Raw genomic sequence first — 72,089 nt, forward strand, 5'->3', positions numbered from 1 at the left:
AATCTGCAGCATCAGAAAACCTCAGCATGAACATGGCATTGTCTTGGTGGGTCCTACTTTTGGCACAAAGCCGAACAAGTCAAGAGCAAGGCAGCACAATGATTTCTGTGTGTATCTTGATAAAAGGAACTGGTCACTTTCCAGGGACTGAAGGAAAAGTTGTTGCGGATATTGCAGTTCATAGATGGTTGCATTGGCAGTATGTGTTGTGCACTCATTGTGGAGTAAAATAGTTCATCATTTCAAATGAAGACATTCAGACCATCACTGGTATCTTGTGGAATTGCAGCAAGGAAAACCTCCTTTTCTGGGGTTGATGTAGACATTGTGGCAAACTCTGTCAAAAGATGGCATGTAATGATACATGGGGCCTTGGAAACCAGCACGTTGAGTAAAGCCCCATGATTGCCACTTGAGTAACAAAAATCTTGTGTCTAAATCTGCCAAAGAGGGCTAGATGACAAGAGGAAATCTCCCAGCTGTCACAAGACTGAGAGATGGTGTGATAGCCTCATGTATGTTAGACCTAGAGATACTGAGAGCCTGTGCAACTTTACCTGCTCTCTCAAAGAGTATTTGGAGGCATTCAGTGGAAAACAAATCAAAATCAAACCTCAAATTGCTAGGGTAAGTAGCTATCTGAGCTCAGGAACTCCTGGTTCTCATTTTTTAGGCAATTTCTGAGCAGATAGGGTAATAGATCAGCTGAGCTGAATAAGCAGCTATGAAACACAGGACTAAGGACTAACACTGGTGAGCTTACTCAGGTAACAGGACTGGTGTTAAGTATGTATTTGATGAATCCAGCAGAGATTTATTCAGTTTCAAAGGCAAACAAAACAATTTCAGATGCATGTTTTGAAACAAAGTATACTCAGGGATGATGCCAGTGTCCTACAGCTGGGCAAGATTCTCCAGTCACCATGATCAAAGGCTTGGCTCAGGTGACCATATTGACTATTATCCTTTCTAGCCCCAGAACTTTATACATGTCAGATTCTGATCTCTGCTTCATATTGGCTAGAACTTTTAAAGTTGCCATAGTCAGAACTTTGTCTTGTTTAGCAGTGTTAGTGGTGAGACCTCAGCCTTTGGCAGGAGTGGGAAGTTGTTCTGCTTCCAGATGGTGGCTCTTAGAAATGGAAAAAATAAAGACTTCCCAAAACTGAGCATGGAACCCAAAGTGATTCTCATCAAAGTTATAAAAGCTATGTGAGGCACTTGTGGGAAGGATGAGAAAAAAACCCAAAAAACCAAAGACCTTATTGAGGTCCAGGGAAGGATATGGGAGGGGGGGAATCTTAGTAATGGTCCTATAAATAAGACCTGTAAATAGAAAAAAGTGAAATGCATCGAGGGATTTGCTGAAGTTCTTTTAGGAATTTGATGTTTATATACTTGAAATGTTATTGTGAAACTGAAAATTTTTGAAGATTCAGGTATTTGGAAGCTCTTACAAAGTTTGTTTGACCATGTCCTTAAGACAGCTTGTGACATTTCTTCTGGAAAAAAATCCAGGTGAAACAGATCTACTTCAGTGAGATGGTTATGAGGAAAAGTACAAGATATCTGTGGGGAGGGGTTGAGGGCTTGTGTCAGTCATTTGAAGAAGAATGAAAACAGCCAGTGACAAAGCACTGGAAACAGTAATTTAAAGAGGGATCGGAATATAATATTGGAATAGATGAGTGAGCTAGAAAAGAAGGGATGAGGTATAATTGTACAAATTGCCAAGTCATGTACTTGAGGACTAATAACAAGAATCTCTGTAATAGGCTGACAATTCATCATTTTGAAATGACAGGAGATGGAAATACATAGGATATATCAGTGGATCACAGAAAACCTGTGAACTTCAGATTGACTTGGCTGTGAAAAGTACAAACCAAATCCCCAAATAAATCACATGGGGTATTTTCATGAGGGATCAAGAAGTATTGATACTTCTGTACATTTGGGACTTCATCTAAAAATTCCACACAGTTTGATTCAATTATGTTCAACAAAGAAGAACACGTGGATATTCAGAGGAAAAGAAACCATACTTTTGACAAGAGATGTGCAGTGGCTTAGTCTTATAAGGTGAAGGCTACTGCAGAATGTTTCTGTTCTGTAAATAAAGTTCAATATATAAAACCATGAAGGAAAAATTCTTCTTAAGAGACAAGGAAGAGGACATTATATACACAAGAAGAAAACTGGATAAGATGGTCACGAATATAAGATATTAATAGGCTGCAAAAGAAGGTGGTTTCTAACAGCCATGAAGAAACAAAAGTGGAGGAAGACTCTTAGATGCTTATGATTCACTGGGATAGATGTATGTTCCTCACTCAAAGGTAGTTGGGGCACCTCTCTGTGCACTGCACTTTGCCATGGACTTCATTATGTATTTTGTAAATTAGAAGGGTTGTTAAAAAAAGACAGTGAAACAAAAAGTGCTTTAAAAAAATAAATGCATTTAATTAAAAAAAATGTCAAACTTTAAGTCAATTTTCAAAACTGGTCCATGTTTTTCATAATAAATAGTTCAAACCTGCACTTCAGATGTAAAGTTAATGCTAGCTAGCTAGCAACAACAGGTGTTGAGCTACAGTCAGTACCTTTAGAAGACAAAGGAAACAAAATATATCACCTGCTTTTTAATCTAGTGGGGTAATTTTTAATATGGTTTATCTGTGTGTGAAAACTGAAACTGGCCAATATGCACAGAAAATCTTAGGTAGACAAATATTTCTGGTGTAAATTTAGACACATACATGCTTGAATACTTATGAAAAAGCTTGGGAACAGAAAAAACCCTCCAGGTTTCTATATACCTGCATGTTTAAGGTGTGATTCCTTGACATAGGATATGGGGTGTCCTTTCAGCTGTACCACATAAGCAAAACAATGAATACTAATAATGAAATACACAGCAGATACAGTATAAAGTAGATTTTTCTTTTTGGGACCCTCATTTATACTAGATAATTTGCAATTAATACTTCATGAAAATTGCCTGTTTTGTATGCGTGAGCAGACAAAAAGCTTCCTAAGAGCATCATTGTTTCCTTAACGAAAGATACAATGCCAGTGACATTATCAGTATTATACACTTGAACCACAGTTGGTGGAGACGACATCTTCTATAGTGTGCTGTCATGCATTTAGGACTAAATCTTATTGCAGCAAGTGGATGTTTTGCCACTGTATTCAAAAGGATACAGATTTGGCCCTCATTACTTGCCTCCATTTCTCCATCTAATTAAAGCATTTGAATACTGACAGGTCACTGGAATGAATGCCCAATTAATTACTGATTTGTTCATCATAGCCACATCCTGGATGCTATGAGTTTATACTGTAGATGCAAAATTATTCCTCCTTGGATTTGAGCTGTGCTCTAAACAATCAGACATTTTTTCATGGCACAAAGAAAAGCCCAAATACATGAATTTTAAAAAGTATGTTAAATTTGTACATTAAAAATGTATTGGGGATATCAGAAGATCTTTTCCTGTTACATATGCCACATACATATTACTGTTAAATACAAGGTGCATATTGTACAGTAAGTTGACTTTTCTGCCAGTTAAATGAAAAAATATGCAAATTATAAAGAATGTCAGAGCACTAAAGAAACATCTGCTAACCAAAGTAAAAAGTAATGATAATGATGGTAAATAAAGAAAGACAAAAGTAAGTATTGTTTGAGATGAATTTTCACCCAGCTGTGCATTATTATAAAGGAGTTATGAAAGAAGACTACTCTTTTAGCTGACTATCTCAAACACGTTCAGAAAGCAATTTTTAAGTGTTGAAAGTCATTTTTGTAACAATTGTTTTCTTCATTTGTGTTATTTGGAAGTTCTCTGTGAATACATCCTCTCATCAGGAAAACAGGCTGCTGGAAGGAAAAGCGATTTTTTGGAGTAGTTCAGCGTTTTCAAATATGGCTTTGTTTCTATCAGAAGCAACTGCTACAACATAAACTAACAAGGATATTTTCTGCAAGGCTACTCTTACCCCAAGGCATCCTAGAGGTCTTAGAGGTGTCCCTAACAATGAGAACAGGAAAGCTCTGAGGGTCCTGAAGTTGCCGGACAAGCTGCTCAGTATCACAGGTTCTGAGCAGCCAACGTCTCCCATCAAATGTCCTCTACGAAGCTGGGCAGATGACTTCTCAGATGAGAGGGAGGACAGCAAGGGTCCCCTGGAATTGTTTCAGTTACCTCAAATCTTTCAGTTTCACTGACTCAAATGAAATTCAAAGTATACACCACCCAGGTTAACAGAAACAACACTTCAGCTGGCATCATGACAGGCACAATTTACAACCATTTAGAAGTTTGGGTTGCAGATTTCTTTGTGTGGTGAATTGATGTCAAGATGCCTTTAGTTATTTATATGTGTGATGATTGCGTTATTCTTGTTACACAATGTCAGGACCTTGACTAATGTGAGCAGTATGTGAGTGAATGTGATACTGACTTGGGTGCTTGTTCTACAGACTGGTGGTCAACAAACACCACTAAAGCAGAAATTAGACAAACCACATGGAAAAATGGTTAGAACATTCCAGCTGTTACATTTTAGCATTAACTTCACAATTTTTTTGTGTTCATAGCTTTTTTCACATCCTATAACAAGCTAACTGCCAGTAATGGCATATTATCTCTGGATGTGCACATTATCACCTTCTCATCTGCCCCCTCATATCCTTCCTTTTCTAGGAAGTTTAATGATCATTTAGCAAAAATCTTGCTGAGGAATAAAAGCTTTCTAAACTTTCTCTCTGTCAGCCTAGGAGGTCTTTTCCTTCATATAAAAATATAACAGCCACTTAGGGCTATTCAAAATACATTTCCTCTTCTTCCACTCTCTGTAATATCCAAGCGGTAGATTTTCTTGTTGTCACATGATCACAGAATGGTTGAGGTTGGAAAAAATTAACTCAGTTGGTCATAGCATGGTGATAATCAAGGTTATATCCATATGGGCCATTCACTTGAGAGCTGGACTTGATGATCCCTGTAAATGTCTTGCAACTCAGAATATTCTGTCATTCTGTGTTTCTGGAGGTCATCTCATCTTACCATTCCTGCTCAGGATGGGTCACTTTCTTCCTACTTCAAGGATTGAGACTCCTGAGCAGCCTATTTCAGTCCTCAGTCACTCTCACAGTAAAAAAGTATTGATGTTCAGACAGAGACTTCTTTGTTTCAGATTGTGTCTGGTGCCTCTTTTTCTGTCACTGGGCACCACTTAAAAAAGCTTGCCTACGTCTTCCTCAAACCCTCCCTTAAAGTATTTATATACATGGATGAGATCCCACCTTCTCACCTTCGGGTTGAACAGTCCCATCTCTCACCTTCTCCTCATATGAAAAGTGCTTCATGTCAGCACTCTGGGTGTGGTCTCACCAGTGCTGACCACCTCACCTGACTTGTGGGTAAACATGTACCTCATGCACCTTGGGACATTGTACACTTCATGATCCTGGTAGACAGCAACTTTAGGTGAGCTTTGGATTTCCTAACATCATCACTGCACACTCAAAGTTTAGAAATTCCTCCTTTGTGTCCCATCCCTCTTTCCACCTCCTATATTCTACCCTTTTTTTACACTGAAACTCAGTCACATTCTCCCTGTTTAGCCAGTCTAGTCTCCTGATATCCCTACTTATTTTTCTGAGCAACCTGATGCCCTGTAATTGTGATTGGAGATTGTATTCAAAGGCTTGTCAGCTTTCCAGAGCTCCTTCACCCTTCAGAGGTGCCATCCATGTGATCCCACACAGCAGTTTCCTGAATGAGGTGCATTCTGAGTTCTGCTACTCTCCTACCTTAGGATGTTGTGAGCCACAACTTCATGGTCACTACAGTCAAAGCTGTTGTTGATCGCCATGTCCCCAAGAAGTTCTTGGATGTAAAGAGTAGAGCTAGAGTAACCTAGCTGAGGTTGAAAAGACCCACCCATGACCTGTGACTGGCATTAATACTTGTGACACTATATGTTAAAATCTTATATGCATAACAACAAACCAGTATTCCCAAAATTCCTGAGACAGGCCCAGTCTCCTCACTGGAAGATGAGTAGGGGCAGGCATGAAAATATCCTAGTGCTAATATCACTGCAAATTTATCCCTGCCTTTAGTCTCCTTCTTATTAAAAATACACAGTAAAAATGTGATATGAAATGGGAATTTACTTGATTCTTAAGATTATTTTGATTCTCATAGACCGTTTCTTTCTTGAATGTGTAGACTTGGGAAAAAGTCTTAGGAAAAAGTCTGGGGAAGTTTAGGAAAATTTTTGCATCCACTGGCATTCTAGTTGAAGTTAGAGTAAATCAGTATTATTTTGTGACCATTTTTTTTCCTGACTAATTTCCTCCCTTCTCAGCAGGTGAAATCTACTGCCAGTTAGAGACTCACAGTCAGTTCAGCATCCATTCTGATGCAAACTGAAAAAGGCAAGTCTCTTGCTGGCTGGGGACAATGAAGTCATTAATCAAAATCACTGCATCTCCACTGATGATGAAAGAAAAAAGTCTGTCTACTATCAGGGTGCAAACTAGAATCATTGGGCTATGACTTCAGAAAAGGAGGCAATTCGGAACAAGTTCTAGGGAAAATGATAGGAGGAGAAGCACATCTCTGAACCTCAGGATCCTGGGGCTGACCTTTGGATTTCATGGTAATTTAAAGTAGTTTCAAGGCTACCTTGAGGTATTGCTGATTCCTAAGAGCTGCAAAAAGTCCTTCTGATAACGGTAGGCTATACCTGGGGCACAGAAACTTGCAGTAAGTTCCTCTCCAGTAGTCATTCCATCCAAACATCTTTGAAGTGGAACTTGCAGTGAGGGAAAGGGAAAAAGCCATTACTACAGGATTTCTGTACATCAGAGAAATCCTCAAAGAGATGCCTAAGCTGACTTTAAGGCTGCTTTGTGCTGCTACTATTGCGCAGAACAGGATGAATTCCCCCATGAATCTGTCTTATAAATATTCTGAGGAGATAATCTTGAATTCTTCAAAGTGTTTTAATGTGGAAATATTTTAAAAGGCATGTGAAATTCTACACACATGTTATTGGTCTAGTCCTGTCAGTCTGGGATTGGTCAATGGGAACTTACAGCTGAATACCTTTGAAAATGCAAGTGACACCAATAGCTAGTGATCAACACTAAGTAACTGAGACTTTCTACAGAATATCCCTATCTGCAGCAGGAATCATCTGCATGCAAGTAGCATAGGGAAGAAAGAACACTAATAAAGAGGTTCAGATGCGTTACCCCTTCTTCTGTTGCTATCCCTCTGACTTATAGCAACCTCTCTAATGGTTTTCATGTAAATCAAACCACCAATTTTTCTAGGTGAGCTTTCATGCTATGTTTTCCATCTGCTGGCCTGTTGTAAATAGCGAACAGAGTAATACAAGGCTTACTGGACTGTCTCACCAACTTTTGCAGAACTTAAGTTTCCTTTGATAAAAAGACCAAACAAACAAACAGTTCCTCTCTAATCTTCAGAAAACAAAGTCTTAAACCCCTGCCCCAGACTGGCAGAGTGCTGAGAAGTTATTTCTCCACTGTGTTAGCCCTGAGGAATGATGACAGCTTTAATGCCAAAGCTATGAATTATTTCAGGGCTAGTTCCTTTAATGGGGGCTTGGGTAGGAGGTGAAATGATCAAAATATATGAACTCTTTTATAGTAATGCTGAAAGAAGGTCCTATGTATACTTTTCAGCCTATATTCTGATTCATGTATAAATGGTTAATTCATAAAATGATATATGTCTTATCAAACAACGAAATAACGTGCTCAGTTTGACAAGGCCAAAGGAAAGAAATGACAAATATGTACATGAAACAAGAGTATTCTCCAAAAGGGCAGTAAATTCTCAATGGATTACTCCTTAGCAGAGCTATACCAAAGCAAAAACAATGCATCAAATCCAGTCTCGGGGATGAGTCCTGAAATGCACTGATCTCACTGAAGCCACTGGGATATGCAGGGCCCACTATCTCTTAAGATCTGGCCTTGAATTTCAAATCAAGTCTTTCATTTTACTTGCAAGCACTAATGCCAAAAAACAAGCAAAAAGAAAATGATGTTTCCATCCCTCAGGTTTTTCCTAAAGAGATTACCTCAGGTTTGACACTTTTATCCTTAGGATAGGATACAAGAGTCTGTAAGAAAAGTGAAATCTGAAACAAAATACTCTAGAAATTGAAAAAATAAATTGCAAACACAATAGTTAAAGCAATTGTTAATGACACCACTGAAAATAAGCATGTGTAACATGTGGCTAAATGACCACATCTCTTCTATCCTTTAGGTCAGAACTTTAATCGATCCTTTAAGGATCACACCAAAGGAATTAAGTAACTCGAAACACATATTGCTTCAAACTGGATCTCTCCTAATCTGCAGCTTTTGTTTTTTTTCACTAATTTATTTCATAGAAACATAGAGTGGCTGGGGTTGGAAGGGACTTTAAAGATCATCTAGTTCCAGTTCCATACCTGGATGCCCCATCCCTGGAAGTGTTTCAGGCTAAGCTGGATGGAGCTCATAGCAACCTGTTCTAGTGGAAGGGATCCCTGCCAATGGCAGGGGTTTGGAACCAGACGATTTCTAAGGTCTCCTCCAATAGGCCATTTTGTGATTTCATGATTTTATATTGCTCTCATATTTCCTCATGGCTGGGCTGCGACAACCTTTGGAAAGATATCAAGTGGTAATAAGACAGATGACTTTTGTCTAGGTACAGTACAGACATGTTTATATTTTAAAGACTTAATGCAGATTTGTAAATGGTAATAGAAATATATTTTGACAGCTTTTTAGAGCTAAATTGTGAACATAGCTTACCCTTAAACTTTCTGGTCACACTGCTAATGATCCTTTGACAGCAAGGTTAAATGACCAATATAATCATACCTTTGCTTCCTAGCCATTTTTTTACCCACTGAAAGGCTTATCTCTCATTACCTGCTTACTAAGTTTATTTAATTTATTTTCATAAAGTGATTTTACCAGAACCCATCTAAAAAGCTATATACATTACATCAAAAAAATTCCTTCTACACAATATTTCATTAACTATTATAAATATATTCATTGTTTTAGAGAGAAAAGTCAGCAGTAAATCACTGCTTTAATTAGAAAAAAACTACTCTAAACAAAGATAGAAATCATGGGCTTGTCATAATTCAAGCTTATAAAAACTTATCTTTCTCTCTTGTGAAGTTTTTGTTTTCTAAGTGCAGTGAAGTCATCCTAGCCATCACTGCTTGCATCATCAGGCACAAGTACAGCCAGTCTTCCTTGTATTAGCTTGATGAAAGCTGTGCAAGTCCTCTGTGCTACATTTTGTGACTTCTGCTCCAAAACAGTGGGCAACATCATGTTACAAGACAGTGCTGGTGTGTTTATACCAGGCTTCAGAGCTGAACGCTCATAAATTCATATGCCAGTAAACAGGTAACAATAAATCTGACCTTTCTGATCCAGGGGGCTATAAACTTTGTAAAAAGACAATAGGAAGCATCACTTCAACTGATTGCAACAACACAGAGATTATCTTGGGTTTTTTTGTCTGTAATTGCAGGAAATACTGAGTTGTTAGCTCATTTAAGGAGACCTGGGTGTAAAGTAAGTCAATTGGTGGGTGATATATGAGATGAGTGAATGCAAAGAACTGAGGTTCAAACACAGATAGGTGGTATTTTTGTTCTTAATTTCTGTGTGTAATTTTTGGACCAAACTAGAAAACAATACAAGCATACACTTATTCCCTTTACTATTTTCTTTCTGACCTCTTTTTATACAATTCATATAGAAACATAGCAGTATAGTTAAAAACAAATTTCTAAACCACAGAAAAACTATAAAGAGAGATGTAATTACTTGCATCACAATAAATAATCCACAACACAAACAGCAATAACAAAACCAAAGTGCACACACACCTGTCTCTGTGCAGTACTCAACAGTTGTTGAGTATAACAGCCTTGTTAGGATGTAAGATATTAATTCGGGCGTTTCATGGGACAAAATTCAAAGTTCTGCCATTGCAATCTGCTCCACTCCGTCTTCTCTGCTGTGCCTTACTGTGTCAGAGGATTTCTCCAGGATGAAGTGCATGTCTGGGGCTGGTGGCCAAGCTGGTCCTGCCTGTGGTGGCCACCCAGCTGGGATGCCTTTATCTTTCACAGTGTGCACACCACTAAAGTCCCATTTCTGTAACAACTGTAAGCTGAGTAATTCCTCTCTAAACCTCAGGGTCATTAGCAGGTATGGGATGACTGGCACATGACATTTAGCTTTTTTCTGTCTTCCTCCGTCCAGCCAGTTCTAGGTTTGTCCTTGTGACTAGGTAGGGAGTAGGCAGTGAAGTGCATCAATACTGGGCTCAAAGAAAGTGGGAAGGAGTGTGATAATTTCCTAGCACCCAAATGCCAAAAGCAGGGTCATATTAACATGCCTACCTCATGAGTCTGTTGCAGATTTGCAAGTTGTTGAATTGCTCCATGGAGCAGATTCTATGACCTCTATGTGCTCTCTCAGCAGAAGTGACCAAGGTGCTGTCAGCAGTTGACAAGGCCCAAATGATCACAAACAAGTTTCTCCCTACCTCTGTATGGGTGTTTCTTACCTCTTGCTGTCCCTGTGACTGGGAAAATGGGGAGAAAAAGTACATGTTCCAAAGCAGAGCAACCCCAAAATAGCTCTGCAGCCTATATCACTAAAGAGGAGGGAGTAACTCACAAGAATTATACTTTATAAACCAACCACCCCCACATTGTCTATCTTGAAGAATTATGTACATTCTGCATCAATACACAATGCTGAATCACAAGTGGCTAAGGAAGAATAAGATTTTGGAGCCTAGAACAAGCCAGTGAGAACCTGTTTATGCTAGTGAAAATCTTTTGAGTGTTTTAAAACAAACCTTCAACAAAATCCATTTCCATGGTTAAAAAAAAAAAAAAAAAGGAGAACAAGAATTAAAAAGGAGATAAAGCTATTAAAATTGTGACTGACTCATTACTTCACTCCTTTTGCATCTTACCCCTAAACTTTCTAGGTAATTCTTACTGTGATTGTCATCCTGTTTAAACAAATACATTTAAATATAAGACACATATGCATAGGACAAATTACAATTATCGAGACCTAGGAATAGAATATAATCAATTGACATTTTCTAGAGTTCGTTGGCAGACTCCTAGTGTTAATTCTATGTGTTGATTTATGATGCTAGAATTTAATCTTATCGTGAGATAGGATTGCAGCCACTAGAGATGAAGAAAACTTATTCATTTATTTCACTGACAGATAAAGTTCAGCAGCTTAGGACAACAAGAAAAATATATGCTGAAACTTTTCAGGTTTTCCAGTTTTCCATCTTATACTCCTATATTTTTACATTACATCCTGATGTATTTTCTGTTTTTATCTGATTATTTTCTGTCAATATGCTTTCTCAGTTATTTTGGTTACTGAAATTGATATGAAAGGGAGAGTGAGAAATGGGAGATATTTCAAAACATAATCCTCATGATGTATGCATTAAATAAAAAAGAGGAATTATTTAGTATAGTCTTTTTTAATAGACAAAATTAAGGATGATGAAGAAGAAAGATAACTGCCATGGGAGAGCAAAAGCAGGAACACATACTTCAGATATTTCAGGCTCTGCTTGAGTACCTCACCAGTAGATTGGCTGGACAGAAAATCCATGTCAATGCTTTGTCTTCTGCCCATCTGTAGAGTTCCTCTAGAGGCAGAGTTGCTGTCTGCCACTCCCTTACGATAGACATGATCAATGCTTTGTCCTCTAGTGGCTTCTTACACACTGGAAGAACTGATGTGGCTGACACTGGTTAAACGATACCTTCCTCACTTTCAGAATTTTAATAAAAATAATAGATGTCTTTTCCCTTCTTAGAAATGGTTTGGTTTGATATGATCTGTGGACATTTATTTAAACACAAAGAGAAGGAGTGGATTAGTTTATGTAGTTTATTATAATTAATAGAAGATATTATAATGACTAAGGCAAACGAGATTTTAGTCAGTGAACTGAAATGCAGAAAAATTCTTGTAAAGTCAAAGTATACAGATCATGTGTATCAAACTTTTTCTAGAGCATTTGCTCTTTCCAAATGTTCAGAAAGCTGACTAGCATGTAGTTTACACTGGCTATGAAAAAATACAATTTTTTTTAAAAAAATCATCATTTTTCTACCTCCACTTTCTGAAATTGACATTAAAAGCTATAATTTTCAAACGACAGAGAAGTACTGACAACTTCTGTGCTTGAAAATTGCAAATTACTACATTCATAGGAATACCAAAGTAACCTCTATTTATTGGGCTAAAACTTCATTTAATCAAGTACCATTTTTCTTAAAGTGCCCTGACCTCACCTCTGTGTGTTACTGGAGGAAAGTTGAGGTGTAAAGCAATCCTTTCAAGAGTTGAACAATGAAAAAAGTGAGATTTAGCAATATATAAAACTCTAATGGGTTTATCATCCATTAATTCCTCTAACATCATTTTAGATACTTTTTTTAGTGAATTGCACTATTTTATTAGTGAGGAAAAAAAGTGCTTTTCTCATCTATTTTATACTTGGCATTTAATATTTTCAGTGTGTGACCGCTTGTTCTCCAGTTATAAAAAACAATATTCCTATTCACTTTTCCAAATGGACTTCCAGATGTCAGTCATATACCCCCATTGCTAAAGAGTTTCAGACTATAGAGTCCTTCCTCATACAGCAACTACCCCATCCTACTACTCTTCTCAATTTGCTCCTCTCTTACACTTTTTCCCTAAATTTCCTACAGTCTAGGAAAATTCCAGTAAGCTAAAGTGCACATAATACTAAGGATCAGATTTGTTTGTCTTTCTGGCTTCTTCTTGTCATTGAGCTAATATTTGCTGAGAAACATCCTCAACTCCAACATATGTTTCCTGAGTGGTAGCAGTTAGCTTAGTCTGCATCATGTATACACCACTATGCAGCCATTTACTGAACTTCATTTACTATTGACACGTGAATATTTTCTGAAATACTCTATCATTAGTATCAGTATTGTCTTGAATTACTTTGAATTGTCTCACTCCTACATTTTGTTACCTGACTATTTGCACTCTATTTGAGGTCATTTATTAACACACTGGGCAACACTTGTGCCAAGGGCACAGAGAACCATGCTATTAATAGTTTATCATTGTGAAAATGCTTTATTCCTATCCAGGTCTTCTTCCCTTTTAAACAATTATTAATCCAAGGGATGGCCTTCCTTCTTACCCATGACAGCTTAATTTCTTTTGAAATCTCTTCAAGGGACTTTGTTGAATGCTTTTTTAAAATGTAAGTACAGAGTCATAGGGTCACCATACTCCCTTGCCTTTATGACTTCTCAAGGAACTTCCATTGATCTGTGGGAGTAGACTCCCTTGATAGAAGCTCAGTTGTTTCTTCCCTGTAATAGATCACATTTATCTAGATATCTGTTATTTCTCTCCTTTGTTATAGTTTCTTTCATTTACCTGATATGGAAGTCAGACTCACTGTAGCTGTCCGAATCATTTGTGAGGCCTCTTTCAAAGACTGAGAACTCATTAACTAACTTCTACTTCCCTAGCACTGAAACTCATCAAGCAGTGTCTCACATACTCCTCAGCAGATAGCTCATTGCTTAAAGTCTGTGCTTCTTGAGGACTCTTAGGAGAATATTGTTGAAGACTTTGGCCTTCTTGTCAAATTCCATTATAGCAACCCACTCCTGAGATCAAAATATTTGTTAATTTTAAATGACTCAAAATGGAGAAATCTGGGTGCTGAAAGGCCCAAACTTTTGATATACTAAATAGTAGCCCTGGCAGTATGATATGTGATTAAGTTTAGTTTCTACTTTTTAGTCTAAAAACATATTTGGAAATAACAGCTTCCACCTCACAGAGAACAGTAGTTGTCATTTTAACCTATTTACATTTAGTAACCTATTTTCATTTAATAATTCACTAAGCAAGATTTCTTTTGATATGGCTGTGGTACTGTATCACACAGATGCATATGCAGGCATTTAGTTAGCATGTCTTTTTTTGTTGGTGAGAAAGTAAGAAGAAAATGGTACAATAACCTCCCTTATATTTTCCTAAGTATCATTGTTGTACTAGTAAAGTTTTTTTTCAAGAGTATGTGTTTTTCTGCTTTTGCTAAACTGCTGTTTTGTTTACTGGATTTTCCAAATCATAGACTGCAAGCCTTTATGCCAGACTTTGAGGATACTTGAGGTAGATGTTGGAAAATATGGAAAATATACATGGAATATATGTAGTTTCACAATTCTGCATTTGCCTTAACAGCCTGCTTGGGAAAACAGAAGACAAAATCCTTATGGTGGTGACCACAGAAGAAACGTTAAATGGAAAGAGGATGGTCGAGAAAATACAGAGGGCAAGAGTGAGAAATGACCACCATTTATCACAGGAAGCAAAATGAAAGATGAAAGGTGTTCAGCTAACAATATCTTTAACATATATTTGTTTACTGTTGAAAACCAGCTACATGTATATTTGCAGGGAACAATGCATTACAATATGAAAAATTAATATAAAACTACATTTAAATAACTAATGTGTTGGCACCAGAACTGATGCAGACCCAGGAGGAATGTAGTTCCCTTGTTAAAGTAAGTTCATTAGCATAAGAAGCACAAATATGAAGGGCAGGAAGGGAGGAGGGTTCCCATGTTAATAAATATTTACTTCATGATTCCTGAATGACAGAAATCAACAAAAGCTAGGAAGGAGAAAGTTCCAGCAAGCATTCCAACCTTAACTAGAGAATGAAATCAGAAGCTTGAACCCAAATTTTGAATTCTTTCTTTTTTTCTTAGCATGAGTCACAAAATATAAATTCCCCCTAGTTTTGCCTGCAAAGTTTGATTACATGAGTAAATAAGAATGGCTCCCACTATCCAGCCCTTCTTTGCCTACATTGAGGTCAGAATATCTAATCTCTTGTTTCTTCTGTAATTTTTTTTCCGCAATAAAAATAATAAAGTGGAAATATTGTTTTCAGTAATGCTACTGTATATTTTTATAGTACATTTTATTCTAAAAGATCCCTTATGTTTTCTCTGAGAATATGAACCATTTCATCTGCTCCTAAAATACAGCTAGCTGTCAAACACCTCTAACGCTACACAGCTCTGGGTAATATCAAACAATATTTTAAATTAAACAAGCAAAAGACAGGAAAGAAAGTGTGAGAGATGGAAAGGAATAAACTTTTTTCTTTTTGGTGACTGTTTGCAAGTGGCTAAACACTTGATTTAAGGTCTCTGCCGCTGGCATGCTGTCACATATACTGACTAAAAGGAAAGACAGAGAAATAGGGTCCAAATAGAATCAAACCAAAAATATCAGCTCTTTTTTTGGAAGGATCCTCCATAGGACTAATCCAGCTACCTCCTGCTTCACTGCTCTAAAGAGAATGTGCTCAAAGGTTGTCAGCTATTGCTTGGGTGGAGGAGAAGCCTCATTAGTTACTTTCTTTAAAATGCCACTGCTGAAAAAATGAGTCTGTATTAATGAGGTTAGTTAAGCTACATATTACACTTGAAGATGGCTGGGATTTGGTTTGCTTTGTGAAGCTGTCACTGGACACACCACTCACATCACTCTCACAGGCATCAGGTTGGCAACTGCTGTCTTATGTAGGGAAACATCTCCCTTCCACCAGAGAAAGAAGATGCACGTGTTGCTTGCACTCTCTCTCTGAGCACAGCCATGGCTGGTTTGTGCAAGCAGGCTGGAAGCAATGAGCCAAACTCATGTTTTATGGACTTTCCAGTATTCACTCTGTATAAACTTGCATGGTGTAAATTAAAGGATGTCTTTTAGCCCCTGAGCTAACTGCTGTGAGAAAATTTAATAAAGTAACTTTAACGGGAAGTGGTAGAACACATTTTTGAGCTGAAAAGTAGAGAATTAGAAACATGGAAATGTGTGCAACCTGATTAGTGGCTCTGTGAGCATCCACATGCGTGTTCAATAGAGAAATAGAAACTATCTGCTTCTAAAATAAACATAAAACCCCTTCAAAGCACAGCTCTAAGATAGATTTTCTCTTTTAATGCCTTTTCCTTCATAACTCCAGTGATGCCCAGCATCCACTGTCTGTTTTTGCAGCCTGCACTGACAGTAATATCTAAGACCAGTTTTAGCTATCCAAAATTCCCTACCATATGGGAGTCAATAGCCTGTTGAGACAGCTATGGTGTCTGCTTTTTGCAACACTGCTGCCAATGTTGGGATTCATAACCTCTTTGATGAAGAAGGCCCTCGAGATGTGCTGGCAATGGTGCCTCGTGCACCTACACTCATAAAGAGGGATGCCTGGCTTAGCCACCTCTTAGGTAGGGTTGGCACTGGAAAAGCAAAGCTCAGAATAAACACATGGAGAAATTTTCAGATGTCACTACCGCAGTTGCAGCCAATGTTAAAGCAATTTGAACAAGAGTGGGCTCCAACCCATGTGCCTGTTCCCTGAAGTAAGAGGCTCTGGTTGCCATGAGAAATACATGCTGCCTGGGAGAGGTGAGTACCCAGCCACACAAACCCTGCCACAGACACACCAATTGTCAAACATGAAAAAGGAAACCAAAACAGATTCACAGATTAACCCTAATAAAGGAAAAAGGGTATTACATACATCAAGGGCAAGTCCTACTCAGGAATACAGCTATACTCCAGAAAAAAGGCACCATATCTTTAAATAACTGTGAGAGGTAGATAAAGAGTTGGAGCTGTGCCAAGGTAAAAGTTGTAAAACTGGATTGATTTTTGCTACAGCTTGCTAAGGGCTCCCTAGAGCAAGGATGCAATGTTCAAATATAATAATTGATAGATGGAAATAATATTTCTGATAAGTGTGCAAATGTAACACAGAGCCCTGTCTGAGATGAAGCAAGCTTTTGTGTCCCAGCTAACCTGAATACTGGGGTGACCCAGATTTGCTGTTCTCTTCCCTGATTGCAGTCACATCCTTCAGCAGGAAAGAAAATGGGCCTGGGCTTTGAACAGGGTATTTTGCTAAATGTAGTTGTGGAAAAGTAATTACTCAAAAGCCAGACCAGTGCATATGTAGGGGGAGGGTCTGTGGGAAGAAGGAATTCACATTCATTAATAACACCCCGGCAATTCCTAAGGGAAGAGGAGTTAGTGCTAATCTAACCTCTTTTCAGCCTTCACCTTAGAATGGTGACCACCTCAAGCTCTGTGTATGTGTGTATAAATTGCTTAAGATTCAATTGAACACATTAAGTTTTAAAAAGGATTTAAGTGAAAATTTTCAATAGCTTCTGAAAGGGGATAATTTATTAACTCTGAGTAAATTAAAATCTCAAGCAGGGGTAAAGACTTTAGAGATTACTTTAACACATTTTATATGCTTTCAACAGAAGTGTTGGTTTAAATGGTCCAAAAATCATCTAATTTTGTCCTATTTAGTAAATTACCTCCTAAGGCTGTAATGTTACAGATCACAATTGATAGAAAAAGTTCTGCCTTATCAAATAGGAATAAACTGCATTTTTTTATAGGTTTAAATATAATGCTTTTTTTCCCCTCTGTGTTCATAATTCAGGCTGGTAAAATGCTGCATTAAAATAATGCCAATAAGGGAGTGTATCTTTTACATTCTGGTTAGGTCAGATGATAGTGCAACAGAATGTCATGGCTACATCTCCCATATACCATACTAGCAATTTAGAGTCTATTTTGTCTTTGAGATCAGACATATGATCAAATTACTCTGGTTAACTGTCTCAATAAATGCCTGTGCAAATGCTCTTAGCCCATGGCACACTGAGAGTAATTTGGCTTAGGTTAGCCCCTTTTCACTGTGGGCTAACGTATGTCACATTATCTTGTATTTGTAGTGGACAGTTACCGCAGCCTTGTTGATGTGCAATAACATGCTGTGCTGAGCCTATTTGATTATGACTGAGTCTTGAATTTGTCTATGAAACCACTGGTTTCCAGGTTTAAGGTCTCTTTGGGGAGGATGGCAGGAAAAACATTGGCTCTGAACAAAAGCGTGCACATTCATCCTTTACACAGTCAACAGGCTGCCTAGCAAATAGTTTCCTTCATGGCAAGAAACCATACTGCCTGCTCAGCAGAGAAGCTGGCTTGGCTTTAGGCAGTGCTATAGCTATCAGCAGCTGGGAAGCCAATGACTACATTTCAAAACCAGAAATCAGTTTACATAGGGAAAAGGTTTAGAATTACAGTTCTTCAAAACCACAGAAGTCAGCTGTTCCATACATCACTGCCTTAAGGTTGTTTCTGCTGCTCATGAGTATTTTTGTGGTAGTAAATTTAACAGTGAAAAAAGTGGGACTGGAACTTGATTGTTCGTTTTGGAAAGGTTGAATGGTCTCTGAGAGGATTTTTTTCCTGGGCCACCTGATAGTCCTTAATCTTCTCCTGGGAAGGATTTGGGAAATAGCAGAGATTTGGGAGGTGGTGGTAGGGAGGTGTTGGAACTAGCCAGCCCATCTGAAAAGAAAAGCTTGTGAATGAGTGTCACTCTCTTCCAGTTTGCCTCACTGTGGAATTATTTTCTTCTTTCCCTCTACCCTTAGATATAGGGATATTGTATGATACACCTATCATCCCTAAATCTTCTCCATCTCTATGTTTTGTGTTTTCATGTGGTTTTATGTTCTTTGGCACCCTAGCTCTTGCTTTTGGGCAAAGGTTAGTCACTGTCTTCTGTTCTCACACATTGGATTCTCAAGGGTCAGAAAAATCCTGGAATGCATTGTGTACTTTTAACCCCATAAAATCAAGAGATTAAAAGAAAGTAGTAGCCACATTAAAATCACTAAAGAGATATTAGGACATACTTGATTGTATATTATAGAAAGCATGAACATTTAAAGCCCAACACCCTAATATTGGAGATTTTGAGACTGAGTTTGCAGAATGCTTACAAGATTTTTTAATTTATTTTTTTACTGAATTTACTCTCCAATTCTAGCTAGGATTTAGCTGCAGTAATACAAATTTAATACTGACCCTTTAAAATTATTCACTGACCACTTTTCACACTTGTTTTATGAAACAGTCAAAATATTTCTCACTCCTCTTCTTAAAAATTTTTGGATCTGTAAATAGAAACATTTATTTTTATCTTCTATCAACTATTAGAAGCCTTCAGGCTGGAACACATATTGTGCACTGACTACAAGAAATACTGAAGCACAGAAATGTCAAATAAACCTACTGTTTCAAGAGACAGTCTACATTTATCTGTCCTTGTGCAAGAATCTTTCGTATGGTCATGGTCACTAGGAATGTGTCTGACTAGCAAAAAAAAGAGAAAGGGTGAAATCTCATTGGTTTCAGTGGGATCAAGGTTTCAACCAATTTCTTCTTCCCACAAAAGAACCCTTATGAAGACTTCTAATGTGTTTCTTTAAACACATTCAAAGCTGATGAAACTTTGTCTTTTAGTATTTTTCCCCAGATGTTTGTGTATCTAACAATATCCCTAAATAGGTGCTATGTTAGTAACTCCAAAAGTTTTGATTTTTTAAAGGTAGAATCTAATTTTAGAAAACCATTAGATAACTTAGAGTGAAAGATTCACCAAGTAAATAGTGCTTTATAAATCTTCCTGTCTAGATGGATGAATTAAATCCAAGATTCTGGTTTTGTTTTTACTTACCCAAGGTTTGAGACTACCATGAAAACCGAATGGGTATTTGTTAAGAACAGTGACACATCATCTAATTGCAATATTTTGATTTTTTTTTGCTGCTTACTGAAGGTACATATGAGATTTTTTCTAGATGACCTGATTCTCAAATACCAAACCCTGAAGACTGGAAATAAAGGCAAGAGCTAAAGATAAATATATTTTTTTTTTAAATCTGCATTTATTTGAGCTATGGATGAATAAAATATAGGGCACATAAAAGTGACAGTGCCTTCTAGGCTAGTAGATTGCACAATCTGGACTTTCACAGCTACAGTATTTTCTCATGCCTGTGCTACACTAAGAATACTAAAAGTACCTAGATTTAAAAGGTGATGCTGACAGAGCATCTAAGTAATGATGAAATACTCAGATATGCGTGAATTGCATCTTCCAAGTTTTTTAAAACTAAGTGCAAAAGCTTTCATTCTCTACTTGCATGGATGTAAATCAGAGGAAACTTTTTGGGGTGAAAGCTTAACTATACAGATGTCCACAGTAAAACTGAAAAAAGGTCATGGCAAGCTGGATTTGATAGAGCCTTAAACTCCTGGGTGCAGTCACAAAATTATATCTTTTCACTATTTTCTTTGAGAAATTATTAATAAAGGCACAGACATTCAGGCTGCAGAGGTCTCTTGAATTCTTTCTATTGATGTCCTCTCTGCTGGGAAAACAAAAGCTAAAATTTGTGTTTCTTCATTAAAACAGACAAAGCCATGTCCAGATAAAGTCCATTGGGGTTTGCCTATGCTGCTGTATTAAGAATGGCAGGAACCAGTTCAGACATAGGAATTTTGATCCTCTGTCGTGCTGATTTTTCCATTATTCCCTGTTTACAGACATATTTTCAGCAGACTTTGTACCATCAGACAATGCTATCATGCCAAACTCTATGGCCTGCCACATGTGTGGTCACTTCCATGGTATAACAGTCACCAGTCTTGTTGGCTCCAGCACAACCCTCTCTGATGTCAGACTCTTTGAACTGAAATAAAGAGAAGCTTTAGGGTCATGAAGACATTGTATGGAGTCTAGAGGAGAGCCAGGGTCAAGAGCTATTACTTCACAGGCCCCACCTGCTCCAGACAGGATTAGTCTGTAGCAATGTGAAAGCCAATCAGTCGATGTCACACAGACTACTGCCTAGAGTTCCTAGGGGAGGATATTTTCTACCTGTTTTCAGATTTTAAACTAAAATGAAGAATAATTTGATGGGCTGGAAAGTTAATGCAAATCATGGGAAAAGTATGTGTTCTGACTCTTTTAGTTTTATTTTAATACATTTCCTGTAAAATACAAGGCAAATGACACTTGGTAAAAAAGATGAGCAGGTTTGTTGTTACTGCAAGACAGTGGTAAAACAGTTATCTCTGACAGAAAAAAAGAACATTCAGAAGCTAGTCAGAGTCCCAGCTGAGTGTAATGATGTTTTGGAGCCATGTCCTTCACTAAAATTGCCTTTCCTGCTTTTTTACAGAGACTCTGACACACATGACGTATCAGTGTAGTTACATGCACAGCCACATTAATTGCTGTTAGCTAACAAGCATGATGCTATTTATGCATTTTTAATGCAGAATGCTTCCAAGAGCCACCATTAATAATGTTATCTTCAATACAGGAGAGTAAGGTTCCTCCTGTGTTACTTATGCCTAGGATTAGATTTCATCTCACTTAACTTCAGCTGTCAAGTTTAAGCAACTCACCACAGTCTTCCTTTGTAGTCACTGGAGAGACAGAGGGAGAGATATCTCCAAAGGGTGGTTCCTTCCACCTCTCTTCAATACCTGTCTATGGATGGGGTGAATCATCCTCTGGAAGTGCCTATCTCTCTCCATGTCTAGAGATGGAACCAAGATGACTTTAAATTACAAACATCAACAGAGAGTTCTAACTTAGAGATAGTGAAAGTGAAATGAATCCCACCTTCAGCATACTGTACTTTAAGTAGCTCTTGGCTTGGTGTAAAGAGGATTGAAAGATTTCTCTAAGTGCAAGCATGATTTTGTTGCTGCTGCTAGGAGTGCTTTGCTTTCTGCTTTTGCCTCCCTGAGATGCTGACAGCTCTGATGTTAATAATGGAGCACCAGTCGGGCTTCAGCGATTTGCAGAAAAAAGGCAAGTTATGTAATTTTTTTGAGGTAATAGCTGCAGTCGGAAAGAATTGGCCTGAAAATGTCTGAAGCTGAGAGAATCTTCCATGTTAAATAGTTTAATTTCAGGATATTATAACCATGACTTGAATAAAAGGAAAAAAAAATCTAACCTATTTCATATGCTGTATTAAGTATCTGCATTTGTTCCTAATATTTTTAATTATGCCAATTTGAAAATTTCAACACATCATTTTCAAATGTGAAGGGAGAAAATTTGGCAACCTACAACTGCAAATTCATACTTTAGTTGAAAAAAGCAGCCCACATACCCTTGTGTGGTGATAAAATAATGTTTCATGTATTAGACAAAGAATTTTTGATGTTGATAAATAGAATGGCTTTATGATCTATCACTTGCTGCTCTCCCAGCACTTATCCATGGCCTGGATTCATCCTTGCTTTTCTTCCTAAACTGCGCAAGTCTGTGTATACATTGAAAAAAAAACCCCAAAAACAGAAACAAAAAGCAGTTTCATGAAATTACTTCAGAAATATGAGAAAACTGGTCTTGAAAGGAAAGACTCTTCATGAGGTTGCCAAGACTTGTAATTTAATCATGCATTTTGCAACAATTGGTGTTTTTAGTGTCTTAGCTTCAAAAATCCTGTTATTACCTGATAATCGCTGTTTTTATTAAAGAAAAACATTCCTAATGGTATTGACTGCAGAGGAAAGTTCAAAAATATGAGCTGTAAAAGCTTAAATCAAGAAGGTGGAAAGTGAAAAGGAGCAATTAATGTAACACTTTATAATTTTTGGAGGCTCAACTTGATTTCTTTTCCCCCTCAGCTAAAGTACAGATTTCCCATAGGATTTTCTTTTCAAGATCACAGTTGTTGATGAGGTTGAAGTGAGAGACAGGGCTGTGTGATAAATTCATGCTTACCCAAGGTGTCAAACTAAATGTCATGCATCTCTCCAGGTTCAGGTATTTTCTAAGGCAGGGATCTTAAGGCAGGATGGATAAACCTGAAAATATTCCTGCCCATGGCAAGGGTGTTGGAATTAGACAGTTGGAATGTCCCTTCAAGTTCTGTGATTTTATGATTTATATGGGGCTTGCTCCATTTTGTAACAAGGCCTTTGAAGCTGAGTTTGCAGAAAACTAGAAGGGTGATCTGTCCTGAACTGGGAAGCTGCAAAGAGGTGAATATTATCCTAAAAGAAGTAAAACAAACCAAAAGTCTTCCTGAAAAAAGAAAATTATAAGACACTTCCCAGCGTCTATCCTAAAATGAAGTGCTTGAGGTAGGGGGTTAATTTCATAAGGCTTCCTGTCTAATCCAAAGAAAGGGCAAGACAGTCCTAGAAGGCATCTCTCAGTGTCCACCATGTCCTTCTTCCTGGAGCAGACCTCATATTGAGCAGTGCTCCTTGTTCCATTAATTTCATGTGTCACTGGTGTGGGACGTGGTGAGAAAGGAGAAGGGAAATGAACAACTCCAAGACCTGTGTGGATATGGCTATGCTCTGCAATACTACTTTTTGCACCAGAAGTCATTGAAGAGGGGGCTTGCTTTAGGCAAGTATTTGGAATTGCAGAGTGTTAGGGGAAAGAGGAAGTTTGGAAAGCTTCACTGTTCTGACTTCATATTTCACAGACCATCTATAGAGGAAAAGAGAGCTGTTGAGACTAAATTTGTAAATGGCTGGTACCTTCATTAAGGTTTTTGAGTACCTGACCTGGGCTAGGCTGAATCTCAGCAATCACCAAGGAATGTCAAGTGAAAACCTGCATTGCTCCAGCAAGAAAGATACCCATCACTTAGAGCCCTTGTTGGCTTGACCTGGGCCTGATGCCAGGTGGCCACCACACCAGGTGCTCTATAACTCCCCTCCTCAACTGGACAGGAGAGAAAATATAACAAAAGGTTCATGAGTTGAAAAAAGGATGGGGAAGATCACTCACCAGTTACTATCAGGGGCAAAACAGACTTGGGGAAATTAACTGCACTGATCATTAATTAAAATCAGAGTAGGATAATGAGAAGTGGAACAAATATTGAAAACACCTTCCTGAACTCCTCCCTCCTTCCTGACCTTAAGTTTATTCCCAGTTCTCTACCTCCTCTTGCCCCACAGTTGTTCAGGGAGATAAGGAAAATAGGGGTTACGGTCAATTCTTATTTCTGTCACTGCTTCCTCCTCATGGAGAGGAGTCCTATCCCTGCTCCAGTATGGGATCCTTCCCACATGAGACAGTTCCTCATGATCTACTGCAGTGTGGGTCCCTTTTCATGGGGTACAGTCCTTTAGGAACAGACTACTTCAGTGTGGGTTTCCCACAGAGTCACAAGTGCTCCCAGGAAGTCTTCCCTAGCATAGGCTCCTCTCCCTGCAGGTCCACAGGTTCCCATGGGGTCACAACCATCCACCTGTGCCAGTGTGGATCTCCTCCATGGGATCCAGATGGATCTTTGCACCTCCATGAACCTCCAAGAACTGTAGGGGCACAGCTGCCTCACCATGGTCTTCACCATGGGCGGCAGGGAAATCTCTGCCCCTGCACCTGGAGAACCTCCTCCCCCTCCTTCTGCACTGATCTGGGCATATGGAAAATTGTGTCTCTCATATTCTCACTCCACTCTTCTCTGGCTGAAATTCCTCCTGCATAATAGCTGTTTTTTCTTCTTAAATAGCTTATCACAGAGCCACTTTCGATTGGCTTGGCTTTGGCAAGTGGCAGGTCCATCTTGGAAACAGTTGGCATTGGCTCTCGCAGACATGGGACAGCTTTTGGAAATGTCTCAGAGGAGCCATCTCTGTAACTCCCTTAAGTACCAGAACCTTGCCACACAAATCTAATACAGAACACAAAAATCCGAATGCTCAAGAAGTTCATGAAACTCACGTCTGTTGCAATTTTGAAAATTAACAGGAATTGTAATAAGCCCTCTTCCTGAAAGATTTGTCATGCTTTTCATGAAAAAACCTGTTCAAGTTGCCATTATACCGCACTACAATGTAAATATATGTTCCTCTTGATTGCTGAACTTTGTCACTGGTGCTACTGTGCATATTTAGTGAAGTCTACTACATACCAGATTGTCTTTACTGAAATGAAGATCAGGCCCTGCATTCTGCAAAACATAATTTTCTTTTACCCAACAGATTTTAGTTTAGAAACACCTGGGTAACTTCAGTGACTGCTGTTTTTAGGTTAAGCAGACCAAAATCTGTGCTCAATTGGAAAAGAAAGTTCAGGATTAACATGCTGTTTCTGCAAATCCATAATCAGAGCAGCTTTGTAGCAAATAGAAGATTAGGAAACAAGCCATATCATGTACAGCATGACCCAAAACAGATGCACCTACAAAGTAAAGGAGGACTGGGAGGATTCTGCTTAGTGAAATAGGTTTCCATTGTATGATGTGTCTAACTTGCTTATTTTTCAATTTCATCTAAAATATCCTTAGACCTCGCTTCCCTCCCTTCCCTCCCTCCCTCCCTCCCTCCCTCCCTCCCTCCCTCCCTCCCTCCCTCCCTCCCTCCCTCCCTCCCTCCCTGCCTTCCTTCCTGCCTTCCTGCCTTCCTTCCTGCCTTCCTTCCTGCCTTCCTGCCTTCCTTCCTGCCTTCCTGCCTGCCTTCCTGCCTGCCTTCCTGCCTTCCTGCCTTCCTGCCTGCCTGCCTGCCTGCCTTCCTGCCTTCCTGCCTTCCTGCCTTCCTGCCTGCCTTCCTGCCTGCCTTCCTGCCTTCCTGCCTTCCTGCCTGCCTTCCTGCCTTCCTTCCTGCCTTCCTGCCTGCCTGCCTTCCTGCCTTCCTGCCTTCCTGCCTTCCTGCCTGCCTGCCTGCCTGCCTGCCTGCCTTCCTGCCTGCCTGCCTGCCTGCCTTCCTGCCTGCCTGCCTGCCTGCCTGCCTGCCTTCCTGCCTGCCTGCCTGCCTGCCTGCCTGCCTGCCTGCCTGCCTTCCGGCCTTCCTTCCCTCCCTCTACCCTGTTACCCAAAATAAATATGCTTTAACTTATACTGCATTCAAAGTAAAACAAAAAAATCTGCTTGTAACCCAACATTAATGTGTTTACATAGAGTTTTTACTGAATTAACAAATCTGATTTTACATTTGTTTAAATCAGAGCAGTGCTAGAACTGTGCACAAACAAAGGTTTAACTGGAAGATGATTTATTGAGTATGGATAATGCAGGCAATGATGATGGATATGAGAAAGAAAGAAATCAGGATCTGGACATAATGAAAAAACCTGAATGTATATGTCCAGGCAGTATCGTGCAATATCCAGACACATAAATAATGGGAAGAATATTTAGATTGTAGCCAGTTCCCTACATAATATAAGGTCCCAACACATAAATATGCAACGTTAGATACAAAGGCAGATGGCATAAATATGGCAAAAAGGATGAAAGTTTAAAGTGGATGCATGGGGAAATGGTCTAAACTAGAATAAAGGGCTCATGTCCTTAAAGGCAAAGAAGCAAGAATGCCACTTGGAATACTGCTGTGGGAACAAATACAAGCAAATACAGCAGAAGTGATCTTACCATCTTACAATTTTTTTCCTCCTAACTTCTCAAAGGTCTTGACATGTTAATATAGTGGAGGGGAAAAATAATGCAAAGAGCTTTTTCTGGTATTGTTTGTGATTGCTTTTTTTTAGAAAAGAACTGTTTAACTATCTAGAGTCCCTCAAAAAATGAAGATATTCTCAACACAAAATAAAAACTGGTCATGAAAAATATAAATGCTGTTTCAACTTGAGAAAGGAATCACTTCATAATTTACACTATCTCTACTTGAAAGGAGAAGAACTTCACTACTCATGAGTTATTGGTTTTCCCCTCTTCATTAAGCATTCCTTATCTGTGTTTCTATCTATTTAGTGCATGTTCTTCACACTCCCTTGTCAATGCCCTTAGATACAAGGCATATATTTGAGACTTAGTGCACAAAAAATTTTCCCTTTAATACACAGCAAATTAGAGGCACTGCACGAGGCTATATGTGCTGTACCAGAATATTAACCTCTGATGTGGACTCATCCTACCCAGATAATCCTTTGCCCACATCTCAACACTGTTTTCAGACATTTGCAAACCAATTAATTTATCTCTCAGAGGGAGTGCTTTGCTGAATTTACCTGTGACGATGTATGTAAAAGAGGATACGTTAAATGAAACCTGAAGTGTTATTGTTGACAGGAAGCTGTCAAGTGATATGAATTGCATACAGCATATACAGAAATGTGTTTGCCCTATAATGTTTTCTGTGTTTCTAAACAAAGACAAAAACAGGTATAACTAGCCTGATACTGTTTAGTTATGTAACAGATTGAGGGTTTGGGTTTAAGTCACTGAAAATGTGATAAACAACATTGTGCATTAATGCAGAAAACAGATTGAGCTTTTTAATGGTACATCAAATAAGACTTTATTAGCATCTATTAGGTTCAACCCAAAGCCCGGGAAATAGCATTAATGAGCATCATATATCAGTCTGTCTGTTATTAGATAACATTATCCCTTAAAACTAGCAAGTCATATAGTACTTTATACTTTTTACCTTTATCTTTAGAATTAGCTGCTCACATCCTCTCCTGTTACACTGGCCTTACTATTAGTAATAGTGAACCAATTTATAAACCCATTAGTGACACTTTTTCCCGAAGATAAAAACAGTCAAAATTATCTGGCAGCAATTAATCTTAATGGCTGTATGCAGTAAACAGCAATGGGCTAATTCCAGCTCTGTCAGCCCCATCAAACAATCCCACATTAGGCAGCTTTTCACTGATCCATTAAGCATATTCAGAACAACAACAAATTCAATGCTGAAGGCATATGCACTAAACATTACAACAGTGATCTTCTGAAGCCATCATTATCTCTTAAATAGTACTTCCCCCATGTATTATCATTATGCTGTACATTAGAAATACTTTGATTAAACTCCCTTAATTCATAACAGCCAGCTGCAGACCATTTATGCAGTTAATCTCAACACAACAGCTATTGAGGAAATATAACAAATGAAGGCTGTAAACTGGAAGTCATTACTATAAAAGATACTGGTTTCCTAGCCCTCGTAGTGCAAAGTGCATGGCAAGATTGTACTTTAGAATGACAGTAATGCAGAGAGAAACAACTAATAGCTTTCCACATGTCCTGCAACATATGCAGCAGGAGTTGCAGCTGTAAAGATGTGTGCAGGAGTGACCTGACAAACTGTCAGCATGAGTGGCAAAAACATCCAGGAGCCCCATGTTCAAAGGACCAAAATATCACATGAGACCCAGCATGGAAACTGCAGCCTCTCCATGGCTTTGCTGGCTTCTTCTGGGGCACACTGTAATTTGTCTCTTTGAAAGAACAACTCTGATTTCTTCCTCTATGAAGCTCCAGTTAGTAGCAATGACACTTTGAAAGACTGCAGACCTTTAGTTTCCTTTCCTACAAGTAATAGCTGTTTTGAGAATTTTTATTAGACTGTTTTCTCTTTAAGGTATAATGGATATGGTGTGGCAAGAAAATTTGCATAAGCTTTCCATGGTGATGTAAACAAAACAATATTATCCGGATGGGAAGGAAAACAGTAGCTAATTTATATTTCCACTCTGACCTGAAATTCACATGAGGTATTCTCATTTAATAACATGAAAATGTTAAATAGATAAAAGTTGATGGTACTTTCTTAAGTTTTCATCAAATGTATCCCATAAAAAAATATGTATTAGAAATTCACTCAGAGGGTTTCATGCTGCATGTTAAAGGAAAAGCAGGAGCTAAATTTGTGTTACTAATCTAGATTGTACCCTTTTCTAATTAAAAAAATACCCCAAGAAATCTGTGGGATTTGGATACAAAAAACACTTTCACAAATTCTTTACTTGTCAAGTGTAAAGAAACCATAAAAATATTAGTGAATAAGGTCTATGTGTTTTACAGCTCTTTGCTATATATAAATAGTTTATTTTATTTTAAAGATATAAACCACAGACACAGTGTCTACCTTGCAATGAAATGATCAAATAAATAAAAGTTCAATTTGGCATGAGCCTAGCTGCCAGTTCTGATCTTAGTTCCAGTTCATAAGTCCAACTCACTTGAAGGTGGAATGCAAAACCTTTGCAGCACCTTCAGGACCTGTGCTAAGGCTCAGGCAAAGACATGCAAGAGGCAACAACACCCTTTAGAGGGCCAGAAGAATCAACTTCCTTACATTTGGATAAAATCAAGGTGAAAAGTCTCACTACAAGTCCAGTTTCACACTTCCATTACTTTCTAAAGGTCATGCACTGCTGGAATATGTAAGGCTGTAGCTCTCCACCCATTTATGTGGGGAGGCAGACCTGCATACCATGGTCAATGTTGTGTACTGCCTAAGCAACGTACTTAAAGACTGAATTTTGCAAAGATTAATCCATCCCAGGCTTTTACAGACTATCCTAGTATTCTCCCTGTCAGAAAGAGCAGAATGGACTTGTGCTTCAGATACAGATTTCAAACACAGACACTTGTCTTACACTCTCACAGGCTTGCCTTATGATCTTAGGTAACCCTGATTGCCTTTCTTTATAATATCAATAAGGTGACTTTTCTGCAAGGCAGAGCTGTTGCCAAGAAAATTTGGTGATGCTTTCAAGTGTTTGATCAGAAAGTTGACCAGAAAAAATAATTTTTATAATTTTTATATATTTATATCACTTGAAATGTGGCATTCAGATTCCTGACTATCAAGGCTGACTCTCATCAGAGTTATTCAGGACTTTTAGCTATCAGCAATTCTGTCTATAACACTGATCTTTAACTACCCTGCATCATTGCAAAACCAGCACTGGCTCCCAGCAGGTCTGACCAGCTTCTGAGATGATGAAAATAAGCAGAAATGGCTATGGTCCTCAAGAAGACAAGTGCTGAGCTTGTAGGAGCTATATCCCTATCTGCATTCTTCACTGCTATCACCACAGTAGGCAATCTGGTTTTTAGTAAGCAGCAGTTAATAGATGAGTTCCAGGAAATTATTTCTCCATGTCAGTCTCATTCATGCTGTTCTGGAGGCTGGATGCCAATATTTGGAAGTAGATGAGGTGAGTTTTATCTTTAGCCTATCTCATGTGATCTGGAGATAACCTAAAACAAGGACCTGAAAACCAAAAATGGTGCTTTAAGCCAGCAGAAAGTGAAAGCTGAGTAATTATATATATATATATATATATATATATATATATATATATATATTTTTTTTTTTTTTTTACACAGACACATTTCTAGGTAGAAGAGCTTCAGACAACAAGAAATATTAGACACCCTGCTGAAAATCAAAATCTAAGTGCCCAGAGAGTCTGGGCACTTAGGAGCAAGGCATCCTCTGACGAAGGATTTCCAAGTGAAAATTTTCAATTAGGTGCCTAAACAGTTGAAGTTCCCTACTGAACAGAATTCTCAATGTTTCAGATGTAATTCATAGTTTCTTGTACATGAGCTACTAATTTGGGAAGACGTAGCTTTTCCCAAATATAAAGAGAGAGTGACTCACCATCCTCTCTGGCAATCAGAAAGATCTGTGATATATGTGACAATTATAATTCATAAAGTGTGCCTGAATCATTATATGCAACTATCTTTGTCCAGTTTTACATTTTGCTTCCTTTCCCATTAGTACTTATTTCTTAAACCAGTGGAAAATGCCATAACCAACACACTTTCAATAATTTATTTAATTTTTTTTCAAGATATAATGTGCTTGGGTTTGAGCAAATCCAAGTAGGTAAGTGCTAAACTTCAGAACAAAGAAGATTATTTCACCCTTCCCTTCCAGGAAACAGAGCAGTAGAATTTGTCATCTCATAGAGGGCCCAATTCTGAGTAGTAATGAGTATTGGATGCAGGTGATAATGAGTACATTTAAAAATGACAGATTATTCTCAGTTGCTACTTGTTCACCCCAGTAAAAAAAATTCACTTACTTGCAGTTTTACCAGACAACATGACTTTTTTTTTTTTCCCCCTTGGGCTTCTTATGGGGCTGATTTCAGAAGAATATATGGCTATGTATATACAGGGGAACTACTCTGCTTACTTTCCAAGGACCATTTACTAATCTTGAATTTAGCTAACCAAGCAGTGCAGCAGGGAGTTTATAAAGATTCCCATAATTCTGCCTAGCACACAATCCAAGCACAGAGCTCTTACTGTACCAGTAGAATTTGTGACTAAAGAGGAAATATACTTGCTGAGCTGCTAGTAGGATATGGATTATGTTAATTGCAGATGAATTTTATACATGGATTTTATTTCAAATTGTGGACATTGTCTCTTCTTATTTCGACAATGTGTGAACAGTCAGATGTGAAACTAGCTGTATAAGGTGTCCTAGTTTTTCACAAAGGGAATATAATATTGATGAAAACCACAGAATAGTTTGGTCATGTTATGACATATTTTCCTTATTATTGCTATATTTCAAGGGGGTGAAATGTGATTTCCAAAGCCAGGATATTATCCTCTTTCCTTTAAGCTAACTTCAGGTCACCCAAGAGTGTTAAGGAATTTTGAAAATATTTTGTCGATTTTACTGATAAAATTCCCAACTGACTATCTAATTTAGGGCTGCATTGAAGTGTGGATAAAAGTAGTCTAACCTGTTCACAGAATTATTGTTCTTAATGGCACTAATTGATAGCAGAAGAGCATAAGTTATGAGTTAAAGGAGTGCATTTCTACTAAGAGACAGCAGAGAAGTATATTTTTCAGGGTTTTAATTTGTTCACTTATTTATTCAAGTCTTGTTTTGCACAAAAATTTGTTGTAAGAGTTAAGTGAGGCTCTGACAGAAAATCTGGAATTGTCCAGTTTTATGTTTTTTTTTCCTATCCCTTTATATGTTTGGAAGAATTTCCACATTAAAGATGTTTCTTTTTCCTTCAGTGGGACTATTAATGTGTGAAAATTTTAACTGGGTCCAAGTATTCTGTGTGCTGACAAAATGTTAGAAAATCAAGTCTCATGAGTGGTCAGACAGTGCACAAAAGCAACTCTAGAAATCATAGAAACAATACTGATTTATAGAAGGCTGTGCTAAAAAGTGTAGGGTTTCCACCTCCAAGGGATCAGAACATAAGCAATAAAATGGAGAAGTGATTTTCAACCTTTTTGCATTTTGAGACAATCTAAAAATATTTTTAGTGGAAAGGAATACCCTTGCAACACACTTAAACTTGCATATGATAAAGTAGCTTTTTCAGGAACCACTGACAGGAAGCCCAAGAATGCCCAAGGGATCACAGGCTATAAGCAAGAAATCACTGAAATTAATAATACCAAATTATCTACCCTGTTCTAGCTTTTTTTCATAGGTTTGACATATTCTCTTGAATCTGCCTTATTAATTATCTGGACTTATATTGCTATACTACTTACATCCCTAGAAATTGCAAAAAAATCACAGAAAAGTAAGATTTTGGAATTTCATTACATTTCATCGAAGAGAAATTATATTTTATGAAGACAATAAAATGAAAAAACAATGATTCCATTCATATATAATGTGGCAGTAATTTATAACCAATTTATCAATGACCATGCAGCTGCATTCACTGTAATTTAAAAAAAAAGCTCATATAATGCTCACATAGTCTCTGAAAGCATAGCATCTTAATAAAGGAAGAGGAAGCCACCAGAGTAATTAGAAAGGTATATTGTAGTGCATATAATGGCAGAAGGATGTTTGTATTATAGTCCAACACATCATTAAGGATACAATTGTTATTTAATGTGGCACAATCATCTTTCTACTCTTCATGAAATCCACTTAAGTAATTACTTTTCTTAGCTCATTGGCTGTATGAACTGACAGTTTAGCAAAGTGCTATGTCTAAAGAAATACTGAATCTCCATTTTTATATTACCCTGTCTTTTTAGCTTGGCTGTTACTGCTTATTTGGACTGTTGCTGCTTACCTGAAATGGCCATTTTGTCACTTGAAAAACTGATGAGGAGAGTGGGAAGGAAGGAGAAAAACTGGGATGGGGAGGAGAGAAAGGAAAGAAATACCAAAAGCTTACAGGACTGTCTTAAAGTATGTAAATATTCAATGAAAAGCCTCACTTCCTTTTTCTCTACAGTGTACCACTTTCCCCCAGTCTTATCTTCTAAACATATATACATAAACATATGTCATATTAATTGCTTATCCAATGTTAAATCATTTTTAGTTCAGTTAGCAGCAGAAGAGTAGCTCAGTAGTGCAGAATCTTGAGTTGCAACTAAGTTGTTTTTAGGAGGAATAGTTTTGCAAAGCACAGTTTTCAAGATTTAGGAGACTACCGTCTTATGAAAGTTAGTGAAGAAGGTTAAATAACATTATTATACCTTATAATCTTTTTGCATTTATTAATGCAATAATATATGGAAGCAAACATCATTTGTGTACTCAGAGCTCATTCGTTTTTTTTTTTCCTATCATGCATATTTTAATATAAAGTTCAAGACCATTCTGCAGAGCAAGCCCAACATTTAGCAGACACAGCACTGAAGTGCAACATTTAAATTGCCCAACAGAACAGTTTTCATTCTTTTTTTTTTCATTTTAAACCTAAAGCTCTCTTTCAAAGGAAGTTGTTGTCTTCGTGTTTGCTAGCATTACAAGAAGGTAAGTCTCAAATACCTTTATCTTATTTGGTAGATCTATGTTTGATGCTCTTTGTTTGAATAGAAGTGTCAGCTGTATTTTACCTTATTATATAAAAAAGTTTCAGAATTTAATTAAGGGTCAAGTACCCGCTGTAGATAAATGCAACAGCTAGAGCATATTTCTGATCTCTCTGAAGACTGCAATCATGAAAATTATTATCATTGAGTAAAACTGGTTTCAATGATGGTGACTGGGAGATGGAATCTGTGTTAGTCAGCCATAATTTACATAATAATGGGTTCTGAGTTTTCATCAGCACCTTTTGTTTTTACAGTGCTTACTGCTACAGTAAATTGTCAAAATGTCATTCCTAGCCAATCAGCCAGAAAATATCAACAGTAAACAAGGCACAAGAAGAAATTCTCTGATTTAAAGTATGGTGGAGGAAATAGTAGAACAGGACACTGGAATAGTTGTAGCAGTCTTATTCTGTTATTTTCAACAACACTGCTGAACAACTTATGAAAAATTACTTTTTAATGAAGCAATGCCACAGAGGGGAGTGATGTCATTAAAAGAATCTCAGCAAACAGTTAGATAACGGGTTTGTTTACATTTATGCTTGACATTACCTGTTTGTTTCCTCTTCCATGGGGCGATATATTTCACTCCTCCAGTCAGAATAGGATCAGCTGGAAAATTACTACAGTCTGGGTAACCTCAGATATAAAAGTGCCCAAAAGCAACTTAATCAAGGAAAACACTGCGTCCTAATGAAAATGCTAGCCCAAATAAGTCTATCTTCTCTCTCTAACAAACACACAAAGCGTGATAGTATTTAAACTGAAATGAATTCAGTGTAGCTTTCTGCCACCCTCTAAAATTCACAGAAGTGGAAGGAGAGGAGGAGCAGGAATAAGTCACAGTGTAGGCTTTATGGCCATCGTCCTTATATACTATATTCGAATTAAAAGATTCACATTGTGTTTGAAATAAAAATGAATAAAGTGGCATCCTGCCAAAGAGAACCAGAAGCTATCCTTGTGTGGAACTGAAATAACTTGGCTCAAGTAGTACTTAATTTATTTTCAGAAAATGACAAGTTTTATAAATGTATCTTTAAAACAGAGAGGCAAAAACTTTAGAAAAATTTCTTTACGTAGTGGTTCATAAGGTTGACACAGTCATTGCCTGTATATAAACAGAACAAAACCTGATAAATGTTCCTCAAGGAGGGCTTGCAGCACTGTGTTGTTAAAAATCTTCAAAAGATGTGATCACATAGTTGAGCCACCACAAAAAAGACTCACAGTACCTTCTTTTGGAAATGAATAAGAGTTTTAAAATCCATTGAAACAAAGTGTTAACATAAGGAAATATTTTGTAGAGCTTTCAGGTTTCTTTGCCATTCACTTTATTTTACTTGGCTACTTTTAATTTTTTTTTCCACTTCTTCTCTTTGAAAATCCTGCATTGTCCAACCCCTTTCGATTAAGCAGCTTGCCTGAATGAAAGCACTGTGATGAGGTGGCGGTGCATCAATAAACAGGGTGCCTCTCAAAGCAGGACAGAATGCTGAGAAATAGGGCTGATCAGCAGTAATTACTCTGACACTTCATGCAGTACAGGGAATTAACTCCTAGGACTTTGGGCCAAATGGAGAAGTAGTAGTTGATGTTCCACATTGTGAATGCCTCAGTGCCTGAACCCATTATGAGTTTAAATGGAGATGGGAATTCACTATATACAGGGCTTTTTTCTTTCCTTCCCCCCACCCCCAGCTAGGAATGTGAAGCAGAGTGCAGAAAATAGAAATAATTCGGGGTGCTGAGCAGGCTGCATTTCTGTTTTTTTGCCAAGGCCTTTGCATTCATTTTTCATTATATCACAAATAATTCAATAAAGGGATGCCCATAACAAGCATATTTATGGGAATGCACTGATTGTGTTGAGGAAGACACCCCATATGCCAAGTTAAGGAGGTGGAATTGCTCTAAGGCAGACCTGCAGAAACTAAGGTACACAAAAACACATAGCAGGAGGGGAAATACAGCTAAAAAGGCAACTAGTTAGCAGCTGCCACTATGACCTTTAACTGCATCCATGGTAACTGGGCTAAAGATGGAGTTCCATTTTATTATTCTCACACCCACAATGTTAAGCCCATGAATCCCATTGCAATTTAATGGCTGAAATCAGAAGGCAGATCTGTGTTCATTGGACCAGTGCCGACATCCTCTTAGCTAATGAGTGCAATAAACATTTTCATGCCAGGAAACCAATGCAAGTGGAAATATTATGCCATGCAGAAATCTATCCCCCAAACACAAAGAAATGGTCAGTAAAGCCAGTCCTTTATGTTCATTTGCATATACTGTAATTTTTCAGGGTTTAGACAACTCGTCTTTAAGCAGGAAGATATTTAACTCATATATTCTTTAATACTGTGCCATGCAACAGCATTCAATTTATATTAAGAATCGTGGGAAGAATTACATATTCCAGAGCTAATGACTATAGCTGCCTCCAATTATTTTCCTAAAGGAATGTTATGTTTTCAAAAACTATTTTTGCTTTCATGCACCTAAAATATATTTCATCCATTTGCAGGCTATGTTCAGTACCACCAGCTGAGCAAAAAACAGTAAACCAGCAAACTCTTTCAACAAGAAAGAAGGCTTTGTTCTAACTTTTGTTGCTGTTGTAATGTGACTCAGAGAATTTTTCTTAAGCATCAGTGACAATAGTGTCATATCTTTGCCATGTGAGCTGAAAGCAAGACATATATCATCCTTATTTGGGCTGAAGAACCAGAGCAACAACGACAGTGGTTAAAAGGATCTGTGCTGGATGTGACTTTGAAATCTCTACCACTTCCACCTCTCAAATTCTGTCGTAACCTGTAAAATCAAAAATGAGAGGTTTGGAGTGGAGCTAAGAATTGATTTTTAAGCCTTTACCTGGGAAAAACAGAAGCAATGAAGAGTAGCCATAATTATTTTCAAAAATCATAAATATAGCAATTTAGACACATTGAGCCATTGAGTCATTTATCTGTCTTACCTCCCAGCCTCCTGCAAAGAAGGGACATCATTCTAATAACAAAACAGACCAGGGTGAAGAAGAGAGCTCTCAGTGCATAAATGTGCAGCTGGGAAATGAAGGTCACCAAAATCTCCTTGAACTCTTGGGTAAACCCACCATATTTGCTTCAAAGTGGTGCAGTCAGAGACATAAAACTGCATTAGTACACTCATAAAGAGTGTTATATGAAATATCCCTGCCTCTCACAGTCAACTTCCTCCTCTATCTTAAAATACTCAGAATTTTATTTTTGTTAAAATGTTAGCATGGCATAAGGAGAGAGGGCTTAATGACTTCCCTTGACAAGAACTGCATGTATTTTTTTTTCACTTATGGAATACTGCCAAATATCCTTTGTAATAAAAAGCTTGAACTATTTTGCTAACAGAAGTCGCTTGTTCTGGTAACTGTAAAGGTCAGACAGAAAATAATTTTGGTGTTTCTTATCTTTTAAAATAATGTCACTTTTTATCATTACAGTAACATTTTTGGACAACAAAGAAAAGAGAAAACAGTAGATGTGTTACCTCAGACCACCAGGTACACTATTTCTTAAAAGACATTAGGTTAAAAAAGCTGTTAGCCAATTATACCAAAGACTGGAAATGTCACAAAAGCCAATGAAATCTCCCTGGTAACATTCAGAAATAATATGCTTTGGATCATACGTTATATTAAATGACAACTGTCAATTTAAAAAAGAAGTCCTCCAAAATCTTTGATGTATGACAATTTAGAAGTTGAAACACACTGTTCTTACCATTTAATATCTTGGAGATAAAAAGCTTTTGACATGTTAACTAATGTGAAGGAATAAGTGCTCCTCTCATTTCCCTAACACAGTACTGGACTGCCCTAAGTAGCTTTTTGTGATAAATGTCATAAGAAGCAAGGTGGTATGTAACCATTTTCGTTAGTTAAGTATATGCACTCACCTTACATAACAATAAAGACAGGTGAAATTTTTTCTATCCTAAATATTGTTCTTTGATACTGCCAGTATTTATTTCCGTTAAAATGGGCATTTGAATAGGCACTGATTGTCAATATTATTTAATCTACTCTTCTGTCTGGGGCTATAGTACAACATGATTCAGAGGAAGCTGTCAGTATCTGACTGTGCAGCCATTCCAGGATAAATGGTCTTTGAACTGCATGTTAGTTGCCTTTTCATTGTTTGTTTGTTTTCCCCACCTAAAAATGGACATAATCTCTAGCTTCAGGCACCTGGATTAGTTGGCTCCCAGGCAGCTGAGGAAATCTCCCTGGGGCAGTGCTGGGTGGCAGTGCTGGGCAGGTCACTTCAGCCAGGCTTTCAGAGCCATCAACCTTGCATGATGCTTCCTCCTACCCCAGGAGTTCACCTCAGCCATTAATGCAGAGGCTCATATCTCTGTGCCTTCAACAGGGTCCCAATTGGAAGTTTCCCATTTTAAGAATAATCTGAAGTTGAATCCCATCAGGTGCAAACTCTTCTCTTGCCACTGAAGAAATGGAGCTCAGTAATGACACTCAGATAAGCCTGACCTTGGATAAAACAGGGTGTTAAAGGATCTAAGCTATTGGTGATCAAATAATACAAAAGTGATTCAGCAAAGACATTTAAGGCATGAATTTTGAGTTGTCCAAATTAACACCCTGTAAAAAGGAAGATTAGGTAGCTAAATAAATAGGAAGCTTCTAGGTATGTTGGCCGACTTTAATGAATTGTGAGCGTGTGCTAATTGTTAGGCACAGCATGGATGCGGTTTTGTGGTCTGAAAAATATCATGTTGAAGGTCTACACTGCTTAGTGGTTGGCAGACTATGTTTGAAGGTGATTCAAAGACAAATCTGCACCCCCAGAAAAAGGAGAAGTGATAAGCAGTGTAGACTTTACCAACTGGCATCATTGGACTCCAGGGAAAAGATTAGTTCCTGAACCTCTTCTAATTACTGTTATAGACACAGACCAGGAACATTGCTGCATATTGCCTCAGATCACCTCTAGATATTTCTCAATTATTTTGCTGAAGAGCAAACCACAAGTTAACCATACCTCAGCTGGGAAGCTTTATGAACAAAATCAGTAAATCTCTGTACTTACGCTGTATTCACCAGAAAAAAATGAAATAGCAGATGAAAGGGTGGTAGCACAGTTGTGAAGAAGGTAATAAACATGATATTCTGGGAAATCTTTTTGACCCCAAAAACAAGAGCAAATGATAGAGAACAGTCTTGTTGAAACTTTGGCTGCACAATACGTTTGAACATGAAAGTTGTGCTTTTGTGGACCACGAGGGCATTGGGACCTCATTCTGTACTGAGAGAGGAGGCCCCAGCTCATGGGCAGGGCAGGTACTATCTTTGTCTGGAGCTGATGGATGATGCAAAATGACATTACTAACTGAAGACTTTGTGTTGACAAATGTAATATGAACCTAAGCTATGTATAACCCACTAGAACCCATAAAGTGCAGAAAATTAATATAAGTGGTTGTTGAAACCAAGCAAAAATGTATGAAAAACACAGGTATAATCAAGATGGCATTTTTAATTTTTGCCAAAGAAAATAATCTATTGTGGAGCTTTCAGAAAGTTGAAAAGAAACATTGCTCAGTATGATATTGAAAGTGCAGACTTAATAAATACTTCTGGTTTTGAATCCGATAAAGTAAAATTATATGTTTAGGTATGTTTTATGGATAATTTGTTCTTTGGTAAGGGTTATATTTAATTTCAGGTAAATATAAACAGATGTATTTTTTTCTTTCTATTTTCAGGACAAAAAACCCCAAACACTTTAAACAGCATTTTGATTTGCTTTTAATAGCCAAATATGTATCTAGGTACTTAGAAAATGTGGTGAAACTTCAGAATTTATTCAGTAAAAATCACTTTATCTCAGTGCTTACACCATTTTCTATGAAACAAGAGAACAGGAACCTTATTCCCATTCAAGAAGAGGGAAATTTGAGCTTTCCTTCCCCAGCTCATAGGCAACATATATATACACGTGGGTTATATCTATGTAAATGTTAAATAAAGCAGACTTCTTTATTGATTGGGCATGATATTTAAATTCTGCCATACTTTTTTACCTTACAGCTGTTGATCCAGGTAATTTCAAATTCTGCAATAATTTTACATGCATCAAAACTAATGTTTTTAGGTGACTTCACCATTCAAAAAAAAAAAAGTTCAGGCCTACTGGTATCATATAAAGATAATGAAGAGGATTTCCCATTAGCAGTCAAAAAGGGTATTGAACAACAAAAACAAGTGATTAACACTCTGAAATCCACAGTACAGGATAACCAGCACTTAAGAATTCCTACAAGCAGCTGGAGAATTTTTCAGCACATTGATGATAATTCTGAATGAGTCCTAAAATATAATAAATACTATAGAGGGTAACAAGACAATATTACTTGTCAGGCCCCTTTCCCTGCTGCTAGTCTTATTGTAAAGCTAACATGGAATATTTCTCCTCTGATTTCACAAGAACTAGTATCAGAGGAATAATTGTGCTTTGTTAACAGTCCAGAAGTCAGAATAATACTGCTCCTGGAAAAAATTATGGATAAGTCAGCAGTAAAAAAAAAGAAATCACTGTGGAGGTAGAAAAGAATGCTTAGTAAACTATGTTATTAGAAATAGGATACTTCAATACAACCCAATACTTACTTACATTTCTAGAGGTGAGGATGAAAACCACAGAACAGAATGACTGAAATGATTGTCTTTAAGCTATGGAGGATTCATGCTAGATCAGCAACCAAACAATATCTCAGAATGGGGCAATGTAGAAAATCTCCAGCATGATTGCTGAATGGTCACCGAGGAAGCAGGAGAATTGATCTTTCTGTTATGACAGAGAGGGAGGAAAATTCTGGAGCATTGCATCAACTCTGCAGTCCTCATTTTCACAGAGACTCAATGAAGCTACTGGAAAGGGTAGACAGGAAATACAGAAGTGTTTCAAAAATGGGAAAAAATGCCTTCTGGTAGAGATTTGGATCTTTCTGTTTATGAAGCAGAAGATTGAGAGGTGACTTGGTTATGGCATATATACCTTCTCAGGCAGAAAATAATGGATATGAAAGGACTCTGTAATCTAGTGGAGGAAGGCATAATAAGAACCAAAGGCTGGAGCCTGAAGCCAGATGAATTCAAATTGGAAATAAGGCACACACTTTTAACGCTGATAGCTATTAGCTATCAGAACACATTATGGAGGGAAGTGGTGGATTTTCCATCTCCTGAGATCTTCAAATCAAGATTAGATAACTCTCAGGAAGATATACTTTAGCTGCAGAGAAACTATTTGGTTCAAGGTAGGGATAACTGTGTGAAAGATAAGTGCCTGTGATCAAGAAGAAAGTAGATTAGATGATCCAAGAGTTCCTCTTTGCTTTTTGCTCTATGAAACTTTGAAAACCCACAGTATGTAGCTGGGAGTTAATCTGAGTCTTCCACCCCAGATTTAGTCCAATCAGATTACTGGTGCATTGAAGTGAAATTCATATCCCATCCCTCACTCTTTTATATTCTTTTGCAGGCTTTACCCAGAAGGAAGCCAGATTTATTGCTGTTTGCTTTCCTTCAGTATGCTGCTAAGGCAATGCTGCTCCATGTTGGAGAAATTAAAGGAGGAGATCTGCAAAAACTGTTTAGACTTTCATTCACGCTTCATTTCCAGAAGGGCTCAAAAGAGATATCAATGTCTCTGGCACGTACTTCTAAGATCATGACATGGCAAAATGCAGAAAAGTTGTGTTGACTTTAGCACCTATTAACTTTGTTAATAATATGACTTTGTGTTTTCAGTCTTCACTTCCAAGCCACTGCAATTACTGGAAAATCCTTGCTTCATATGTGAGCAAAGGCATCAAAGAGAACAGTTTTGTAATTTGTGGCATCCATAGATAGGTACAAAGAAGTTGGAAATCCATTATTATGCTAAATGGCATTCTCTGTTAAAGAGTGCTGTGTAGTGCAGGTAGGGAAACAAAACAGCAAAATATTTTCTCTGATCCTGGCCTCCTATATCAGACAACTGGTGTAAATTATTTGGTTACAGAACTTGTATTTCAAAAGACCACAGATTAGTGGTGACACTAACAATAAAAGTAAGCAGTCAGTACTGCAGAATCTCACAGTTTTGGTAATATGGCATGCATTTATTTATCTCAGATTTTGGCTTGAAATTTCTTACTTCAAGCCTGATTTTGTGATGGTGAGGGGAATAGAAGAACAATGTGCAAGGCTATGTAGGTACAAAAAAAAAGAAGATAAAAATATTGGTTTGACAGGGAAAAAGAGGAAAAGAAAGGGCCATCATATATTTGGAAACAAATAAAATGAACAGGTGAAATTATGGTGCAAAAGAACAAGTTTATGAATAAGAGTTCTAATTATTATAGACTCTTAAGGCATAAGTAAATTCATTTAACTTGAGCTGTCAATGTCTGAAGTTGTCACCATAGATTCCCCCTAATGCCAACGGAGAGAAAGAGATACTTTTAAAGCATGATTCAGCTGACCTATTTTAGCCATCTACTTCAGGATGAGATGAATCATACCCTAAAAGTGTCTATTTCTCTCTATTGATTACGAAAAGAGTCCACGGTGACAACTTCAGATGTAGAAGTCTCAGGTATAGATTTTTGTACTTTGTTGGATGAATCCCACTATTAGAGCCTATAGATTCTGGCATATCTTGACTTTTTTCCATAATTTCTTATTGAAAAAACATCTAGTATGGAAAAATAGAGGAGATACACATACATTTGTATTGGGTGCAATTTACCGTAGAATGGCTGGAAAATTGACATTATGTGTGTGAAATGTTGACATTTTGATGAAAAAATCAACCCCCGAAATTCTTTCACTTGAGAAAGAAAATATTTCTCTGTGGAAATACTGACATGTGGCCTCATGCCAATGACAGGTGAGTACCTCAGGTATCCAACCTTCACTATTGGACACTGTTTCTGCGTGGTCTACATATTCCAGGATTCATCCTGATTCCTTCCATTGGTGATTCTGGCTGCTTGCGATCCTTGTTCTAGTAACATCTCACAAGAGATGAACACAGCTAAGCAGCCAGAGTCAGGCAAGAGAGCTTGGAAGCATGTATTAGTGAATTTACAAGTTCTGCAAGATGGCACAGTTTTAACTGAAGTATGTAGAGTTTTGATATAATTACAGCATATTAATGTTTTAAACAAGCAAATGACATTTTTTAAAAAGAAATAAATTAGTTAAGAATCAACAAGATTTTTCAACACCCAGACTGATTATGAACTCTTCAGAGAAATCTGAATTATGGTTGCATGCTTATTCCCAATTTTGCTACTGTATTTCAACACTCTTTATAATATTCTAAGTTCCCTTTGATAGACTTATGATCATATTTTGTATTTCTGTATTTCCATTCCCCTTCTTGTTCCCTTTCCCTTTTCTTATCTCTTTTCCTTCCCATTCTTTTTCCTTGCTTCTTCTCAGCCTTTTGTTTTCTCCCTTTTTACCTTGTTGAGGAGCTGTGGATGGTGCTAATAAACTTACTACAAATTTTCCAATGTGCAGTTAGTAAAGATTACTTTCCAGCATGGAGAAGAGCACAGAAAACCACAAATAAATTAGATCTGTTCTACAGGTTATCAAATCAAACTTAAGTGCAAAGATATGCATAAGTTAAGTTCAGAAATATCTTTGAAGATAAATCTTATGCATAACATTTCTAGAGATAACATCATGTTCAACTTACAGAGGCTGCATTACTCATGTGCATAAAATAGTAACCTTCGTGAATGGTTTAAACAAGGTTTGCTCTTCAAGAAGCCAGAGATTATGACTCTTGATTCCAGCTGGGGGGAATTGAAAGGTAGAAAATTTAATTTCAGGGTTTCCTTTAAAAGAAAATCTAAATTTTAAAAATAAGAGCAAAGGCTGAACATCCTCTGTGGTTTTGAGTTTCCTTCAGAGAGCCCTGCTGATGTTCCATTATTTGTCAATAAAACTAAGGTGATGGAGAAATAGGCTACTCTTAGTTTTATTTGGAATTTAAATTCAAGTGCTTATAACAGTATATTATATGATGCAAATAAAAACTAGACTTTAATGATACACGTTACATGCAACCAAAAGCTCTAATGACACAGTCAAGAACTCAAAAAATTTGCCTTTTAAATATGCATAATGTTTTGCATTTGATTATGTATTCACGTATTATTTATTTTTACAGATGTCACCTTGCATTTTGCCAAACCTTGATGCCCTCTAAATTCCAATCTGACACAGCCTTCTCAGTTCAATGTCTTTCTCATAAGTGGTCCTTTAATTCAGCCCCATTTTCCCTCACTGTAGTGAAATCCTTTGTCAATTCAACATGAGATTCACTGTTCACAGTAAAAGTCTCAGCTGAAAATTTTTAGTTGGGCTTAGACACTTTAAGCTGTCCTGATCTCTGTTTCACCCATGAAATGAAGATCCCCAGCTGGCTAAGTTTTACACCTTTTCTGTGCTGGTTTTAGTGGCTATGCCCATTGCCTGACTCTCTACCTCAGAGGGCAAGGACTTCCTATTTCCTACATACTCACCCCAGTTCATTATTTAGTGGGAAGTGTGTGTGTGGTATGTTGAGGGAATGATTATTCTCCTATGCATGGACACATCCAGATACTGTGTTCGGTTTTGGAAACCCAAAGCAAGAAACACATAAATCGATGTAATCCAGGGGCTAACAGCACATTTCTTACAGAGGATGAACATCTGTGCCAGCTGAGTTTGTTCAGCCTGGAGAGGTGGCTACAGACCTCAGAGACAACTTTAAGCATTTATGACTAGGCTATTTAGAGGGCAGAGATAATTCTAACACTAAGGTGCATGGCTAGAGAATGAGAATTAATGGACTTAGCTGTAATGGGAGGTGTTCTAACTGGATGTAAGAAAAAAAGGTTTTGAACTGAAGAAAATAAAGTACTAGAGTAGATTGCCCAGAGAGATCACTGAATTCACCCTTAGAGATTTATGAGATCTGACAGGAAAAAGTCCTGAGCAACCTGACTTCTGAATTTGATGTTGAACTTGTTCTTAGCAGAAGGTTGAACCAGAGACCTCCTGAAGACCCTTTAAACCTACCCAAGTCTGTACTACTGTGAAACCTGTGTTGAAAATATTTTCCCAAAAGTTACTCACCTGCCCAAGTTAGAATGGGTTTGGATTTATATCAATCCTATGAATGCTTTTATAACTTCAAGCCTTTGCTCTGAGGCACAGAATACTTGGAACTTTTCAAAGGAAAGACTGCCAGAATTTTTTCTATGTATACAAAACAAGATTATCTCCCTGGACTCTTTGTTGGATACTACTGAGTCTGGAATATCTGAAGAAAAAAAAATGAAGTCTGAGGCAAGGTGAATGTAAAAAAGAAATCTGAGTCTCAGACTCTTGCTGGCCTACCAATAGCACTACCAAAGCTGCTGCTAATTCATCATGACTACAGTGAAAGCTCAGCTCCCCATACCACCAGCTAAACATCACATGCTAAAACCAGGCAATTTGCCAGATGCTAGTTCTTTCTTAGTGGGAATACCTCAGTTTGGCAAATAAAGAGGTAAATTAGAATACAGTCTATTATATCATCTGTTCTTAATGCACTATATTGTTTTTAAATCAAGTTGTACAGAATTAATAATTCAATGTATTGGCCAGTTGTAAAAATTATGCCTGGTATCAGCTGTAATTTTATAACAGTATTTCTCCCATCCCTCCATGCCCCTCATCCCCCATCCACCCCCCAAATTATTTATTGCTGGCCTGTCTTGAAGGTTTTCCTCTGAGATTCCTCTAGTATTTCCAAATATGTGTGACTTATCTAGGAGACAATTGCTGACATCTAGCAAAGTTAATTGAAAATGAAAACAATACTACATCTACAAGTACAAGACAGTCACCAACACAAAAAGAAAATAAGGGACATTTTTTCATATTTAATGGTAAATAAAATAGAGCAATGTCTACTGCTCTTCAGCTTGGAAGCTAGGGGTTTCTTGTAGAAATATGTCTAATAAAAAAATTGGGCTGCAGAGAAAATTAAACTATAACATGACAGGAAGTATCTCAAAAGTGGAATACACAGAGAAAACCTGAAATATAATAGCTTAGAAGAGTATTTTTATGAATGAAATCCATTGGTATAGATACTTGTCTGCTTGTGTTTGAATGGTTATCAAAGGCAGAGTGTTGATTAAACTCATAAATGATAAGTGGACTTTATATATGGAAGATCCTTTGGGAATTAAGAAACTATGAGCACTCTAAGCCTGACAGCTGATGTCAACATTTTAATTCTATATTTTCTAAAGAAGCCAAGAAAAAGACATCCAGTCTGTAAGGTGCTCAGAATAGGCAGACTTAGAGCAGAAGAACCCAGATAGATCTACAGATTTATGTGCACAAATTTTCAGGTCTGGATTAGGAAATAGACTTTCTTATATTAGAAGGGGCAAGCTGAAATGGCTGTAAAGTCCTGAAAAAAAACCTAACTTCAGAATATCTGCAGAATTTTTGCAAACTTCAGGATGCCTCATTGACTCTGCCGTAAGTAGTTACTTGAAAGGCACAAAGATTTAACCAGAAAACTATGTTTCTTGTCATTTTGGTCCATTTATATTGGGTATGTGATGTCCTTTCATAGATTTTTTTTTGGTTTGAAATATAACTCGGTAGGATTCTCCTTATCCACACCAATATCTTGTACATTTCTGACTCACCTCACTTGAGCTTGAAGGGTTGTTTTAGGGTAGCAGCTTCCTTGCTGGTTATTTCCAGGTGGATATTGACATTAGTTCTTGCAGTCCAGGAGTTTGGGGGCAGACATTAAGTGATGGCAGGCTTTGCCCTGCTCGAATTCTCTTCATGTAACCATCCGCACCACTGCAGCCAGACCACCGTTTCCTGAGGCCTGGATAAAAATATTTCCTCTACCACAGCCACCCTAGGGGAATAAAAAAAACCCAGCAAAACAAAACTGAACTTTCCATACAGACTTTTTATTTTAAACAGCCAATGTTAAATTTCTGCCAAACTTCGAAGGTGTTTTTGATTATGCAGCTTTCAACTACCATGGAATTAATATAGAAAAACTTGTGTTCTTCAGGGAGCCCTGTCATACATCTGCAAAATAAGGTTCTTTTTATGTACCTACATATTAACATTGACATCCACTCCCTCATTTAATTAACAACATTTGAATGTCGTTTCTTTTCATGTAGTAATTGTATTTTTTATTCCTAAAATGATCTCTTGTTTTGTAGAGAGATACAATTGGAAAATGTCAAGATTTGTACAGAAAAAACTCCAGTAACAATAAGGAGTTCCTTTTTACCTCGTGTTTTTGAAATCTAAATCTGGCCTTTCCTAGCAAGTTTTGAAAAAATAAAAAATCCGATGTGGGAAATGAGCCTCTAGGTTTTGACTTGAGGGGAGAACTTTCTAAATTATTTGTTTCTTTCTTTCAGTGAGTTCAAAGCTAACATGCTGGGTCTGGGAACTCTCATCTCTTTAGGACCCTGGTAGTAATTATAAATAGTTGTGGCTGTTAATATAGGTACACACACTGGAGAATCTAGAGCATGTATTACATGTCCACCAAAGAGCTCAATTCCAAAGAAGGAGAATCTAAAACTGCATTAGTAATGTTTCACTTTAACAGCCAGATAAAAGATATATGGTGGAGGAACGCAATCCAGTGTTCACTACCTACTTGAATTTCTTTAATAATGCCAATGACCTCATGAATATTGAAATGAGTCCTGGGTTATGTGTCCTTATGTAAGCTATTCCTCTTGTATCCGGTAAATGGTGTCCGTGCAGTTATTAGAAAGAAGAAAAGAGAGGAAAGTGAGGTTAGATCACAGGGGAAAGGTCAACCTCTTGGGAGGGGTCTCAGTACCCTTTGTTCAGTACTTCATCTAAAGAATGAGGAGATATTGTGTAAATAGTTTGGGTTTTTTTAAATTCGAATTTAAGTGTGTGAACGGCAAACTTTTTGTTTATGAAAAATATGTGTGCACAGTAAGATAATATTGTAGTGATTTTTGTGCTGTTTTATTTACTGAAAAATTTCTTCAAAATAAATACTTTAACAGAGAGGTGATAACTGTTGTCTTACAATAAGCCTAGTCCTTTATAGTAATTTTTCTGGTGATTCAAGTATCTATATAATTATCATAGTAAGTGAACTGATGCACTTTGCTGCTGGAAGTAAAATAAATTTTTGCATAGATTTGTGATAAGATACTTGGACATTTCTGAAAAAAAACCCCAGTAAAAAGAAATAATTTCTTCTGAACATTTTTTATTTTATTGGTGAAATTATTTAATTAACAAATTTATTTTTGTGTAAGATTTCCTAGAAGTGGAATTTCTAAGAGTCATAAGATAACTTTGAAGATTACTCTTTCAAGGAAATTTGGAAAAGTAGCAGGAATGAAAGTCTTGTAACAGACATTTTAAACTAGTTTTATGCATCCAAATGAAGAAATACATGTTCTAAATGGTTGTATGAGCAATATCAAAATGCATGTTATTCTGGAGGTTAATTTCCATTTCAAATTCTGGCACTTCTTCTAGCATATATTACCTTTCTTTCTCTCACCAGTCCCCAAATTCATTTGCCTTGAAAAGAAGATATTTTGCAGTGTTTCCTGAAGAAAAGCAGTTTTGATCAATTAGGTCAGAAGCAGCTTCTGTATTTTTGAAACAAAACCTAGGGAAAAAAAATTAAAAGTATCTTACAGGTACTAGTTTATCCCTTTAATACCTCCATTAATATTAAATAAATCCTGCAAATACAGTGTCTTGGTTATGGAAAATATATTAATTGGGTGTAGGTCAGGAATAAAATCCAGGAACTCACTTTTAATATTTCTTAAATCAAAAGCTTCTTGTTCTGAACAGCTAACCCATTTAGATTTTCCTTCCGCCTCTCTCTTCCAAAAGCGAGCTCCTTCAGCTGACTGCTGCACTCCAGTGCTGTCTGCATAGGTTACAAGCACTGAAATGCATTACAGCCATCCTCATTTATACCTGTCCTGGTGTCAATGTTACTTCCACCAATGGCTGAAAAAATACACAATTTTTCGTAATGCTCAGAGCCGAATTTACTATCAAGCATCTCTGTAATCTGCAATGATATGCTGAGGCCTTTTTTTTTCATCTGACCCAAAGCAGCCTTCAAAAGCAAAAGAAAATCCTAACATGTGGGGTCTTTTTCTGATCCGTTTCCATCTAGATCACAAACATCTAACTGAAAATAATTGTATAAATGCAAACAAAATCAGTTAATTTAATTGAGGATTTTTATTATACATAATTCCTAGGTCCTTCTGTTAGAGGTGTATGTTTCAGACATAGCTGTCTGAAAATAACAATCTATTTACTGATAAAGTAGGGAGCATGTAAAATCAGAAATCTCCTAAAGGCCCAAAACTTCAAATACATTTTCTTAAATGTACTCCCGTGAAAAGACCCACTAAAATCAATGAAACTACTCATGTGCATAAATTTCAGATTATGCAAAAGTCCTTGAAGACAGGAGATTTAGCTCTTAATTATTTTAGGTCACTGAAGGAAATGGAGGCCACAGTGTCTCCCAGAACAGGTGACAAATCTGCTTAGAAAGGTAATATGGAAGTCGCATAAGGAAAAGGTGTATAAAGCAGTCTTGTCCAGGAATACATAAGCACACTGATGCTGCCATAGACTCTTCAGCTGAGAAATGGCTGATCTAGCTAATTATATCAGAAGATCTTTAGAGGAGACATCCCATACAGATTTTAGAAGACACAGATTTGGGACTCAAGGTAGCTGCTGGATGCATAATTCACTCCAAATAATTTGTTAGACAAACCTCATTTCCTTTTTCTATTTGTGAATTGTATTAGAGCAGTTTATAACTTAGATTTATTATTCAGAATTATTCCCTGAATGAATGTGTAACATTTATGAGAACTTCATTGAAAGTGCTTGATATTCAAGATTTGGCATTCAGTATTGTTATGTTGGTTAGTTTGAGCAGAACACATCACATGTTGTGTTTCTCTGAGTGCGAATAACTTATAGTCAGATTTTCTATTCTAAATCATCATATTTCAGAATACAAAAATCACTTTCTGTTCCCATTTTGCAGAAATCAAAAGACATCTCACAAACATTCTGGCTAAAGGCACATTTGTTCAAAATTAAAGCATTATTTTTATGGAATTATTTTGTCCTATTATGTCCCTATTTATGTCTTATAATGTCTCTACTTCTCAGCTACAACAAGAAGGTTTATCATTTAAAAAACTAAACTAATGGGGATAATTTTGTCCAGCTGCATAATCCCCCAGCTGGGATATTGTCCCATGCCTAATTCATCAGTCCTAATATGTTAAGAATGCGACTTCCAATAATGACACCAATAAAGACTTAAGTCTTTAGCTGTCTAAAATCAGTAAAAGGAAAGTTTTGAGAATGAAGAGATCTTGAGAACCTTATCTTGTATGCTCATAATATGAGGGAAATTTCTATCTTGGTCCTGTTTCTGGAGAACTACTTCCCACATCATGGAACAAAACTTTTTTGGGGTCCTCCTGTTGCTGGAAAATGCTGTGATAAATAGAAGGTAGTAAAACACCGGCAGGGTGGGGTCGGGAAAGAAAACATCTTGAAATAGTTCCTAACTCCTATTTTTCTTCAGGAGGAAGAAAATAGTGAAAGAATCATATGAGAGATATATAGAGATACTACAGTGCTCTTAACACAAACAATATTTAGTAATTTCTTAGCCCTGGCTTGTAGTCATTCTAACCATCTGCTCAGAACTGAACTTTTTCTTCTTCTTCATTGTAGTTGAACTATATCAACAGAAACAATTTTTTTCAGGGAGAGTAAATGTACCGCTACGAACAGTTTGATGAAGGACTGAATCTTTGTATTCCTGGAAAGTAAGTCTTCCTGTAACAAGCAGCTTATGTTTGAACACGTCAAAGCAAGCCTTTTAGAACAGGAGATAAGAGCACTTGAATGATTCTTGCGAAGTGCTAACTGGCTAACTGGCCTAAAAGCAAATGTTGTGTATGGTAATTTATTCTGTGAGTTACACTTTCCTCAGACTTGAAAAGATCTTTACCATGACTCAGTACATTGGGTTTGACTCCCACTCTCATTTGGAAGAATCAGGTCCGAAATGCACTGTACAAGCAAATATTTTATTCCTACAGGCAATGTTATTGGCATAGGCAGGGGTAAAATAATGGTCAGATTCTTATTAGGAATGGGTCGTAACACAATGTCAGTCTGAGGTGGGGTGTTTATTCATGGTTTTAATTTTAGCTATGCTGTTAAATGCTATGCTGCAGAAGCTTTAATGTTTAAGTAACTATATTGATCTAAAAGTACTGTTATTGATAAAAATTCTTTGCTTTCAGAATTGGGGAATAACACACTGCCAGAAAGCCTTTATTGCTGGCATAAGTTACAGCTGTGCTAGAGGGGATAGCTACGCTAACCTAGTGTCACTATCTCAGCATGTGGCCTGTTCAAAGTCATTGTTTACATGGACTTTCTACCATATGGAGTTATCAATATTTTCTTACAGAAATCTCAGCGCTGCTTTGTACTTCCAGAGTGAGAATATAGCAAGACAGACTTTGTTTTCTCTTTTTCTCCTTTGAAAAAGTAAAAAAAAAAAAAAAGAAAAAAAAAAGAGAAATAAAAAGACAGGAAAAAAAAAAAGATTAAAAAAAAAGAAAAACAAAAAGATTTCTCTCCCTAGTTACCCTCCTCCACTAGAAATGTACGTCATTATAAATATTAATATGTTTAAGTATAGACATTTATTAATACATTGTTAATTCTCATATTTTGGGTATCCTACTCCTCACTCTAAAATGCCTTAGGCTGACTGTGCTGGCAATGTCTTTTCATCCTGAGAAGAGGAATAACTCCTTCTCTGAGGGGTGTCTTATGGTTGTCACCCGGGCTGGGCCCAGCTCTGCGCACAGTGAATGCCTGGGCGGAAAACGCTTCTTTAGCACACGCGAGATCCCGTGAGCCCAAACACACGGGGCATTCTTAGGTGGTATTAATATGTAAGAAGGTGGTTAGGACCCTGCCAGGCATGTTTGGGCACTCTGCCCAGGGCCCTGGTGTGGGCTGCGTGCAGGCACAATGAGCTCTTGTCTGCTCCTGGGAACGCGTTCTGAGCAAGTGAGTTAGACATACCTCTGGAAACCTGAGTAAGGCAAACTGTTCCGGTTCATGTTAGGAGGGGAAAGGAAATGAATAAAGGGTATAAATCTTCGTTAGCCCAGCAAGAGCAAAGAGCATTCTTTCATGCACAATAAAGAGTAAAGGAAGTAAAAGGTAAGTAAGAGTAAAAGGACATTTTGAGCCCTCCTCTGCTGCAAAAACACCATGAAAATCCCTTGAAAGACTAGGATGTGTGTAGATCAGAAAAGGTACTTCAGAAGCCTCTCTGAGTGTGTGCACAAACTTCCTAATAAAACAATGTATTCTGAGAAAAAAATCACTATACTGAGCCTGAATTTGCCCTCAAAACTGACAAATATTATTGTGTTATAGATCTAATTTGAAGAGTATTTCCTTTTTGGCCTATTCTGGGCCTCTGAAGTCTTACACATTTACTGCTGAAGGAAATGAAGCCTTGAAAACTTGAGCTGCATCTCCTCAAAAATGGGTTTCAAAAGAGTAATACTGTAGCAGTTCCAAGACAAAACTCCCTCCCAAGGCTTTTATGCCAGCAAGCCTAGAAGTATCTAGTCCTGCAAAATCAGAGGGTTGGAATTCAAAAGTGGCTGCATTCCCTCCCGCCTGCCTCCCAGATGGGTTTGGAATGCATGCATATCCCAGTTCTGGAACATCACCTGTCCAGGTTTCTGAAACAAGGTTTTGAAATTCCAGTTCATAGTAGATTGCTGAGTATTTGATTATATAATCGAAGTGGAATGAGATATCACATCAAAATACACAAGTCCATGCTAATAAGAGAATTTGTTTTTGCATAATTATATTCCAGCCTCCTTGCTGTTTTTATACATCATTGATTAGCTATGTACAATGAAATATTCCTTCTCCAAGGAAATAACATGTATAATATATATATATATTATTCTTTAATCCCTATACACATAATGGCAATATTTGAGATTGTATGGGGATAAACATCTGATGGGGCTGATGAAAGACTTCAGCTACTGGAATAAGTCTATCCTACAGATGATATAGCAAAATTACTCCAATGGCTGAGGGCACATTGGTGGCACTAGGATGGAGATTCAGATCATGAAAAGCCACATACAAATAAGTATGAAGATGGGAAGCATATGTGGCTGTATGGAAACTTAAAGCAGATGGTGGAACAACTTAAGAGCAGAAAGATCAAAGTTACAGATAAAACTAGTTAGATCAGAAAACTCCAGAGAAAGGAGTAGGAGTAATGATGGACAATACATTGAACAAGCAATAAAGGCAATGCTGTCACAGAAAAGACAAACGCTGCACTAGGTTGTGTTAATTGGAGCATCATGTCTGATACAAGGAAGACAATTTTTCCACTCTGTTTGGTTCAGCTGAGCTTCATCCAGAGAGACGCATTCAGTTTGGGCTACCACATTTTTCAAAAGATACAGACAAATTAAAAGGACTTAAGAGAAGGACATTGAAAATGATAAAAAAATTTAAAAACAAGGCCCAAAAGGAAGCTTAAGAGGTTGTGATGAGTCCAGGCTAGAGAAGGGAAATCAAAAGGAAGACAAAATAACTCTTGATAATTGCATGAAAGGGTGTTCTTAATCAGAAAGGGACCAATTATTCTCATTAGCCAATAGGGACAAAACAAGAAGTAATGGATTTCAGCTACAACATAGATAATAGGATTAAATATCAGGAAAAACTTTATGACTTTAGGAAGAGTAAGGACATGGAGAAAACCATCAGGAAGTTTACCAGAATCACCTTCATGTCAGGATTTTAAGGCCAGACTTACTGTAGATCTATCAGCCATGTTTTAAGATTAATGAAATCATTCTTAACATGATGCACTATGGAAGGAATAAAAAAGACTGGGCTGAATGACCTGCATGGGGTATGTTTGCTGGTAAATAGCACTGTGATTCTCTGACCCTGTGTAGAACAATGAGAGGCTTATTTGCTACTGCTGATTTTTTTCACCCATCTGTAATTCCTGTCGTCATCTGAAAGAGAAAACGCAGAGATGCGTTTTCCAGGCTTCAGTTAATACTGATATGTATCCACCTTATGCATTTAGAGATGTGACCACATTTCCCATCCTCAGAGCAGCTGGAGACTGGTGTGCACTTAGGTGTCAGCTGGGAGCAGAAGTTTTCATACCTTCCAGACACAGGGTGACTTTGGGGTCTAAGTAGTGACTGGTTGTGCCTGACACCTTTCTGCAGCATGATGAAGGCAAGGGCAAAGCTTGTCTTTAAAGCCCTTTCGATCCTTCACCTCCATACTTTCCATTAAATAGTCAAATCATAGTCAATACACTTTCTTTTCATGGAGCATGGCAAATACTAAAGGAGATATCTTTCAGGAGCACAAAGCCCCTAGGCTTAAAATCCAGGTTAAATGCCATTTATATTAATGATAAACTTTATAAATTTAGTAATTCCCAAGTATAAATCCAAATCAGATTAATATTAAAGCCAAAATTCTGACTTACAAATATACAATTAATAGAAAGGGAGAGGGTGTACATTTTTCTTTTTGTTGTCTACTGCATTGAAGTACCAAGTCAAACCATTGCTTAATGACATAGACTGGAAATGAAGTAGCTGAACGAACCCCCTATATGGACATGCTCTGCCAACAACCATTCCAGTGCCAGCAATAAATTCCCAGACTAAACAGTTTAAATTTGGCATTCTCATTTGTGATGCTGTACTTATGCTACACTCACAAGATTGATTCTCTGAATTCAAAGTATTCTAGCAAATGAATTATTAGAAATACAAAATTTTGGCTGACAAACATATGTCTACAGCAAATTAATCTGATATTTGAACAAAACACTCTTATAAAGAGAAATTTGTGGTGGTTTGAACAATAATAGCTACAGTCAGGGTCAGTCAGGTTTCCAGTCTAATCTGTACTTTCAGGAGACTAAATCATCCAAAGCTGACTGGAGCCTGACAACCAGCTCTCAGATGAGACAAGATGCTTATTTTAGTAACCAATCAAAAATTTTTTTTGTATCAAATCTTGGTGAGGTTTTTCCAAAATTTTACCTGTTTAAAAAAAGAAAAAGAAAAAGAAAATATTATTCTTTTGTTGTTATACTGCTTTTCAATTAAAACTGGAATTTGTCCAAAGGCTAGCTCAGAGTTGTTTAGGTATTCTAACAAGTAAAATGGAAGAAATATGAATGCTTAAAAATGGACTACAAAACAAAACAAACAGAAAAAGCTTCACAAGCATTTTGAAATGTGGACTTAATATGCATGTGCAGCAGCTGGATTGACACAATGGACCCTAACGGCTCCTTCAGGTTCCTTTCATACTGCATTATTCACTCTGCAGTTGGAGTACCAAAGACAACATTTTTGGGAAAAAGCCTATATTTTTGCAAACAGCTGCATTTAGACAATGACACAAGCGATGTTATCATATGACTGTAACAATAGAAAAGTGCTCTTGTTTAATGGAAGTATTTATTATCTGGATATAAGGTTGTCCATGGATAGCATGGGATGCTAGTCAGAGCACTCTCTGGTCCAGGACTGTGAAACATTTAGATGACAGATTCCATAACCAAAAATAATGTTACCTTGCCCTTTATTTCTTCACCTGCCAGTTTCCAAAGATCATTCAAATTCAAAAAATGTTACTTACATAACTAAGCTCATTTTCTGTTAGAAATAATGAAAGATGTTTTGGATTTATTGATCAATTTTATCTGATTTATGAAAACCACTTTTGTCCACTCTTTTCTATTACAAGTGAGTGTACTGTATTGGGAATACTGAGCTAATGCCCTCGAGGAAGACCATGTGACTGCAATTATTTATGAATTAACATGTCACAGATTTGAAGCTTTGAGACAAACACATTTCCCAGCTGCACATTTGTGACTTCTGAGTTTGTAAATGAAACAGATGAAATAATGACTTGCTCTTCTTCTCTATTTCTCTTATATGTTGGCTAGTTTGCTTGCTAGATGTTTAAAGACAGGCACAAATTCTTATGTAGATATTTATCATTCACAGAGAGTGTAAATTAAACATGCCATTACTTTATCAGCTATGATAATAAATACTTGACGCCAGACTGGATTTCTCTACAAGTGTAGTTATCATTGTTTTGGATACATAGTTTGCCTTTAGAGATACAGAAATTATTTCTGAATATTAATGTTGCTTAAAGACAACACAGTACAGGAGTAAAGCCCTGCAAAAAAAGAGTGAATTGCTTTATAAAGCACAGTTATATGGGCTTTGTCAATGCTTTAACTTAATTTGTGCTCTGTGAGTCAAACAATAATTTGGCTGATATTATTAGATACATACTTGTTTGGTTTGTCCTGAAAACTTAAAAGTCAAGCTGAAATCAAACTCATATGTCTTAATCGATAGCACAAACATACGGGCAAGAAATAGATGTAGAATACATATGGTTTTGCTGTCAAATATAAACAAGTGTAGCTGATACACATACACACATATATTTGTTAGCTGACTATGTAAATTGAGATGAAAGCCCATTTTCAGGCATGACCTGTGATAAACAAATGCATATAAATAAAGAATAACTCAAGATAACTCTAGAATAACATCAATTAAAACAATTACAACAACTTCTAGTCATCATGAAGTATTGTTTCAGTTCCATCTTAAAACAGGAAAAGCTCTCAATTGTTCTTAAATCAACTGGTAACTGATTCCACATTTGTGGAGCCTTGAAACAAAAAGCTTTTTATCCCTAGTTTGTATTCATTCTAGGGCATGGTAGTTCCACAGAATGAATAGAGTGTAATGTATAAGCTTCTCTAAGGGAAAGCAGCAGGTTGAAATAGTGGACACTGATTGACACACCACTCCAACTGATATTTTATATCCATATTTTAAAAGCAAGATTTTACAAGAGAAACAAAAATCATACCTAGAGTTGACGTGATTGGCAAGTGGAAAGTGGAATTCAGATCTATGAAATTTTACGTAGCATTTGATAATATGTCAGACATACATGAGTAAGTGCAGAAAACCCCCCCAAAATATTAAGTTAATAGAATGTAGAAAAGAAGATTTGGAATTCTGATTATCAGTCTGCACTATTAACTAGAATACTAAAACTGCCTCTTTGTGCTCCTTTGAAGACAGCAGGGTATAGAGGAACTTAAAACTGTTATATACATGTCTGTGTGTGCATATACAATGCATTTTTTAATCTCCTTATAAATGAATAAACCATAACAATTTTTTTTTTTTTCCTGTCTTTCAGACCCATTTATTTTCCAGGCATTGATTTCCATGTTCTCCCTACATCAGTCCTCAAGAGTTTGGAGAACTGCTAGGATTATGACGTCAAAAGCGACAAAAGATTGGAACCCGTTTAATGACAGGAGGGTGGGATATTTGAATCATACTCTTTAATTTTTTTCTCATAAGCAATTACAGGACTTAAATTCTTGACAAACAGTTGAGAAAAAGACAGTCAGCTCTTTGAGAAAGTGCTCTGAATACTGCCAGTTGCAAAGTTCCCTAGAAAGTATTCATGAAAAAGGAGGAGGGTATCACAATTTGATATTGCTAAAAATAAAAATAAAACAAAGATAAAAGTGAGAAAGCTCAGTGGCTGTTGTTTCTTTACAAATCACAATGACACAGTAAAGGACCCATTAAAAAGAAGTACTTTTTACCCTTCTCCCATCTTTTATAAAGGTCACATTCAGGGGATTTCTGTGCTTCCACTGAACCCCCAAAAAAGAATACTCTGAGAATAGAAAAAAGAAGGGTGGCATGACTAGAAAGGCGAGATGTCTGTGTGAGAAAGACTTTTTGGAAAAGAGCCTGTCGCCCACAAAGTACTGCAGCTTGAAGTACTCAAAACTGCGTCTGAGGCAAGCCATGGCTCCTGCAGACAGACAGAAGGGGAGGCTGATCTCATACCCCGAATGGTCTACACTGCTCGTACCCATCCCTGGGGAGGGCAAGATATTGCCTGCTCATCCTTTCACAAGCTTGGGAATGAGTCTTGCCTTGGCCAGGGCACTGTCACAATATTTTTATCACTCAGCATCAGCCACTTCCCTTGTATCAGCTGAGGAACAGTGCAAAAATTATACTTTTCCAGAGAGAAAACTGCTGGGATGGAGGAAAAGTGTCTATATATGTGGATTTATGACCCTTGGGATGGCAAACCTGCTGGACCACAGCCTTGCAAATGGAGTAAGAGGACAGTAGGTCACACTGAATACTTTTGCAGAGATAGCTCACTTTCCAAGCACTCTGAGCCCTACCTCCCATGCTGCTGTCTGTGACAATGCCCTTTTATTCTGGTTTCTTACTAAGGATGAGGATTTTGAAATCTAACGCCATGCCTGTCCAAGAGGTGAACTATGCTATTTTTATCTTCACAGCACCTGCAAAGGCACAGAATGGACCTGTCCTGGAAGGCACAACTTGGTCAGCCCAGATGCTTGCAGTAGCTAACACAGCCTTTTTTTGTCCTCTTGTTTTATCCTCACTGCTATCCACTTACACAAAAATCTTGTGTCTTCCTTTGTGAATGCAGAAAAGTTTCTAGAGGGGAAAAACAAAACACTAAGATCAAAACCCAATGAAAGTAAAGACTGTATCCTGATTCTTGCCCTATGTATCAAGGAAACTTTTTATAGGGGATCTTCATATCACTGGTAATCACTGTCTGATATTTAAATCTTGCACAAGATAAAGGATTGACAAATGTAGATAAAAGGTATATTATGTTTTGCTTTACTCCTCTTCTTCTCGAGTAAACAAATATGAAATATGCATGCATTGCATCATGCAGTGAACTAATAATTGCAGAAATAAAAACTATGTTCAGGTTTAGGTACAACTTTATGAAAACATATTAGCACAGTTAGATTCTGACTAGTGAGAACCTCTGATCAGAACTGAGTCATTCTCATAATCACTGTGTGGAGTGTAGAGAAAAAAAAAGTCTGAGATTAAAAAGGACAAGGAGAAAAGTAGGAGGTTAATATTACAGCCTCATGGGAATAGAGGGTTATCTGTGAGTGAAATAATGATATTCAGTCTGCAAATTCTGTAGATCTACAACACCTAAGCTTTGCAAGGGAGAATACTGTTTGTTGGAACCTGTGCTTAATCTGATTATATTATCCTTTAGTATTTGGATAGCCCTTGTGTCCTGAAGTCCAAAAAACCAAAATTAAAAAAAAAAAAAAATAAAGCAAGTATTTGGAGAAAAGCCACACAGTAGGGGAAAATTGGCAAAATATGGGTCAACTTTTGACCTGGGCACACATAACCACAGTGATGTACCTTTAAACTTTGCACCTCTGTGAAGATCAACTTTTCTGAAATCAGGAGTCAAAGAAAGGGTCTAACTCAGTTACAACACATCACCTAATGGTTGCCAGTTACAGAAAACTATTTTTCTGCAACACAAGTATATAATAATTTGCTGGAAATTAGGACAACTCTGGAGAAAACTCAAGCTGCTGCTGTGGTATTATAACTTTATAACACAGTCAGTAAATAACCTATCTCCAGTGGGTCTTAGAATGGCAGATGCAACTGTGTCTGGATTTGCTATTTTAGTGTCTTTATTGTTCACACAGTTCCTTCCCTGGCTCTATCCTAACATTGCTGAGAGGAACCAAATGACTCTGATACTCTTTGTCTGAGTAGCTCTAGTAAGTTTGAGTCCTTAATTAAACATGGTGACGAATGCAAAAAAGGGAGAAGGATTCTCTGAAGTCTAAATTGTTTCTTTCTACTCACACAATAAGAAACAAGACCTTTTTTTTTTTTTTGTGGTGAAAATCTCTGCATCTGTATTTTAAAAGAATCTTCTTCTAATACAGCAATCACATTACATTAAATAACCCAGAACTCATGACCAGATAAATCTTATTTTAAATAAAAGCTTTCTAACCTTGAAATTTCAGCCAAATTCTTTAGTTAAGATATTCTAAAGACAAATAGTATGTCTTTTTAAAAAATTCACAGCAAGAAAGGTTATGTTCAGAAGCAAATGAAATTTTAAGTGCACCTCGGCACCTTTAGCCATGAAACTAAGCCAAGAAGAATAATCTGTGACTATGATTCAAAAGAAGGTTAAACACCTTTCTCCAAAGAAATCACGATTTTCTGTATGAAGTGCCTAGTTTCTGTGAAAGGAGACTGAGAGATATCTACTTCCCAAAGACAAAAATACATTAGTGACCAAAGAGCAGTCAGAGAAAACTAGAACTAGAAACCCAAGCAGAGTTATAGCCAGAAACAGTTGTGGAAGAACCTCTGAAACCCCACAGTTAATGTGAGAGTGGATAAAGAGAAATGTTTTACTGGAAGATGTGGGAGGCAAGAAACAAATATAAGGTCTTGATACCTTTGAGCAGCATGGAGTTTAGACAGAAAAAATCAGCCTGATGGAAGACAGCTGAGGTGGAAATAGGGTCCAAGCTGCTTACTTGGTGTTTGCTGAGTAGTCCCAGTTAGGCTGAGTGATCTGCAGCATACAATAGGGTCCTGAGGGTTTTCAGGGTTCTCCAAACTCATGGATCCTCCAGTTCTCTGCCTAATTTTAAGGACTTGAAAGAAAAGTGAGAATTAGGAGAATCAGAAGAGAAAAAAAAATTCTAAGAGTAAATTCTGTGCTAGATAGGTTAACCTGCTTTCAGGTGAAATTAGTATCTCTGTTGTTGGTAACAGACAAAGTTGTGGGAAACTAAGCATCACTACACCTCTCATATGCATAGAAGATGTGCCTTGGACTTTGTAAAGAAGAGACACTTTACTGGGATTGTAAGTTTCTAAGAATTAAAAATTAATGATTCTAAGTCTTAGAAGAAGGAGGTGTTTCTGCAATTACTTTATGGAATGAGAGTGGTGACACCTTGGTGAACATAGGGAAAGACACTAGACTGAAAGACAATGAGTTAGCGAGTCAAGTGGTGCAAAAGAGAAATTGGTCCATGGTTCTATCAGGGTAGAAACCAATTAGTCAGGAAGATAAGGAGGACTAAGATTTGGGGATTCTGGGTAGCATCTTATCCTTGATGCTGGAAATCAAATCATGAGGACAGAGGGGCAGGAAAAGAATTTGACTAAACAAAAAAAAACCAGTCTGGTAAAGGAACTAACTCCTCTTCATCTACTTTCAGGTTGAGGCTGGGTTTTTTGTGTTTGGTTTTTGGTGGGTATTTTGTTTGTTCTTTTGTGGTTTTGTTGTTTGTGTTTAATTGTTGTTTTTTGTTTTTTAGGGGTTGTGGGTTTTTTTCTTCTTTTTATCTTTTTGTTGTTGTTGCTGGTTTGCTTCCATTCACATCATAGTGCATACAGAAAGACCAAGCTTAAATAGATTATTTGACTGATATTTTTCAATTTCTCTGCCAACTGACTTACTATGAAAGATAATGGCCTGCTTGAAAAACTGCTTTTTCAGGCCTCCAACAGGAGCTCCTGTGAAATTGAGAGAGGTCAGAAGAAGTCAGCTGCCATTTTCACTCCCATTTTTTATGGAAATGGGGAACAGATTGGTGAAGACATTGCAAAGGCTCTAAGGCAATCACTCTTTCAATTTGTCCAATATTAGTTTCAATAAGAACTGAGAAGAGAAACAATTGCCAGCAGCCCCTACTTGATTTGTCAAGACTCACTCTTGTCCACTTCAAATCACCTTTGACATTTACGAGCTCAACTTTGCAAACATCATTTGAGTATTATTATTTTATCTGATGCCTCTATTATACCAGTGCCTAGGATACCATCATGCTAAAAGTGATGCATAGGTATCAAGAACACCACTGCTTTTTATGTCTCCACTTTGTGCAGAACAAGGACGCTCTTGCTGTTGTATACACACTAAATACCTCTTGTGTTACAAATGCAAGGTATAGGAGTTTGTTAAAATTTATATGTATGTATCCAAAGTCAGTTTAGAAAAAAGGGAGATGTAATTTGGCAGACACTCACACTAACTAGCATACTGATAGCAAACTAGTTTTTCCATGCACCTACATTCCCTTATGCAAAAAACATTTTTTAGAACACATAGGGCATACCAAGAAAGTAAAGGCTAATAGAGATAATAATATTAAAATAAATATAGGTTTTTACTTTTTGTAGCATGCTACAGGTTGCATGCCCACAGTTCTGCAAGGTCACAGGAGCAAGAAGCAAGATAAAACCATGCCAAACAAGATAACAATGGTATTGACAAATATTCCTAGGACACAAATGCTCAGTGTGATTTACTCAGTACAAGCCCAGTGCATGCAATTTAGGTGTTGGAAGAAAACATCTATCTGGGTCAGAGAGTTTGAGATAGTGTCCAAAAAAGAGAAAAAAAAATTATCACGTGGGAAGGGGGTTGTTCAGTAACTCATGCAGATTCTTACAGAAAAGATGCCCCTTTGACTGAAGACAAACAAAATTGTACAGACGTGCTTTCTGCCTATGGTTTCCTGTAAGGCTGAAACTATGGGACTGTCAAAGAAAAGGGAAATTAACTGGAATACAAGTGATATAAAAGTGGAATGGAGAATGTTAAGGGCCACTTTTAGAGACCAGGACAGCTATGTGGGTTTGAAAAGGTACACTATATCTGCAATAAATTCTGTGTCAGGATACAGAGAGAAGCAGGATGGCTTCGGCCATGTGGGACCCCAGGCAGGCTATGGCACATGCAGTCCTACATAACATTTAAAAAGAAGAAATAAATTCAAAAAAGGAAAGTTATTATTTGTCTGAGACTTTGCACATATCTGTGGGAGAATAATAATGTTTTTGGGAATGCTCCTGGGTCAAGGAAAGCTTAATGATAATGGAGTTAAGCTGGACTGAGCAAAATTTCTGTAGTATCCTGTTTGTAGCTCCTTCTTAAAATCTTGCTTGCCTTGTAAGTAACCTAGTAACAATATCCTTCAGGCATTCTGGAAACACACTCTTGGACTTTAACATAGGTTCCTACTTGTGTGTTTGAAGAAATATTTAAAAGTTTATTAAAATACTGCAATGTAAAGAGTAAATAAATATGAAATTTGTAGAGCTAATATTAAAAAAAGAGGTGACGTCTTCCCCCCTCCTTTTTGACTTGGGTACAGACTAACACATGTTCCAAAGAATAAATCATCAAATATTCTTTATATGTAAGCCATCTCTCATTGGTTACAAGTAAGCTACAAAATTTCTATTGACTGCACTGTGGAAGGATCAAAGCCACTGACACCTTGATATTTGCTCCCACTTTCCATTTACTTTTCACTTGTGACTTTAGAATATAAGTGACAATGAAGCATTGTCTCTATGGTATATAAATGGGAGCTTATTTCCTGCATTTACTCTGGTTTTCCTAAGGGAAATGGGATTTACAGTTAATAACAAATCCCGTTCCACATTTGGATTATTCCTATGTACAGTAAAAACTCCTTGAATTTCAAATAATGCCAATTTCCATCTCAGCTGGAGAGGCAGTGGGGACCCTGGTGTGTGATTTTTATCTCAGAACTGTAAGTGCTATGGTAGAGGACTTGGCCACAAATAATCCCAAGTGTCACCAAGACTGGTGATAAGAAATTGTTGAGGAGGGGCCCTTGCTCCCTAATCTTCACAGACCTGTCACCCCACACTGCAACAGTCTCCACAGCAGGTGAGTCTCAGTGATCAGCACAAGGCACACAGCAGGTCCTGCTGTCCCACTCTTTGCTCCCTGGGTTGTTCTGTGCACAAGTTGCATGGAAATGTTTACCACCCTTGATTGCTATCAGTAATGCATGGGCATATGGAAAATGATCTGATTTCCAAGTCTGTTTCTAACCCTGTTTCATCAACTTGCAGAAGGAACCCAGCAGACAACACTAAACCTACACCCCAACATTACATAACTAAAATCTTCATAGGAAGGGACAGACAAATAATTAGAAACACATCCTTCATTTTTTATAAGAGTACATTTCTTACAAAAGCTTTTTGTTTTTTAATAAAGGAAAATGAACGAGAGGATCATACGGAAACTGGAGCAAACAAAGGTTGTTAAAACTATGAAAAACTCAGATAGCAGCAGAGATATTGTTTAGTTTATCTACTGCTATATTCCCTCTATTTAATTGTTTTGCCAGGTTTCTTTCTGGGATATCCATTATTACACTATACTAATATACATTTAATCCTAATACAACTAATTATAATTTCCCTTTAACCAGTATCTTACTCTCTGCCAACAGAATTAAACTTAATGAAATATATCAATATTGAAGACACAAATGATCACAGGTCCTTTGCCTACAAAATAATTATAACCACTAAAGATCACTCATATAATGTTCCAATGGTAATGTCTAGAGAAAGGGAACAGCACAGTAGTGATATTCCAACAGGAACCCAGCACCCCCTCAACCCTGGAACCACTAATTCTTCAGCTGGAACAATTGACAGAGGGGAAATGAATCATTCCCTTTGACAAGAACAAAACCATATTAAAATGTAGTAGTTTATTAAACAACTCACTTCAGAAGTTAAATTACTAAATTGTATCTCCATGGGTTTTAAGAAGTACTGTCTGATCACAATAATGGGTTGCCTACAAACTTTTATCTTAGCCATCGCCTCCAGAGTTGCTGTATTTAATTATTTAAACATTGTATTAATGAAACATGTTATACTGGTAAGAAAACTACTTTTATCACAGCACATGAAAGAAAAAAATTATGTGGTTTACATTGCACAACTGCATTTGCACCCTCATTGCAAACAGCAAAAAGCATCCTCCCCCTGATCCTCTGTTTCCAGCTGCTATGCAGAACTAATTTAATGGCTGCCATTGCCCTTGATTCTGACCTGATTAAAAAAAAAAAAAACCAACAAAAAAAACCCCAAAGCATTTAAAACATTTTGATGCACCTGTTGTACTGCATTGTGACCCACTGTGATTTCAATTTATGTCACATGAGAACATGCTACTAAAGCACCAGATTGCACCATGTGCAAAAAACCTAGCAGTGCTGGAAATTGATGTCACAGCACAATGCATATCTGTTCACATAATGCATTGAACACATAAATTAAGATTAAAAAGTAAAGGAAAAAGAAATTAGTCATGGCATGAATGAGGTTAGACAGAACCATTCTTATTTGTACATGTGTCCTTTTGAAGCTGGAAACCTCTGCTGCAGAATGAAGACCTGTTTCATTTGAGCTGTTGAAAACTTAGTTGCAATAGCAGATTACCATCCTTTGGTGGATCAGCCACGAGAGGGAAGACAGAAGTGGGTTTCAGGTGTTTGCTGACATTAGAGTGATACTGTAAACTAAGAAAAATGTGGGAAAAAAAAACATATTCTGCATCTCGTAGGACCTAAAGATAGATGATTCTGTTTATCTCTGCTCAGTGTTCAAGCCTCTCCCTCAGGTTCTTTTCTGGTCCTATCTTCTGCAGCTGTCATCCCATCATTCTCCTTTACCAACTGTCCCAAGAGGGATAAAATAATTTGGCAAAGTGCTCTGGAGCACGTGAAAGACCACAACTTAGGTACTTAAATGGAAAATGCAGAAATGAACAAAATATTAATCATATGAGCTTATAGTTAAGCACCTTTGAGAGCACTTAAGAAGAGAGACTTGGCTTGGAAATCTGCACTATGAACACACTCACTGAATAATCATATTTTGTGGAAGAAGAATTCAAATGCACTGCAGAATCCTATACAGAAGAATCCAGAAATGCTTTTTCTTCTCACAAGATATAAGAAAAAAAAAAATATATTTGTAAGCACATTTTAAAGACCTGCAACCTCTTTGTTGGAAAAAATGGCAACAACAATATTTCTCTTCCTTACAGTTGTATTGCAAATGTTAATAATTATAAAATCCTGCAAGAACTGCTTGAAGAGCATTTAAAATGTTAAAAATGTTAAAAAGACATTCCTTAACTGTCCAAAGAGTGTCTTAAAAATCCAACTGCTGTTAGGTAGCAACCCTCCACAGCCAGAAGAGCAGATGAACTGTGGATTAAACCAAATAAAAGACTTTTTTCTCAAGGAAGAAAGAACATAACCACAATCTGAGCTCTGCTTGTGACCAGTGACATTTCCAGTGATGTACTGTCTACTTTTGACTACTGTCCTTAAAAACAGATGTGAACTATTTGGAGAGGAGATGTCAGAAGAGAATGAGAATGACCAGAAGGCAAGACCTCTGAATGAAGAGTGAGGGTATTGCAGTTATTCTATCTGAAAGTAAAGAAGAATGAGAGAGAAATGATAGCAGCTGAGAGATATGTAAGAGAAAGTGAATAATCTGTATGACAAGCCCAATGTGGATAGGACAAGAAATAATAGCTTTGAGTCATAGCAAGAGGGATTTGGGTTAAACATTAGGAAAAAAACTGTAATTGTAAGGAAAGTTAAGCACTAAGGAAGAACACTCACCTCAGCTGAGGAGACTGTGCGATCTCCACCGCTGGGAGATTTCAAGAACAAGTGATGCAGATATCTTTCGGACACATTCAAGGTCCTGGTATTTACATGGGCTAACTGATGAAGAGTCCTGTTTCCTGTGTTTCTAAGTTGTACTGTATAATATGTACAGATAATGAGAAATGGTTTTTTGTGTGAGAGCTAAAGAGACCAGCCACTTAATGTGTGGAAGACATTAATGAAAAGCAAGGTTAATGGACCTTCCAAAAATATTCACCCTCATTTCAGTGTAGGAAGGCTTCCTACTTGCTGAGGGAATCCTGTTTGACTGACAGAAAAAGGACCAGGAAATTAATTCTCCCTGGAAATTTCCTTCTGTGGAGTAGCCAAGCTTGCAGGATGACTTTCCCAGGATTGTTCTCGTTCTACTTATAAGCACCTGCTAGGAAGTAGCTCGGTGCAGACTGAATAGATGGGATGCTGGTGAATTTGTGCTCCAGGAGGACAGGAAGGAACCTGAAATCTCAGAGGAGGGGTTCTGTTGTGCTATGACAGACCAGTTATTGAGAGTTTGCATTGAGGTCTTCTCTCTAGCTTGGAAGACAAACAGTGCTTTGAATTCTTCTGCAGATTGAAGTGGAGATTATGGGGCTGGAAATCAGCCAAGAGAAAGGAATTTTGCAGGGAAAGCATGCCTTATGGAAGCCTTGTACTAAGTCGAGGCTTCTACTTATCTTTAATGCCCTGCACCTGCCACATGGCATGGCTCATGTTATAGTCTTTCTTTTTCCATGAATAAGCCTGGGCTAGAGGAAGAGTTTAAACTAAGATTTACATATTTCTCTCAGGAAAATTGTGATTTTCCTGGGAGATCAAAGGAGTCAGGCTACCATGGTTGTGAGGGTATGTGGTCTATGTGTGATGTAACAAGTTTGTCTAGGACCACTGCATCTACAGATCATGGTATCATACAGGTAGCCTGTGCATAGCAAGTGGCTGTTTATCCAGGATTTCTGAGTGGTAACTCATTGCTCTGTCTTTATGAATTGTGAATCCCTCAAAATACTGAGCAAATTATTAGTGTCCATGAGTTTTGCTTAGAACAGGAAAAACATATCAGTCTTTTTGAAGGGCTATGGATTCAAATTTTTTAAATGCATAATGGCTTTTCACAGAACATGCTATCAAAGTCAGCTTTGGGCACTGTGGAGAGAAAGCCCAGGCAAAAAGAATAGGTTAGGATCAGTGAAAATCAACATCTATAAATATATCTAGAGTTGAGATACTGGTGAGGACCAGCAGAGGATTAGGAGATAATGAGCTTTTTGATGAAAGCAGTATGAGGGATATTCTGCTGTCTCACTGGAAGGTAGAATACAACCAGAGAGTCAGGGGAAACTGTGAAGATATTGGAGGAAATCTGCATCTCTACTCAAGGAAATTAGGTAAGATTGTCCTATTCTAGGGCTGCAAACAAAATTGACAGACTTTCCAGAATCTTGACTCAGGAAAGTGCCTTTATTATAATACTAATTTCAGGAACCACCCCATGTTAAGAGCATCTTGGTTTCTAATATGCTTTTGGAAACTTGGAGAGCAAGTGAAGAAACTTGAATTAACAAATCAACCACGTGAAGTAACAAACCTTGGTTTCATGAGCCCCATGCTGTAACCACACCTGTGGTTCTTGTGGTTAGCAGAACCACACAAGGACTTGTCTCCTTCCTCTTGCTTCTTTAATTGCACCCTTCTTAGATAACCTGAAGCAAAGATGAGAAGGAGGAGGAAGGAGGAGGAAAAGGGTGAGGAGGAGATCTCTCTTTTAGTCAGAAAATACACAGCTGATACAGAGAAAAGGTGAATTTCAGACAGGTGTTTGTGAATCTCTGTTTCAAGAAGATCCTCAAATACTGACATTCCCAGCCTTTGAGGAGTGGCCAAAACAAGTGCAGTAAAACCTTTGATGCAAACCTGGTAGAAAGATTGCACAAAATTCTGTCCCCTTAATCATATGAGAAGCTGGAGCAAAAACTTACCCTTCATCAGATTTCTTTTATTTTAACACACATAATCAATTCTAGCTCCCAAGAATTTTTGTCTCTGCTTTGTTTTGGGACCTTTCTCATGACTGTTTTTCTCATTTCCTCCTATTCTCCTAGTTCACTTCCTCCTTCACTGAAACAAATACCAGTCCATTTCAGACAACCTACAGCCCCTGCTTTTCCCACTACACACTGCACACTGCATTCATCGTGGGCTGTGGTTACACATTTGGGGGCAGGGTTTACTTGAATGCCTTTTAACATAATGGCTAGGGAGGGCAGGGTTTCAGAAGATTAGGATCCTGTTTGTCAGTGTACCACAATACTGCTGCTTGAGTCGTGACTGCAAGAGAACTAGGAGTCACCCAGCAATGAGGATATGAGGCCAGATTATTGACAGTTGCCTATAGAGCATTTTGTTCTTTGTGTTCCAGGGAGTAAATAGCACTTTGGGTATCCACTGACGGCCAGTCCTTCATTTGGGAGAGCGGAGGTGTGATATTACACTTCTGCTTTATCCAACTTGTCCTCCAAGTGGTAAATATGTGTGTGGGGGTATGCACATATGTAAAGAAAACTTAAAATAATATTTGAAGGAATTACAGAATCCAAGATGCCATAATCTTACTAAAGTAAAAAAGAAAAAGAAACCAAAAAACCCCTCCTACATATGAGCAGATAAACAGTACTGCACTTCAAAGTACTCCTGGGATAAAGAAAACACTGCTGGTCTTAAATACACTAACAAAATTACACTGCCATGAAACAGTGTATTTGTGGACTTCAGCCAGATCAGCTACTCATAATATTCTCCAGTTTTGCCAACATATTATGATATGAGAAAACACCTGTAAATCATGATGTAAGAATGTACCCTGGGCTGTACTCCATCCAAAAACTTTCAATAGCCAATATATCAAATGCATAGCATACAACATGTCTGAGTGTTAGGAAATGAAGTGCAATTTTCCCTCTGCTCTTAAAAGTGAGGAAGTATTCCACCTACTCCTGTCCTACCTTTGTCCTGCCCCCTTCAGATCCCCTGTGCCTCAGAGGTTCCCACAATTCTCTCTGACTTCAGTTATTTTTAATCAACCAAGTCCAGCAACACTTTTTAATCCAAACCTAAAAGAGATCAGACAAATTAGGATGGTGTTAAAGCAGGTGAAATTAGATGAACTTTATGGTTTAAAGCACAGATATGTTTTGTGGTAAAAAGCAATATTTCTGGCCAAGAAAGTCATACAATCCCTTTTTTCAAGATAAGTGATCTACATTTACTGCCTGGACATATATTTTTCCTCATTGTAATTATTTGAGAGGGGCAGCTAAAGAATATTGTATTAATGCTGTAAAAGGAGGATTTGACAATGTATAATATTTAGCAGATTTAGGGTAAGGTGGGGATATTGCACTGGGAAAGACTATTTCTTACTGACAACTTACTGTTGCCTTTGAAACTGGAAGGTAAATGGATGCATTGATCTCACAGCATTCCAATATCAGATACAGATATATTTAAAATATCATCATAATACCATTCTTCCTATAATTTCTAAGGAGGCTTGTCCCCTGAATTGTCTATGAACTTCCCTCTTAACCCTGTAATATAAACATTCTCAAATTCTCAAAGGTATTATGTAGAGAAAAGTACTTATTAAAATAACATGGCAGGCCTAGCTAGGACCGAGAAAACCAAGAAATTCACAGCGGAGATTGAAACTCCATCTTTGAGACACCCCGTTGTGCTTTGTTGCATTTTAATAAGTGTTCATATGACCCTCTGCCAGTTAATTATGGGGATCTTTAGAATTTTGTTCTGGCCCCCTTGCTCTTCACTACAGATGTACTTCTTTCACTTCTATTTTTAGGGACCTAAGGTGACTTATCATTGTTAACCTTCTACCACCCAGATCTATTTTGCCATTTTAGCTGATCCTACTAAAAAAGCTTTTAGTCTTTTTGTCTTACCTCCCTAAAGTACAAATTTGGACCTTAACTGAATGTCTTAAAAAAGAGAGAGAGAGAGGGAAGCATCACAAAAAATCAGATCCCTTTTCTCTCCCCAAACCCACTAAAAATAGCTCCAAGTTTTCAGTTCCATTAGATGAAAATCTATTTATAATTTGCCATATGGCCAAAAGAATTGAGGTAGTGCTAGATCTTATTTAGCCATATCCTTTGGAGGAGTTGTGGGGTTATATTTTTTTGTTTTGTTTTGTTGTGGCAGTTGGTTTACTTTGGATTTCCCATTTGAAAATAAGGAGAGGTTGTAAGAATTCTGTAAATATTCCTATGGCATTACCTCTGTAGTTCCCATTTTAAGATGCAAAAACCACTTTTTATTACCTACACAGAAGTAAGATCACTACACATATCTAGGCAAGTTTTTATTTAAGGGAGAGAGAAGTAAAAAAACCAACCAACCAACCAACCAATCAACAAACCAATCAACAAACCAATCAAAAAAACCTATGGAAGCAAATGTTTCTTAGTAGCTCCTGTAGCTGCTTTCTGCATCAAGATTTTGTGGGTTACTTCGGAAGAAACATGCATTGGAAAAGGAATTAATTTCCTCTGAAATGTAGTCTGTCACCCATGAGGAAATATTGCTCTGCATGATAAAGTAAAGGAACCTCAGGAGCAGACAGAAGTAAAACTAGGCATCATTAACAAACAACTAAAATTCTGATTTTTTTTGGAGGTTCCTAGATAAAATGAGGACAGAGACATTTTTTTGAAACACTGTAGACAAACATTGGTATTGTTACACTTGTTTGAAACAATCGTCTGCATATTCTGAGATTTGTCCATCACTAGAAACATTTAATGAATACTCTTCTAGTAGTGGAATTTTCCCATTGAATGCAAATAATTTCAAAAGTTTATTTTCAGAATGTTTCATGCTTGTTTTTGTCAGACAGCTGGTAGATGGAAAGGGTTTCAAAAATAAAGAAAATTATACACAATGAATTACCAGTTGCAGTAAACACTAGGAGATTAAATGTATTTTTATTGTGAGGACATAATGCTGCTATAACCTAACCTTCTCCACCCCCATCGGGTAAAGAACACTTAATGAAGGAGAGAATGCTTCTATTAATTTGTAATCCATTTCTGGTCTATATAACATCCATTAGACATTCACTAGTAATTTCTTCCATCTAACCCTTATTTTGGAGAAAAAAATATTATTTCAACCTTTTATAAGAAAAGACTGATAAATAGTTGACTAAAACATGTCTTCTATTTTATTTTTAATATAATCAATAGCATTTTGACACATTTATATTCCTGGTTACTTGAGAGGCCATTATGCATTTTTGTTTAGAAAATCTTTCAAGATGTGCATTGGCAGGACTTCTGTTCTTTGAATATCTGTCAAAATGTCCTTCTTAGAAGCTTTTTCCCTGGGTGAAGCTTTTTTCTGAGAAGGTCATCTCAGTGGTAGAAATCCCAATGGTGTGTATAGGTTACAAATAACATGATTTTCTGGTCCATTTTTTCCTACAGTTTTCAAACTTCCTTCTCTCCCCACTCAGGAAATATTAGATTTCTCAGTAGCTGCTGGGCTAAGCTTTCTTTTTGCCTCTACTCCTAAACAAAGTTAATGCCAGCTTGTTGTCTCTGTTTTTTTAGTTTTGGTCCAAAACTCATTTTCAGTTTACACTCAGACATTTGATCAGCTACTTAGATTGTTTTATTAAATTTTTATTTGAAACAATAATTATAGGAAGAATACCCTCTTATAGTAGAGAATTCATCATTAAAGCTAAGA

The sequence above is a fragment of the Poecile atricapillus genome, chromosome 1 (genome assembly GCF_030490865.1).
Source record: "Poecile atricapillus isolate bPoeAtr1 chromosome 1, bPoeAtr1.hap1, whole genome shotgun sequence".
Classification (NCBI taxonomy): Eukaryota; Metazoa; Chordata; class Aves; order Passeriformes; family Paridae; genus Poecile; species Poecile atricapillus.